This window comes from Eucalyptus grandis, chromosome 4 (genome assembly GCF_016545825.1).
Source record: "Eucalyptus grandis isolate ANBG69807.140 chromosome 4, ASM1654582v1, whole genome shotgun sequence".
In the NCBI taxonomy this organism is placed as follows: domain Eukaryota; kingdom Viridiplantae; phylum Streptophyta; class Magnoliopsida; order Myrtales; family Myrtaceae; genus Eucalyptus; species Eucalyptus grandis.
This window is the reverse complement of record NC_052615.1, coordinates 530,192-602,280: the sequence shown is the minus strand read 5'-3', so window position 1 is coordinate 602,280 and position 72,089 is coordinate 530,192. Positions and strand designations below refer to the sequence as shown.

The following is a 72,089-nucleotide window of genomic DNA, read 5'->3' as shown; positions in this document are numbered from 1 at the left end:
GTGTTCTTGCTTGTTGGTTGAATCAGAAAATACACAAACACACACACACACACACACACACACACACACACACACAAACACACACAATATGAAGTGCTTGATTCTAATTTAGGGTTCTAGATTATTTACTGTGGTGATTACCCCACTCAGTCCTCGAGTTGTGGTATAATGATAATACAAAGTTATTTCTGTGCCCTAGCAGAAACATAGGTAATTTCCTCAGTTAATTTGCTGGATCTGTGGTATCTATAAGCTAGGAAAAGCAGATGGATTGAAGTAGCATGCCAATTAGGTCAATTCCAAATCAACTGGGGAGAATGATTTAATCATGAGAATAGAACATATTTTGAGGCACAAATTGCCCAAAGTCCGCGCATGTCGTACAATGTCAACCAAGAGTCATCCTGCATACTCCGAATTTACCTACCGACTACCAAGAACTTGGTGCGAGTTGATAATGATTTCCTCCTCTTCTTTGGTGATGTTGCCATGCTTGATGTTGGGCCTCAGATAGTTCATCCACCGAAGTCGGCAACTCTTTCCGGTTCTTGCCAAGCCTGATGATAATAACAAATTCAAAACTAGGGCTAGTGATTATGAGTTGAAATTTTTTATAAAATCTTGATCTAGCAATGCTCTGGGGTTTGGATCCATGTATAAGCCACTCAGTTACTTGACTCTTCAGGGTGCTATACTCTTGAATCCGGAAGATCCAAACCCACATCGAACTCGTTCAATGAAGAGAAATTAGATCTAGGAAATAAAAGTTTCAATACATCACGTACTCACCAGCAGGTTCGGCCATGTGAGTCCAGCTCCAAATGCCATATTGCATGATATAAGCCACAAGTTTCTGGTCTTCCTCAGCACTCCAAGCACCCTTTTTCACTGTCTTCTTGCTGTTGCTGATTTTGTCAACCCCGGGATACCTGGCCATCGACACCAGAGATTGCGCAGTTTCCAACCCTCGTCGGCTTTGAATGAAGCTATTCCTCTCCAAAGAGGGTTCACATGGATTTATACTCGTCCTGTACCTCGCACGAGCCCTCAAGGCTTATTGGGCGAGGCGCTTTTTTATGAATAATTAAAAGCAGATAATTACAAGGGGAAATGGGTACTTGCACTTCCAGGAAACAGCATGTATTTGCGCATATTTAGCATCATAGTTAGCATCATAGTAAATTGGGTGTTGACCCCACTATTGTTTGATATTCAAAATATAAATGGTCCCTGTTCCCATTGGAGGATTTCCACTATATGTTACTCTTTATCTATTGGGGTTTTTGTTGCTCAATGTTTTAGCTAGCTCGAACCTTCTTGGCTTCTTCCAATCAATTGTCTTTCCAAGAAGTGAAAATCTGGCAAAGGTCGACTCGTTTTATGGCCGATACTAACTTTTTTTTAGCGAAAGATGAGTCATGACTATCATTTTAGTATTCATTTTCCCTGGATAATTACTATAGAGGACCCCAAAATTTTAATTATGATTGATCCAGATGTCTCATGTTGATGATCATCCTAATCGGCTAGTTGGGATGGAGAATATTTTTAATTAAAAGAGTGATTTAGCAGGAAAATAAAATATCATAACACTGTTTTTTCGTGGATAATCAACGAGCGATAATTCCAATGGAAATTGGGAACTTGCTCTTCCTAGAAGCACCATAAGTTGCGCAAATTTAGCATCAATGGTAAAGTGTGGACTGACCCCACTATTGGACATACAAGTATAAAATGTCACTTTCTATAAGAGACATACTCAAGCTACAACTATATGCGGGAAAGCCCTTTACATAATTAGGACAATTCATTGCTCTAAAATTTTTATGGAAAATTACTATAAAAGTAATAAACCTATTGCAATTATGTTAATTCAATCATAAACATTTTTTTTTTTGTCAATTTAGTCCTAAACATTTCTACAATTATACCAACTCAATTCATTCGGTCAATTTTGGCTGACCAGTGTTGACATGGACATTGGCTAATACCAGGCAATACTAATGTGGATAATTGTTAATAATTTTTTTTTTCGCATTTTTATTTTATTTTTCCTCTTCTTTCTCCTTTTCCTTTTCTTTTTTTTTTTCCATAGTGGCATGCAAGGGTGATGATCCCTAGGCCTTGTCCAAGGCTTGGGCAAAGGCAACCATGGCCTTGCCAGCTGAGGGCGAGGCCACCTTCAGGCCATGGGGAGGCCGGGTATGGGCCACAACCATCACCAACGACTGGCGAGAGCTTCATGGCCGTCGCCCAACCTTGCCAACCATTGTGAGGGAAAAAAAAGGAAAAGGAGGAAGAAGAGGAATAACAACAAGAAAAGGAAAAATAATAAAATAATAAAATATTCAAAAATAAAATATTATTAAAGATTGTCCACATTAGTGTTAGCCAAAAAGCCAGCATCCACATCAATGCCAGCCAATTAAAATTAGCCAAATGAACTTAATTGGCCAAAAAAAAAAAATTTGGAACTAAATTGTCACAATTATAATAGGACTTTTTTGGTAACTTTTCCAAAAGTTTTAGCATGTCATCTATCCAATGAATTTTTTTTTTCTCTCCAGCAACAAATGACCGTGTTTCCTTGAACTTAATGGAACATACTTTTTCTTATTTCATTTACTTTCCCTCAAAGAATTTTAAATCAAAGGTAATATTATAATTTCAGAAAAGTAAAAAATAAAAGTAAAAATAAACATATACATCTTTTGCGCATGCAATGAATGGGGAGCATGGTTTATTCGTCTCAATCCATGTATAAGAGAGTATCCCTAGTCTGAAACAGATCTATGTTGATTTTGGCAAGTGAAGTAAAGTTGCCTATGTCATTGGTGAGATCAGCGGATGATAATAAATTCCACAAACGATTGAAAATTGATGAGAAAAGGCGACCCAACACCGATTCAGCAAGTTTGGAATTAGACGAAAGTTTGCCATTCTTTATGTGGTGACAAAGAACTTTTTCGGTGGGGGAGGCCAATAATGATTTAAAAAAAAAAGATTAATTAAATGAACTAAATGGAAAGCTTGCTGCGAAGTCAATAGCACATCGTGCAAAGTAATACCTGCAGAGTGCTATATAACTTTGTAGAGGATCTTCAGCTTTCTAACGTTTCAACGGGTCAGGGACGAAAATATCCAGTTAACTAATGTCAACTATTGATCAATGCAGTTTGGAATGATTTATGTTCATGTCATTATCCTTAAATTTCATTCCCTAAATGCACCAAACTTTCATTTGTATCAATGTTCTACCCAAAAAAATATGATTTTATACTGCATTGATAGAGTCTTCCAAAGTAAAATGCTGCAAGTTATGGATCTGGGGGGCGATATGTGATATATTATGGTGTTGTGGTGCAAGTATTAAACAAAGTGCATCTGGACGATGATTGGACTGTGGGAAGCATATAAAACGTATGAACATGTGTGCTTTGAGGTTAATAAAGTGTTGCATTACCTCACTCAGATTTGTACAACCTAGATGCAATTGCCAACGCTGATTTATGATTGATCAGAGATCCAGGAAAAGACAAAATTTTGAAATAGACTATTGTTGTAGTGCGTCTTACACCCAAGATACATTGCGCCTTTGTCAGCAGTGAGGTTAAATAATACATCTTCTCCACTAGTCATGAAACATACCACATACAATAGGAAACTTCCCATCTGATCATGGCTCCAAATTCTGAAAGATTGACTATCCCAGTCCTTCAACACGCTTGTACTCCAGGATGTGGTCAACGTGCAAAGCTGGAACGACGTTACTATATTACTCTCTTTGCTACTTTTCGAACACGTGCGTTTAATTTCCAGGACACAAACAAACGTTCATTGGACCATCCTTTTCCTGAAAATATTCAGAAATTTTGAAACGACAGCTTAGGTCTGACCACGGATGGAAATAATCAAGAACATAAACAGACACTCTGTTCTAGGGCATGATGAAGACTTTCATGTTTACCACTTTCGTACTTCCCAATGACTTCCGTAATTTCAACAGACGATTTTTCAGAGTCCCGACAAATGTAAGGCCCCGTTTGTTTGTATTTCTTTTTTGTGTTTTTAAACACTTTTTCTGTTTTTTTGTTCCTGGGAACAAAAGGAACAACGCGTTTGGGTGCGTTTGTTCCTTTTTTTGTTCTTTTTGTTCCCGAGGAACAAAAAAGAAACAGAAACAAGAAACACAAATTTTGTGTTTCTTGTTTCTGGAACACAAATCAGAAACACTTTTTTTTTCTTTTTTTCTCTTATTTTTTGTTCTTCTTTCTTTTGGCCGGTCGCCGGCCTCGGCCATGGCCGGCGATCGGCCGACGAGGGCCGGCGGCCTCGCCCAGCCACGGCGAGGCTCGCCGGCCCCCGGCGAGGTCGACGCGAGGCCGAGGCTCCCCGAGCGAGGCCGAGGCTCGCCGTAGCCTCGGCCTCGCCGAGCCACCGCCGCCGGCAAGGGTCGGCCTCGCCATGGCGGATCCGGGCGAGCTCGATCTCGCCGTCATCCGGCCCGGCGAGCTCGAGCTCGCCCCGAGCTCGCCGGCGAGGCCGAGCTCGCCCGCCGGCGGCGAGCCTCGGCCTCGCCGGGCGGTGGCCCGGCGAGGCCGCGCCCCGCCGCCGGGCGAGCTCGGCCTCGCCGGTCGGTCGGGCCAAGGCCTTGGCCGGCGACCGGCCAAAAGAAAAAAAAAATGAAAAAGAAAAAAAGAAAAAAGGAAAAATAAGAAAAAAATATAAAAATAAAAGAAATAAAAAAATTATCCAAATTTACCAAACATGTTTCTGTATTTTTTATTCCCGAACAAGTTTACCAAACACGTATTTTTGTTCAAAAATTGTTCCTGAACAGAAATACTTTTTCTATTTCGTTCCGGAACAATTTTTAAACGAAAACACAACCAAACGCGCCCTAAGTAGCCAGTCCATGCAAACCTTAGTTATGCAAAACATGTGGCTTGTAATCAATGTGAAACTTTTGGAGTTTTTGTCATGCATCATCTTCACCGCACCTTTTGAAATTATGATCCATAAGTAAATATTCTATTTTGGAGTTTAGTGGAAGGGAGATTGGTTTGGTTGGTGTTGGGGAGAACCGTACAGCAATTTAACAATATTTAACTCAATTCAAGATCAATTTCTTCCTCAAAATTAAACTGATCAAGAATCGACTTAACCCATCAACAACTAGTAATATATTTCGTCACACAGTCTCAAAATAAGTAAATATAATATTGAAATGATAAGGAGACCATGACAACACTACCACCAAGATTTTATGTGAAATACTCAATGCAAAAAAAAAAAAAAAAAAACACGAATCGCCCAAAATCTTTCATTAATTACCAAGAAATAGAAGGATGCACAAAAGTTCTTCTCTAATTAAATAGTAGAGGTTAAATATGAACAATACAACCATATTTCGTCACAACAATGATGGATTAACACATATAGAGAAAGAACCATAATCGAGATTGGAGAAGGTTTTTAACGCACGAAACTGATCAACTCAATTTTACGAATGATATACTGAAATTTGACTCAACCAATTTAGACAACTTTTGGCCTTCGAATTAGGGCAGCCAGGCCGCACCCCCTTTTTCTTCTTTTCCCCATTCTATCACGGTAAGAACTCTCTCTCCTCCCGTCATTTTTTTTTTCACTCTCACACGAACGAGCAGCACCCTCCATTTCTTCTTTTGCTTTTTGACCTTTTAAAAAAAAAAAATTGACACTTTAGCTGGGCCCCACAGAAGCTAGCTACCCTCATCTCAAATCCGTCTGGCAAGAATACTTCTGTACCAAAACCAATCCCAAATATGTATCGAGTCTGAAGGCGGAACCTTTAATCGGTCTGAAGAAACGATTGAATATATTAACAAGTGTGTAGGTCAAAGAACCCGTATCATAACCTGTGTTTTTCTTTATTTTCGTCAGTCATACACATTACCCAAGGATCTCCTAAGCCCTGTAGAGCGACTGGTGGGGAATCTGGGCGAAAGTTTTGCTCTGACCAGTCGCCATGTCACCGTCCACCACCTCTCTCTGTCTCTCTCTCTCTCTCTCTCTGCTTTATCATTTCCAAGCGAGACCTTGCCATCGTACCTCCGATTTTCATCTCTTTCAGATTTCTCCACTATCATCCTGTGGGAACAGTACCTTCATAAAGAATAAATGGCTATTGTTTTCAATTCCCCACGATATAATCTTAAGGTAGAATTTTATTTTGTCCAGCTGATGGATGAAGTCCCCCGTTTTGCCCTGCAGGGATGGAAACTAGGGCCGCCGCTATGCCTCGCATTGGGCGCTAGGTGGGAGTGGAAATTGCAACACCTTATGGCGTGGGCAAAAGAATTGTGATCTACAGCCTATGTCCATCTCTAATTCTAATCTAACATAATTTATTCGTACCGATTTTCCTTTAGGGTAAGTCAATTACTGAGCCATATAAATTAATGGTCTGCAACGTTGTCATGCCTAGCTAGTATTCTACTTACAACTAATTTTTTCTCGAGCTACTCATAAACCAACAATTTAGGCCAGAAAGACCACATTCTTTTCCCTATAAAAGGAGTTAGCTAAATTCACACATTTTTTGGTGCATGGCTGAAACTGCATTGCATGAAAAAAAAAAAAAATCATGAAACTAGGTTTAGATGGCAGCTCAATCTTGTAAGCGAAGTTCACACGAGGCAATTTCCTAAACAACAAAGACAGGCTCTCATACAATTTTATCAATTAGGAAACGTGAACGTATTGTGCTGCGGCCTCTCATTGTTGATTTGTTTTATGACGACGCACCCCGAAGGCAAGTAATACAAATCTGCTCACGTCATCCCTGTCTTCAGCAGAGGTTGAATTCTATCGGTAGACCAAATGAAATAAAAGAAAAAGGCAACTAGCTGCCTTGGTTTTATCATGCCGTCGTGGAAAAAGACAATGAAGCGTACCGCAAGTATGAAAGCGATTCAAAAGTTGTTTACTTACCCCAATTTGGAAAGTGTACGACAAAATAAACGTGTACTGGCAAAAGTATAACATTACGGGACAAGGGATACATTACTGGACAATGGTGCGCACATTCCACTGAATATTTTGAATGTTTTCTCACTGGACAAGTGTTTGAGATCTCTTGATGGGGGGAAAATCATTGTACACAATCAGACTAATTTTTTTTAGCCCTAATATCCTCAAAAACCTCTAATTTTAGGTCTAGTTTCTAAATTTTTTTTATCCCATAAAAAACCTTCAACTTTAGAAGTAATTTCAAGTCTACCCTAAACTTTTTTTGTCTCATAAAAAATCACTAACTTTTATTTGAGTCCTAAAGCCGCCCTTGTTGACCCTCCATTCAAAATTTCTCATGATAATCGAGAGATAGAAAACTCCCAAGCGAGCTGTTTGAGTGTCTCAAGTCTAGTGTCTTGAGCACAAGCTCCCCGAACACGAGAGATGGAGGACTCCCAAGCATGAGAGGTTGAAGACTGAGTATAGAATCGAAGATCCCCTAACAAGGTGAATGGAAGATTCTCTTAAGCGTAAAAGTAATTAAAAAAAATATCCCTAGTTGCTTAGTTGTTACCTAAATGTCAAATACAATAAGACGTTTGAGCTGACATAGAAAATCATTTCCAAAAGACACAAAAATCTCATACCTAGTATAGATATTAGGGTTACTCTATAATAGATCCTATTCTATATTATTAGAATTGCATGTTGCGTGCATCATAGTATGCGTGTCATCTAGGATTTCATGTTAGATCATCAATGCACGCTACATTGGCATTCACATAATCACTGCATTTAAATAATTTAGATTAAAATTGCATCCCTCAAAAAAGAAAAATATGAAGACAATTAATAATTAGTGCAATTAGAAATCATGTTTGGAGCATGCATGCATTATTTTTTTTTTTTTAAGTTAACATCTTGTAGAACACTCGGTGCATTTGGATGATAATAAAGGTCCGCTTTTGCTTTGCTTAACATATTGAGGTTTTTGTCCTATTTTGAACAATTTATTTATTACTTTGATTTATTAAGTGCTACTTTTATTGTTTGTGCACTTGTATAATTACCAATCACATTTTAGTGGTTTAAAATTAAAATTGACGGAGACAACATGCAAAAATGTTTTTTGAAATAAAGAAAAAAGGTAATGAAAGGATGTTAGATTTATCTATTGCAATCAATTTTCCATCCACGATATCTCTATAGAAGTAAAATATACTACCACATTTTTCTTGAGTTTCTCATCAATCTAGAATAAATTAGTGGCAACTATTGAACGAATCAAATTACATATTTAATTGATCGAATTAAAATCTCAAAGTTGTGATTGGTATGGTCTTAGGAGATTCCACGTTAAGTATAACCTTAGCAATTCATTAACCTCATTTTGGTAGTTTATCTTGGGGAAGGGCGCGACACCCCTATTATAGGAATAACATCATTCTTTTCAAATAATTATCTAAAGAACTTCCTCAATTTCTTAAGTGTATGTATAATCATTCTCTGTTTGAGAAGACAGCACTTCTTTTGAGCATGGCCCGAACCGTGCGATGCTAGACTCTTTCAGAGTACTCGATGGTTTTACTTTATTCTGCCACTCTAACCTAGAAGACTCTTTCAGAGTACTCGATGTTTTTACTTTATTCTGCCACCCTAACCTACACATGAGAGAGAGAGAGAGAGAGAGAGAGAGAGACGGAGACAGAGAGGAGAAATGCTAAAGTAGGATGTCTTGCAAAACCATGGAAAGAATTCAAAATAAAGAGGAAAGAGGCCAAAATACGGGAAAAATTTTACAAAGCAAAATAAGCAAAGTCAATTATTAAATCATCTTGATTCGTCCAAGGACATTCATATGGCAGATAAACATGCTATTTCACAATTTGGGGTAATCATAGCTGCACCAAATTTATCACCCTCAGAAACTTTGCATTAACATAAACCATACTTTTCCAGTCCATCTACGAAATTAAGATTAATTTAATTACAATCTTCATGATTCCCCCCACAAATCTAGGAAAAAATCATCATAAGAACTAGCGAAGTCCGTAAAAATAGGCATTATTAGTTCCTGATTTGGCGCACATATACTCGAATCTCCTTCTATGTAAAAATCTTCCACTGCAAGGACTTGCTTCCATAAGCTTTCTCCTTCACCATTTCCATATTCTTGTGATGAGCACCTGTCATAGCTCCATGGTTTCTCATCATAGACTCCAACGGAAGGACAAGGGTTATCTGCATTTGTTGTCGGGATTTGATAGTCAAGTCCCAGGTTTGTTGCATTCGGACTATCATTCAAGGGATGGAATGAGATGTCCTTTCCATCGGTATGGAGATTAACATCATTGCGTGTGTTCTGCAAACAAAACTTCTCCTCGGAGAGCCGTTTCCTCAAGCGGGTATTCCAATAGTTCTTTATTTCGTTGTCAGTTCTTCCGGGAAGCCTAGCTGCAATCGCGGCCCAACTGAAACAAAGAAATATAAGACATTTTCATCAGTAAAAGGCAATTAATTCGCTAGCGCTTTCAATTAAGATCGTAACTTTGCTTTCAATTAAAGTGTAATTAATTACCGATTTCCAAGAACTCGGTGCAGCACAATGATGGTCTCCTCCTCTTCTTTGGTGATGTTTCCATGCTTGATGTTGGGCCTCAGATAGTTCATCCAACGGAGACGGCAACTTTTGCCAGTTCTTGCCAAACCTGGGAGTTTACGCATGTGATTCAAGACCAGGGTCAGTCGAACATTCGCCGACAAAAATCAGAAAGACCAGACATAAATGAAGAGAAGCAAACGAGAATATGAATTATGCATCACAGACCAGCAGGTTTGGCCATGTGAGTCCAGTTCCAAATGCCATATCTCTTGATATAAGCCACTAGTTTTTGATCTTCTTCGGCACTCCAAGCACCCTTTTTAAGCGTTGTCTCATTGTTGCTTTTGTCATTCCTTGGATACCTGGCCATTATGTTGCTTGACACTGATCAGTTCAGAGACCTGTGAAAATGCTGTTTTCAGAGCCTCTCCTTCGCCTGAATGATGAAGCTTACTCTTTGAGGTGCCTATAAATACACGGTGGTCCTCCTATGACTTTCCCGTATCTTGCACGTGTATGCAAAGTCCATAATATTCAATGTTCTGGCCCGAAATTTTATAAGTCCGATGTTTTCGAGGAAAGGGGCACTGGCTCTTCCTGGAAAGTGGATCTGTTCATGCATCTTTAGCACCACCACAAGGGGTCATGTGTGTACTGGCCCCGCGGCATAATTTATGTTTGGGCATATCTTTTTCTATGGTCATTGGTTATCTAATTTGACTTTGTGGGGACCATGTATTTGAACACATGCCAGTAGATGGGAATCTTATAACCGTGTCAAAGGTATAGTCCACATATGCCACATTTGAATTTATGACTATTTAAAGACGTATATGATATATAGTGATGCTTGGACTCCAATATCACTAGACGTATTTAGGGATAATGAACGAATTAGTATGTGTAATCTGAGTGCATTAACCACTGGGGTTTGCCCCAGTGGCTACCCTTCCAACTTGGAAGGGAGAGGTGGAAAGTTCGAATCTCCACATTTTCAGGAGAGTTGGAGTGGGGACGATTTAGTTTCGGGAGTGGATTTCGACTCTCATGCCTTACAAGGAGTAGGGCAAAAATCTGAGAGTGAGAGTTAGAGTAGGAATAGAGTAGGATTGACAAAAAGAAAAAGAAAAAGAAAAAGAAATCTGAGTGCATTAAAAGGGGGTTAACTTTTTGCACATTAAGATCAAAACAAAACTAGGATGGCCCATTTACAAATACATGGGCATCAATCAAGCACAAGCAATTAAGACACAAATAATCACAAAGAGCACATTAGATTTTGACTTTAACGTCACAAATCATTTTATATCAGATTTTAGCTCAGTTGGAATTTGAATTTCAAAAAAGATTAGGTGCCTCAAATTGAGCATTTATATCTGTTTATAAAAGCATTCTAGTCATAATCTATAAGTTTTCTACCTTCTTTACGCACTCCAGTCATCTCCATTAAGCAATTGATGTTTAGTTCAATCATCGAGCGAGCATATATTCCAAGAATGTAAACAATTTGTTTTTATTCAATAAAATTTCCTGCAATTTCCTTACCTATTTCAAAACTGCTGTCTATGCATAACTAGTAATTCAAATGTTGCAAAGTTCTTTAGTATTCAGGGCATATTAGAATCCATTTACTTTCATGCAAAGTCATATATAACAATTTAATTAGTATCGATCATCCTCATTAAATTTCAATTACTAATTGAAACCATTGAGTTTTGAGTGACAACAACTTTGCTACAATCCACGTGACATATCTTTTGGCCATCATAATGGAAAAATAGAATGTTTTCGTCAAATTGCTAGAAGCGTGTATGGACTTCAAGATTTCAAAGTCCTTGAGGCTTGGGATAGTTTAGTGTTTGAAGTGCACAACAGAAATCCGATACCTTCTTTCGGGGAAATTGTCAAGATAGAGCCTAAATCCAAACTTGTCAATATATACAATTAGGCCCACCTTCACTCAAAAGCTTAAGTCAATGAGTTTTTGGCCAACTATGATATATTAACTACTCTATACCACATCAATTCTCTGATGTGGGACTTTTTCAATACAACTTACTCACACATTTATCCTAATAATCTCTCCCTCACATATGAGCTCAGCGTTAGGCTGACCCCCCTTAATTCAGTTATTCTTCTGCACCAACTTATGAGCCCGCATTGCTACACCACAATGTCCATGGCCTCAGAAACCGCAATCATCAACTTTGATACCATTTATTAGGGGTGCGCAGTAGAAGCCCGATACCTTCCTTTAGAGACATCATCAAGAGAGAGCCTGAATTCAAGCTTGTCAATATATCCAGTTGGATCTATCTTTACTCAAAAGCTTAAGTTAATGAGTTATGAGCCAACTAGAATATATTAACTACTTGACACCACATCAATTCTCCGATACGAGACTTTTCTAACACAACTCACTCACATGTGATCCTAACATTTAGAGGATGGAAGACCACCATCTAAGTTTGCCACTACCACTAAAGTGTGCCAAAAGATTCTTTTCATTGATTACTCAAGCCATTTAATCCCTAATGAAACAGTAGTCATCCTTTGAGTCTTAAAAAGTCAAGTATCAAATGTGACATCCTGAATTTCAGGTTCTGATGTTGATTGGATAAGTTGGGCTTTTCATCAACGCGCCTATAGTTCTTTTCTCTGAGTTGACCACTCACAAGATAACTAACCTATCAGGTGAAGCCATTAAGGGATTTTAACGCAATAACCTTGAGAATTCGACCAGGAATCGACTGTTCGACCATGCTAATCTGCAAGGGTCATCATGGCACCGTCAAAATTAATCAAAGACCGGAGATAGGTCGATTCGATAGAGGTATATGATTAGTATATGTATGATTTCACCTAATGGCAAAATTTTTGTCGAGCGACACTAGACCAATTTTTTTGTCATTTTTGTACCTTATGTCCGTATTTGAAATCTCGAGATTTTCACAACAACCGAGAGTTGTCAATGTGTCGAAGATGTACAATGTGGCTTGAAAATAATCAACCATGGGTCAAATGCGCTAAAAATTCATAGAAGATACCCAATAGGTTAGGCCACGCTAAAATCGCGTCAAATTGAAATTAACTGCGAATTTAAACCCAATTTCAGAAATTGAAAGTTCTGTCGTGTCACGAGTCATTTTAGGAACGTTGACTCATCTTCCAAGGATTTTTCTACAAACCGAGATTTTCGGCAAATTTTCAAAGTAATGATATTTTGGATTGGAAAAATCCAAGGGCCATTTTTTATCACGCTTTTGGGATTCGAGTTGGACAGATTGACGAGGAAAAATGTGAATTGGATTGTGGACATCTTGACGGATTTATGGACTCCAATTTAGGTCCAATTGGAGAGGAATTGAATCAAAATTAGAGGGGAGTGGTGCAAAATTCGTAGGTCTTGGGGTGTGCAACATTTAGACCACCTAGAGACATGTCGAGGAAGTTTTGGTGGCTGCAAAATGGCCGAGGAAGACAGCTAAGGTGGTGGGCCAAGTGCTTGAGTGTTTAAGGATAGAGAGGAAGACTTTTGTGGCCTTTGGGCCCCCCTCTATCTTCAGCAGCCCTTTCTTCCTCCTTGAGACTTGCTTTCCCCATTGCTGAGCTAGTTGAAGCTTAGAAAATTGCAGAGAAACCGGCAGCCCTTGCCCTAGTCGTCACACACCCACCAAGCCCGTCGGAGCTCTTTGCCGCGCCTGTCGCTTGCCGTTGTGCCGTGCGCCAGCCTAGCTACTCATCCCACCTCCCCACTCAAATTCCACCTCTTGCTCGCTATCCCAAGCCACCATTTAGCTTTGCCATCCACCATACGTCGCCGTCCAAGCCGTTGGAAGTCTCGCCGTCGCCCGCAACAGTAGCTCGCCGCCCGGTCTTGCCGTTCTAGCCATCCAAGTAGCTAGTTCTGCCCCTGCAGGCCAAGAGCATAAACCGAACTCTCAGCCCAGTTGAAAGCTTCGGGAGGCTTTTTTGGTCCTTTCCCGGCCTTGTTTGGTGTTGCCATTAGGAAGTTTATCGCCCACCTCCGCGTCGCCATCATCGTGGACTCACCAGCTCACTAATCCGGTAAGTTTACTCACTAAATTCTGCTTATGGAGTTAATTATGCTTAGGGGTGATTAGTTTAGGTCAAATAGGGATTATGTAGCTAGTTAGATTAGATTAGATTAGTGATTTAATTATTCAATTATGCATGTTAAGTGGTTAGATTAGATTAATTAAGGACTAGACATGATGTAGTATTTATCTAGATAGGTTCGGAAATTTTCCCAACTTGTTTATGCGGTTAATTAAGCATTTCTGGCATAAGTTAGTATTTTTGGTATTTAAATTGCATTATTTAATTAATTTTGGTAATTATTTAATTAATATATATTTTCCGGAAATTAGACCAGGATAACCGGTGACCAGAATTTTGTGCTGATTACAATGGTGTGTTTATTTTATGCAATTGGATGTTAATTGGTGCAAATTGAGTGCTCATTGGAATTTTGGTCACTTATTCCAAAATTTGTGAAATTTCATATTTATTCAGAAAATCCCAGATGTTAGGTTTTAACATCGAAATTGGCTTTATATACTATATTAAATAGCGGGATTTTAAAAATAAGGATATGAATTTTTCGGGTTCGATCTGATCGTATACCTACACACAATTACTTTTACTATGTGTTGTTAATACGAAGAAAATGGGCTAAGTATATTATTTTAATTAGGACATTTGGAGTGTAAAGCACGATGTCTTGGCTGAGAATTGAATGTGTGCATGAATAGTTAAGAGAAACCGTCTCGGGCTGTTAAGTTGGACGTTATCCCTATATGGGACGCCCCTGGACAATGGAAGCGGATTGCAGTAAATTCTAGATCTATACTCCTTTGGGAAAGTCGTCTAGGAAAGATGTAACCGTGCTCAATGAGGTGAGATGAGGCATGGCTATGCCAGAAGACCGCCGAATAGCAAGTAGGCCGTGCCTTTGGGGCTAAGATCAAAACTAGGAACGCATGTTTAATTGAGTTGAATGCATCAATTTATGGAATAAAATTGTGTGACACGGTATGAGACGTATCATAACGATTTGACCTTATAATTAGGACCTCTGTGTTTGGTTGGAATTAAGTGTGGCGTTCTAGTTGATTGAGCTTGGTTGTTGCTTATGCTTTCATGCTATCTATGATATGAATTGTGTTGACATGCATGGAGGATCTGAGACGATGTAAGTCTTCATGATTATGTGGTTAGGATGCCTCATGGCGTATTACCCTCCTAATTGAGGTTTAGAGCGTGAACTCGCTGAGATTTATATCTTACCCCGTCGTGAGCTTTAATTTTTCAAGACCGTAGGGTGGAAGACCTGAAGCCGAGCTAAAGGGATCTGAGGTGTGAGTCAGATAGGACAGTTTCTTTTGAGAGCTGGTTTTTTAAAGTCTTTTGGTTGTAAACTTTTGTACTTGACTCAGTGTGTATATAGAAGAGTGTTTTGGTTGTGAATCTGTTTCCTACTTTTCTATCCCAAGCTGTTATTGTTTGGGAATTTATTTATTCGCTTTGGCATGCACATTAAAATGAATGGGTCGGCGACGCATCTTAAGACGTCGCAATATTATCGACCACCAAGGGATGGGTGTGCACTCGAGGCTCGAGGCATGACATCAAACTTTCAAAGCTAACACAAAATCTACGAAGACAATTTCCAATGGTGAATAAAAAGACTAGTGACAATACCAAGATGATTATCAACTCTTTCATTCTTTCTATACTCATTTTTGAAGAAGAAGACGAGTGAAAAAAAATTAATTTTTTTAAAAATATATATAGAATTAAAAAAAAAAAATTAAGAACTTGAAAATTTTCAAATAAATTTATTATTTCAAAAGTAGGAAAATATTAGAATTTATATTTTGAGTAGTTTTTTCAATGTGCGAAAATCTCTAATAAAAAAATTCTTTATTCAATTGAACAAGCCCTTAGGGATTTACAATAGGATGCCGTATGCTCTTAGAAACTAATGTTAAGTTGTTGTTTGTGTATTTCTATTTCTATTATGTATTTGAGTATGCACTTTTTAATACATTGGTTGTGGTTTCCCTTTAACCTATTTAAGAGTAGAATCTTAGGATTCATGATTAGCAAGAAAGTTACTTGAATATTTTTAGTTAGCGATTGAAAAAGGTTAGGTACCAAAAGTGTGACATCCCGATTTTCCAATTATATTTTCAATAATTTGAGACGGGCATTTCGTTGGCATGCATATAGTTCTTTTCCTTGAGTCGGCCACTCATGTGAAAACTAGTCTACCAGGTGAAGCCGTTAAGAGATTCTAATGCATCAGACTCGAAAATTTGACCAGGAAGCGATCTTTTGATCGAGCTAATCTGCAAGGATCATTACGGCACAATTAAAAATCGATTAGAGATCGGAGATAGGCCGACTCGACAGAAGCATGTGATCAGGTGTGGGTGATTCCACCGGATCACACAATTCTTATCGATCGGCACTGGACCGACTTTTCTGTCGATTGGGTACCCTGTGTTCGTATTTGAAACCTTGAGATTACCCTGACAATCAAAAGTCGCCAATGTTTCGAAGATGTACATTGTGGCTTGAGATGATCAACCACAGGTCAAATGCATGAAAATTTCTAAATGCTACCCGGTAGGTTGGGCCGCGCTAGTATCGTGCCAAAGTGAAATTAACCGTGAAATTGAGATCGAATTTAGAAATTGGAAGTCTGGGTGTGTCACAAATTATTTTAGGAATATTGACTCATCTTTGGAAGATTTTTCATGCAAGTCGAGTTTTTTTAGCAAATTAATTAGAAAATGGCTAAATTGGTTCGGAAAATTAGTAGGCCCGCCCTTGGTTGTGCTTTTGGGACTTAAGTTGGTTCTATGGACAAGTAAAGATGTGAATTGAAGTGTGGTGACCTCGGATTAATTTTATGATCTTCAATTTGATTCAATTGGAAGAGAATCAAGTGAAATTGAAGAATTGGTTGTACAAGACTTTATGCCCCGGCGGAAAATAAAATTGAACCTATTGGACTAAGGTTATGGGAGATTGGAGTTAGTGGAAGATGGCATCACCTTATGTCATGGTGGTTGGAGCCAAGTGATGAGAGCTTGACAAGTGGCAAGTGTTAATTGGCTCTCAAAAAGTGGGGCTCTCCCATCAATCTTCTTCTTCTTCCTTAAGAACCGGATGGGAGGTAAAAAGGGGGAGGAAAACCAGCGACCGACCGGCCTCCCCTTCGCTCGACGCACGCTTGCACGCCTCCGAAGCCGCCGCCGTCGCAGCCGCGCCTTGCCGCTCTCTCCTCCGCCTCTCTCCCTCTATCGCTGCGACGTCGAAGCCCTCTCTTCTCCATCTTCGGTTGCTGCTCGTGTCCCAGCAACAACCCGAGCAGCCATGGCCGTCGCACGTCGCTAGCCGGAGCTCCTCGCCGTCACGGTCGCTGCTCGTTCATGCGCACCCCACACAGGCCAGCTCCCCGTTCCGCCCCCGCCCGAGTCTCCAGCCGCATCATCCCTGCTTCTCCGTTCATTTTGGTCGCTGTTAGGAGCCGTTGGAGCTCCCTCCGACCGCCGTGCACCGCTGCCTCAACCCGCTTGAGCTGCTGCGGCCCATCCCCGCCGGCTTTGCGCCCGAACCGCCGCCGTGCAGCCCTCCATCGGCCTCAACCAGCAGCCAAGAAAAGTGGGTCTCACAGCTCGGTTTTGACCAGTTTTGGCCGCCTTCCCGAGCCCGGATGCTCGGCCTGCCTTGAGGAAAGTCGATCCTCGCGTCGTCCCCATCGTTTTGGTCCGCTCGGTTCGCTAATCCGGTGAGTTTAGCTCACTAAACCTCGATTAGAAGGTTAATTATGATTTATGTATGCTTCGCTTAAGTTAATTAAGCTTAGGTGGTTAATTTAATTTATTTAATTGTGAATTAGATTAAGAGGTTGGTTTAACTTAAAGTATGTTTAGTTAAGGTTAAATTGATGTTTATATTAGTATAATGGTGATTTGACATAAATGAATTACTTTTGGGATTAAATAAATATTTCGAAATTGTTTAATAATTTAATAATATTTTATTATTCGAAATTATTAAAATATTATTATTTAATTATTTTCGGAATAAATTTAATTATTTATTAAATTTCGAAAATTTTGTCAGGACCCTAAATTCTCAGAATTTCGTGCCGATCGCTCTTTGTGTAGTCAGATTTTGAAATTGATGATTGGATATTATAAATTGAGTGTGGATCGTGAAAAACATGGATATTATTATTTAATTAATTTTCGGAATAAATTTAATTATTTAATAAATTTCGAAAATTATTTCGGGACCTTATTTTCTCAGAATTTCATGCTTTGATCGGCTGCTGTGTATTTAGAATTTCAATTTGATGAATGGATGTGGTAAATTGGGTGTTGATTGTGATAATTAGGAATTTTATTCATAAAAACCCAAGTGTCGGGTTTTAATGCAAAAATTGGATTTTCAATATTATATTAAATAGTGGGGTTTGAAAAAGTGAGATATTAGTTTTCTGGATCGAAATTAACGTGCCCCACACACGTGAGTAATTTATGGAATATTTTTAATATGAAGAAAAATGGTCGGGATCACTATCTTAAGTGGAAGCGTTGAGTGAAATGCAAAGTGTCATGGGGCCGAGTATGATTTGGCTGTGTGATAATTAAGAGTAATTGTCCTAGGCTGTTGAGCCAGACTTGCCCCTATATGGGATGCCCACGCAGTGGTTGTGGGTCACAGTTGATTCTGGGCCCATGCTCCTCCGGGAACGCCGTCGATGTACTGATGAAGCCGCGCTCCAAGGTGGGGAGGCGATGCCTAGCTATATGCCAGTAGATAGCCGAACTGCAAGTAGGCTATGCCCTTGTGTGACAGTGAATAACAATTGGAATGCATGTTGAGTGTGGTTGATGTGCCGGATTATGGGACGGAATTGTGTGGCATAGAATGGGACGTGTCATAACGATTTGGTCTTATAATCAAGACCCCTGCGGTTGTTGGTTATATGAAAGAGAATGCGTTCCGGTTGTTTAAGTTCCTATTACTATCTGTGATTAAGTGATTTGAATTGCGCTAACCTGCAGGAAGGAATTGAGACGAGGTAAGTCTTTTGTGTGATGTGGTTAGGTCACCCGGGGTGTATTTTCTTTCTAATAGGGGTTTAGGGGGTTGAACTCGTTGAGACATTGTCTCATCCCGGTTTGGGGATTAAAATTTCAGGTCCCTGGTGGACGGATGGTGGACGGAGCGGCCAGATAGCTTTGGTTGACCTTGAGGAGTTGCAGAGGTGAAGTCATGAGGATTGGAGAATGTGTCCGACTTGTAGGTCGTAGGACAATTCATTTTTAAGAGCCGGTCTTTTGTAGACTTTTGGCTGTAGGCTTCTGTTTGTAATTCTATTGAATTATGAAAGTGTTATGTTGTGGTTTTGCTTTTTGCTTTTCTATCCCGTATTTCATTGGCAGTGGTTTTATAATACGTTCCGCTTGCGCAATAATAAATGAATGGGGTCGGCGACACTACCTGGGAATGTCGCACTTGCATGACCATGGTGGGATGTTGGCGCGCTCGAGGTTCGGGGTGTGACAAAAAGGGTACTAGTTGATTATTTAGTGTAATAAAGTCTTAGACCCTAAATTCTTTGGTTGAGTAGAAATGTAAATTAATAGAAAATAAGTGAGGTATAATCTCATACCTCACCTTGGTCTTTAGCCGACCTCAATTGGCTAGTGGCAACTCCTCTTTAGAAAACAGTGAAAGTGTTAATTTGACTTAACATTGAATACTCCAACGTTGCACAAGGTAAGGTTTTGGGAGAGCCTGCATCTAATTGAGTGCCTTAGGCACACCTTTTAAGCAATACTCCTAAATCTATGTCTTTTCTCTTCAGACGGAAAAGGTAGGTTGCAACATGAACATACCAAAAAGGATAGTTGATGTCACGGCTCGAACCCCCAAGCACACGAACATCCCACGACAGTTGATAAAATGTGACATCCTAGAACGCGTTGCTGACCCATCCTTTTTTTTTATCTTTTCATTAAACGCAAGCGAAAGCGTTTAATATAAACACCTAGTCAATCAACAAAGAGGGTTAGTAAAAACACAACACAAGAAACATTCCCAAAAGCATTACTTTTATTTATAAACTTATTAACCCTCGGAAGTTTAATAGTTACAAGCCTTACATCGGCAACTTCCAACCACCCAACAAAAGCCAATAGTGGGTCAGAGTTAACTTAAACTTCATTAACGCTAGGACAATCTCTCGTCTTCAAGGGACCCCAAATGGAACATGACGGTTCTCTATACTACATGCCTGAAAATAATAAACAACAATGAAGTGAGATATAAATCTCAGCAAATCAACGAATTAAATCTCAACTAGGACGCTAATCGTCTTAGAGGCAGCCTAAACATGCAACATCATATCGACAACACATCAATAACAAAGCAACACTTGTTTTGCTTAAATATAAATATGGTTAGGCAATTGACCCCAAAGACAAATATTAAAGCCGTCAAATAGCCTGTAGACATCCTTGTCTTGCCTTGGTACATCCTTGCATATAACAATTCACATATGCCAATAGTATACAACAAACATAATAAATAATTGGAATGCATTCCATAATACTCATGCACAAAGTCATCACACGTGTACCAATTATTACAACCCCTCGGGCCATGGCATCTTCTAGAACCCCTACCTTTATAACATTCCATAAAGAGTATTGGTCCAACCTCAACCGCAACTTGGCATCTAGATCCTCATTAGGCATCCAATAAACATTGGGCATTGTCTCTAAACTCCCGTTGGGTGACGGGTTCGATTAAATGACCACTCAAGCACGTCAACACTCAAGCCAATTTTATTTGCAATCAATTAGCCTAGTGCAAAAGAGTTCATGCTCAAATAACAAATCTTGGCAAATTTTCACACTTAAAATTCAGGTAAAATAATCGCACATGGTATGTACTTAAAATCAACCCTCCAAATTTTACATACATTCATTTTAAAACACCTTTGTCCCATTTAACACATAAAACACGACGCCCAAACCCAACACCTCAAAATGTATCATTTTCTTGCCAAATAAACCTTCTAAAAAATAATAATTAAGGACTATAATTGGGCAATCAATAACATGGCATAACAAGCTCAAACAGTCAGAATTATGCATAAATTCATTCGGAAAATCAAGTATGGAATTCTACCTAATGACTAATTCGTCATTAATGTACACTAATTGCGATTAATTAAGCTAATTATAATTAATTAATCTACACAACGATTAAATTAAACTAACCATGGTTACTTTAAACTAACTACTGTTAATGAAACTAACTACGGTTACTTTACACCAACTATGGTTAATTAACCTGCCCACTAATACTTTAAACTAATTACGGTTAATTATCATAACCATGATTACTTTAAACTAATTGCTCTTAATTAAAACTAATTCATATTAGCCTTAATCTAATCCATCATTAACCAAAATTAACTAACACTAACCATCATTATCCCTAAACTAAACCTATCCCTAAACTCAGTTAACTACCTAATCAAGGATTAAGAGATAACTCACGGTTTTTGACATCGACGAGCCCACGGTGATTAGGGGTGTAAAAAAACCCGACCCGACCCGAACACGACCCAAACACGAAACAAATATAAAACGTGTTTCGTGTTCGGGTAACAAACATGAAACAAGCGGAATACATGTTTCGGGTCGGGTTTAGGGTTGGAACATTGTTCGACCCGAAACACGTTAACATCCTTGTTCCAAATTACAAACAAGTCACCAAACACAAACACTAAACACTAAACAGACGTGTTTTCGAGAACCCCTCCCCTTTGGCTTCTTCTCCGACGACTGCGCTTCTCGTGGATTCCGTTCCGCTGCCGCCCTCCGGTCGACGCGCCTCCGCCTTGCCGTCGCCAACCCTCGTCTCAATGCCGGAACCCTAGCCACCGCCGAATCAATCGATCGTCGCCGTCCAGGTCTCCATCTCTCGTCTCAACACCGGAACCCTAGCCGCCGCCGATTCCTATTGTTTTAGTGGGAAAACGCTGGAGCTGTCGATTTCGATTTTTCCTCGGAGTCGGGAGAAATTCTGCCGCGACTTCTCGCACGTGCGTTTACGCGACGGCTTGATCTAGGGTCTTTAAATTCGTCGGCAGGCATCGGAGCTCTTCTCGTTCTTGGTAAGGTTTCGTTCTTCAGACGCCATCTCTGCTTCTTTTTTTTGTTTCTTGGATGCTTATCTTCAATTGGTGTTTCTTTCTTTCTTTGGGGTATATCGTGGTTTTGCGGTGTCTCATTTGGTGCTCTGGTTCTTGGTGGGTCTCTCTGTTGATAGGTCTTTCTTGTTCGAGCTTATCTTGTTAAAATGAATGGTTGATTGGAGTGTGAATGGGATATTCTGTGGATAGGCTTCGCGAAGCGGTTCGGGGTGACGGGGAGAGGGAAGATTGTGCTGAGGAGAAGAACACCAAAATGAAGTTGCGGTTGTCGAAGTTGGTGTGTTCTTTTTTCTTTTCTTTTTTTTTTCTGTGCAATTCTTGCTGTCATTGTTGCTAACTTGCTATTGCTGGTTTTGTGCTGCTGTTATTAATTTGATATCTTGCTTCTTTAGCATTCTATGTGCGGAGTGATGGTTTTTGCTTTGCTGGATTGTTTGCCCGAAGGATTAAGATGCGATGCCCCCCTGGTGCTATTTTGAAGAAGACTCTAACTGTTTGTACTATGGTTAAATTCTTCAATAGGGTCTTTCTTTCTTCTACTAGGTTCAGATCCCTACTAAAAGTTTTATATTTTTGAGTTATCAAGATATTTGCAAACTCCAAGGAAGAGGTACTCGGCTCCTAGACATGCTTGATTGGAAATAAGGGACCGGTGCATTGAAAGCGAATAGCAGCTGTAACTTGTTCATTAATATGTATTTCTCTATATGTCAGCTATTCCTTAGCGGCTGCAAGCGGTGCGAGTATGAGGAATATCTATGGGATTTGCCTTGTCAATACTACAATTAGCTGGACCGATGTGGAGTTCATGTCAGCTGTTGTACATAGTCTCTATCCAATTTCAATAAAAATGTGCATTCGTCAATGTCAAGTCCGAATTTTGTTACTTCTTCACTATTTGGTCTGGCACTGAAAAAGCCAGAGATGGTACAATGATGGCTTAACTAGCCATTTCAATTGTTGCAGGATATTGCATGCTTTTGACATTGGATTGAATTGATCTTGGTTAGAGTTCCTTTACTGATATTTTTGCTGCCATGAAGCTTTGATGACACCACATGCACAACCCCTTTTTGGTTCCCCCTCGGGTTGGCTTAGTGTGGACTAATCTTGTTATCTCATATCTAGATGAGCATTTGCTAGGAACGATGTGGCTTTTGATTTTGTGTGCTTGGTGTGTTTGCGCATCAGCAATCAACAAGCATGCCTAAGCTTGTAAGAGAAGTAGAAGCCAAAGAGAAAGAAGCAGAACAACGACAGCGACTTGAGATGCAATCACTGGTGAAGTAAACCGCGACAATGATGAATGATGAGTAGAGAATTGAACCTTTCCATGAAAGGAGAATTGTTCCATATGTATGTTTCTCATTTTCTTGTCTGCAACTGTAGGATATTTCAACAGATTGTAATGGTAGGTGGCATTCTCATTCGTGGGTTGTACTAAGCCTCCGTCACATTAGATGGTCTAATGTGAAAAAAGAAGAAGAAGGTGAAAACCCGGAGACTCGACTCGACCCGACCCGACCCGAACTGACCCGAAACACATTCGATATTCTAATGTGTTTCGGGTCGGGTCGGGTCGGGTCGGGTCATAATGCGTGACCCTTATGTTTCGGGTCGGGTCGGGTAACATCAAGACCCGACCCGACCCATTTACACCCCTAACGGTGATGGCGGCATGATGGTGTTGAGAACACGAAGTTCCCAACGTGAACGGTGACACGAACAGCATAGGGATGGCTCCTCAAAACCCATAGCCAAGCTTGGGCTTGGCTTGGGCAATGGTGCACCGGCGGTGGTGGTGCTTCAGTGATGGAAATGGCAAAACAAAGGCAGCATGGTGGCTTGACGGACGGCCGGTGGACAGTGGCTAAAGGGGCAGTGAATGTGGGGCTTCGGTGGTGATCATGATGATGATGAAGAGGAAAATGAAGAAAAAAAGTGAGAAAGGAGAGAGGGGATGTTCGGCCACCTTGGGGGAAAATGAGGGGGAGGAGGGGGAATATATATATATATATATATATATATATATATAATATTTTTCCCCAAAAAATATCTTCCCTAAAAATCCTCTTCTACACTTCTTTTTCTTTTTGTTTTGGTTTTATTTAATGCCAAAAGCCCTTGGGCCCGTTTGCTTGAATTGGGCTTGAAATGGGCTCGGCTTGGCCTGGCTTCTCTTCCGGCTTCGATTCTTATCGATTATTCCTCTTCCGAAAATTTTAAGCTTACCGATAATTCGTAAATGAATAAGGTGACATCTATTAGTCTCGAAACTCTTGAAAGTTCGATACCTGAAATCGAATTAAATTTCATGATTAAAATTAATCAAATGCGATTTTAGTATGACCTAAACTATTGGATGGCTTTTAGGGGTTTTCATGTGATTGACCCGTGGTCGATAATTTTCGATTCACATTTGTGCATTTTCGAATCATGAATGGCAATCGGTTGTCATGTAATCACAAGAGTTTGATTACATACCCTAACTACAAGATCAATAGGAAATCGGTTTATCATCACTCGATGTGAGTATCGTAATCGTGCAGAATCACCTATGAACCAACTACATACTTCTGTCAAATCGATTTATATATGTTCACTAATTGGCCTATAACAGCGTAGTATTGATTCTTGTCGATCCTTATGGTACGGTTGATCCCTAATTGAATTCTCTGATTTTTTGCGTTTATAACCCTTTTCGGCCTCGCCCAATATATTAGTTAACTCATAAGTAATTAATTCAGAGTAAATTAATTATTAATATATTGATGAAATAACCATTTCATATATTTTGAAAGGGGCCAAATTTCAGGATATCACAGTTGATACGAGAACTAACCAACCACTGAATTAAGAACTAATTATGGTCTAAAGTGTAATAAATAAGTTTTTGAGAACTACGTACCAACAGCTTTTACTATTAAGCTACATCAAGTAATGCAATCATATGTCTTATTAGTAGCTTCAGTATGACTATGTAAGAAATCATATCGAGTTATCAATTCCGTGGGCACAAACTTGTGTGCTCCGGTAGTTATATTCGACTTGCATTTATTAGGGTACACAATCACTCGGACATAGATTAACTACAATCTAGTACATGAAGAAACTCCACATATGCTTAAAAAATAACAAAGAAATACTAGGTAAGCTACAATTACTAAATAAAATCGACATACTAAGTGGTGTAGTAGGCTGCAAATGAAATTTTCAAAATACGAGGGTGTTATTCTAGACTTACCCGACATCATTCAAAACTTACTAAGATAGTACAAGAATATAAATGGTCTAGGCTAGAGCTTCATCCAAAATGTCCTACGCTGAAATGTTCGGGCTGGGTCAAAATTTGGTCAAAAGCCCGCCTGGACCGGCCCATGCATAGCCCTAAAATATAATACTAGGATAAAATCTTGTGATATCAATTAAAGAACCTTCTAATGAAACGTGTGCATATTGGGGCTTTGACCTCATAAGAAAATTGTCCTAGTGTGCAAATATGCTGAAACGACGATGTTGTCCACATGCAAGCGATGCAAATGTTGCCTTCGTGAAACATGGATCAGCCGGCTGGACTTTTTATACTTTGCCCGTAGAATGCATGTAGACAGTAATCGGAGGAATATATAATACTCGTGTCTACGATTGTCATCCATGCAATCAGCAGAAGAAGAATGAAATTCCATAAGCAAATTAAAATAACGATAGTTTTTACGATGTTTTCGAAATTTGGTGAGAAAGGCAACCCACCAATTCTTCGCCAAATTTGAAATTGGATGAAGGTTTTGCTTTCTTTCTCTAATGTGACTGACAACTTCTTTTGGCTCGTGGAGGCCAAAATGATCATGAACAAATTAATCCAGTGGAGTAAATGGAAAGCTAGCATCGGAGTCAGAGAAGCACAATAGTGCAAAGTTTAATTGTGGGCTTTTTCTAAGGCGGAACAAGTCAGGATAGAACTAGCCAGTTGAATATAACTCTTCTGCGCCACTTTAGTTTGGAATATCTCGTGCTTGCAATAAAGTTTAATTGTCTTGAATTTAGTGCATACGGTCATCCTCCGATCGACCCTTTTACGAAACCCTAACATGCTCGTGCTAAATACGACTAATCAACAGGATGCATAAAAACCAAATAATAATCAAGGAGGGTTTTAATCGTTAAGCCGAGTCTGTTGAAGTGTGTAATAGGGCTACAGATACGAAGAATCATATATGATATGTGCTAGGCTCTAAGGAAAGTCTAATTGGCGTTGAGTTTTATATGGTAATCGGACCATGGCAATAATAGAGATATCACTGAGAATATCCATATATTGCTTACAATTCGTTGTGGAATATTGACTCTTACTTGCCTTCAACACGCAAAGATAAAACAGAACAGTGACAAATTCGTCTGATGATGAAAGGTCCAAATTGTGGAATATTGACTCTTACTTGCCTTCAACACGCTCAAACTACTGCCAACATCAACAAACAGGCTTCCTGTTCACACACAGTCTCCCATCGAATATGGTCAATATGCCAAGGCACAAAGTACACGAACGACCGCGATCCGTGGTCCTAAATATTACTCTTGGAAAATCAGAAGCTTTGAAAGGACAGTCCACAAGGAGACCACGACGGCTAGTGAAAAGCTAGTTTTTCTTGCGTATGTACCACTTTCACACTTCCCCCAATAACTTCCGCAATTCAGCTTCGCAATCTGCGGCCTTAATTTTGGTGTCTAGTACGGCAGATCTAGAAGGGTAACCAAAGCATTGACTCATGGAGAGGGAGGGTCCCTCTACTAACACTATCAAAATTATTCCTGATTTCCTAAATAGGTGAGTTCTGAAATTTCTTCACTTTTTGTACTTATGATTTAAAAAGAAAAATAAAATATTGAAGAGTAGAATATAAAAGAAACATAAAGAAGAATATCTTTTAAGATCTCATGGGAAGCTCTTTTTTGGCCCCGTCTAATTTTGTCCATTTTGAGAAATTTTGAGAATGTCAATATGAGAATTAAGGGCGCGTTTGGTAACGATTATGTTCCCGGAAGTAGATTCGATTAGAAATAAAAAAATTATTCTGTTCTGAACAGATTCTAAACATTTTAAACTGTTTGGTAAGCGTCCAAAATATCCGATTCGGGAATAGAATTGTGTTTGGTACCGTGTTTATTGATTCTATTCCAAATCAATTTCTTTTAATTTTTAAATATTTTTTCCTTTTCTTTTTTTCCCTTTTTCCTTTTTTTTTCCTTTTTTTTTTTTTTTTTTTTTTTTCTCCTATTCTTCTTCTTCTTCAAGTCGGTCGCCGGTCCGGCGACCGGCCAACAAGGGCCGGCGACCTCATCGAGAGTGTCGCCAGCCCCTCGGTGAGGCCAGCCCTTGTTAGTAGTTGGGCAAGGCTCGCCCATCCCTCACCCAGCCCCACGGAGGCTCGGCCTCCCCCAGCCTGGGCGAGGCTCACCTAGCCATCGGCAAGGCTCGGCCTTGCCAGATTTGATGAGGCCGAGCCTTGCCAAACTTCGCCCTGGCCTGGCGAGCCTCCGGCGAGCTCACCAAATTGGTTGCCGGCGACGAGCGACGGGCGGCGGATGGCAGTGGTGGACAGTGGCGAATGGCAACAAAGGAGAGGAGATGGGAGACTTGAGCTTCCACTTTTCTTCCATTTTTTTTGTTCTTTTTTTTTTTTTTGATTCTGGAATAAGAACTATTTTTTTTTTTTTTTTTATTCTCGATTCTACTCCAAATCTGTTCTCGGGAACAAAAATTTTATCTAACGCGATTCTGTTCCCAAACTACTCTCGAGAAAAAATAATCAGAATTTGGCCATGTTTGGATGGTTACCAAATAGGGCCTAAGTGTGCAAAGGTGAAGTGGATAGATGCGTGTTTGCCAAAGGAGGAGGTGAATTGTGTTTAAAGTAAATATATTAGTGTAATATAACTGTTAATAAGAATTTAATACGATTGCTACTTTTAGAAGCTGAGTCTGTGTGACTTACTTGAATTAAAACTTGTATCTCCAAGCAAAAGTACTTAAGTTTGTAATTATGCACGCAAGCAAGCACCGATGTGTGTGTAGCGCGTCATGAACCCATGCATACATCGCAAGTAACAAAATATGATAGAAATTAATTAGGGCAAATTTTCTTTTTAGACACAAAAGGGAAGAGTGTCAAAAAAGTCCTAAACCTATTGATTGGGAAAATTATCCAAAAAGTCCTGAATCTATTGCACTTTTGCCAATTCAGTCCTAAACCTTTTAACTTTGCCAATTGAATCCTAAACCATTTTACTTCTTGCCGACTCAGTCCATCCGGCCAATTTTGGCCGAAAATGCTGACGTGGATGTCAACGGCGCCACGTAGGACTGTCAGAGCTAACGTGGACAATTTTTAATAATATTTTAGTATTTTTTTTTTTTTTTTTATGTTTTTATGTTTTTTTGAATTTTTTTTCTCATTTTGGCTTTTTCCTTGGCCTTTTCCGATGGCTGGTCACCAGCCACAGCTGGTCGACTAGCCTTGCTCGCCACAGGCGATGCCTGGCCGGGCGAGGACGAACATCGGTGAGGGGAGCCCTCGCCCAAGCGTGGCCCGGCAAGGGTCGCCTAGGCGAGGCTGCCCTGGCCTGGTGAGGGCCGACCTCGCCAGATTTGGTGAGGGGAGCCCTCACCTGGGTGAGCATCGGCCTTGCGTAGACTAGATTTGGCGAGGCTAGCCCTCACTTGTGGTCGAGCAGGCGTCGGCTTGTGGTCGGGTGGGCGTTGGCTTGTGGTCAGTGGCCAGCTATTGCCCGTCCGACCAGGGGCGAGGCCAACGCTCGCCTGGGTGCGGGCTCCCCTCGCCAGATCTAGCGAGGTCAGCCCTCGCCAAGGCCAGGGCGGCCTTGCCCGGTATCGTTGTTGCCCAGCTAACGCTCGACGAGGCCGCCCTGGCCTGGGGGAGGGTCGGGCTTACCCAGGTGACCTTTGCCAAGCAATGCCTAGGCTAGGGCTCCCCTCGTTGGTGCTCCCCCTCGCCCGGCCAGGCCTTGCCTATGGCGGGCAAGGCCAACCGGTCGGCTGTGGCTGGTGGTTGGCCGTTGCTTGTGGCCGGTGGCCGTGTCATGCCTCGAGCCCCGAAACACATGAACAACCCACCTTGGTCATATAAATGCGACATTTTCAAGTAGTGTCGCCGACCCCATTAATTTTATTATGCGCATACAGAACGTATTAAAATCCCCTGACAAATAAATTACGGGATAGGACAATAGGAAGAAAAACAATTCAAATACAAACCGACATACTTTCATATAGTCAATCAGGGTTTACATATAACCAAAATGGGTTAGAGACTATGTGCATAAAAAAGGGTCAGTCTGCACACTAGGGATCGGTCCACCGAAAAAAAAAAAAAAAAAAAAAAAAGTCCTATGACTACCGGTCGGACTCGTTCGACGATCCCACGTCCTCCGGTTCTATCACCCAAGAGGCCGAAGGTGATGCATTGATCACTCTACCATCAGGAAGATCCGCCACGCCTTCACCCAAAATGACATTCATCATAGTCAACGGAATGTCCATGCTATCCAATGGGCCAACCCTAACGCTATCGACCCCAGAACGAAACCAAACCCTAAACATATAAGGTACTCTAGCATCTCCAGTCACCTGAACCTAGACAGTGGACCTAACCAGCTGATAGACCTAAGGACTTCCAGGGTCAGGAGCACTTTGCGTCGTCTAGTGAATCTCCATCGGCACGCCACTCTTCTCCAGGGGTACTGCCATCTACGGCCCTGTAATGTTTTTCTCACAACGGGGTGAGACATTGTCTTAGCAAGTTCACCCCTCCTAAACCCCTATTAGAAAGTAAATATGCCCCATAGTGGCCTAGCCACGACATCAAGAAGGCTTACCTCGCATTAGCCTTCATCTACAAGTTAACACAGTTTATATAATTCAACTACGTGCAATTATGATAATCAAACAACTGTGGCACCATCACATTATCAGAACAATTCAACCACTTGGATCGTTTCAGCGATCAATCGACTCGATCGATTACATGTCACTCTAGCAAATCAATCACTGCTTCAAATCATGACCTTATAGGTAGGTTAAACAAATAGTGGCAATCATGGCCTCACTCGGCACGACCTTTAACTAGGTGGTAGATCTCGGCCTGATGGGCACAACCTTAAATAGGTGGTCAATTACGGCCCCATTGGGCACGACCTCTCATAGGTGGTCAATCACGGCCACATTGGTCACAACCTCTAATAGGTGGTCAATCACGGCCCCATTGGTCACAACCTCTAATAGGTGGTCAATCACGGCCAATCTCCCATCAATTTCGACACTTGGGATTTTATAAAGAATCCCTATTTTGACACTTGGGATTTTATAAAGAATCCTTATTTATCGTAATCACACTCAATTTGCCATAATCAATCATCAATTTTAAATTCTAAATACACAGTAGCGATCGGCACGAAATTCTGAGCAATCGGGGTTAAAAATAATTTTTCCGTTTTTTTAATAATATTTTAATAATTTCGGATTATAATATAATATTATAATTTCCAGAATTTCGAAGCAATTAAATAATTCAAAACTAAAATCCTATTATGTCCCATCAAGGCTTATCATTAAATAACTTCTTTTAACTTTAATTAAACACACTTTAACATAAACCAACCTCTTAATCCAATTTATAATTAAATACACTAATCTACCTACCTAAACTTACTTAATTTAAACTCAACACACTTAGGGCATCATTAACACTCTAATCAAGGTTTAGTGAGGTAAACTCACTTGATTAACTCGCTGCTTGGACCAAAATGATGAGGGCGACGCCGGGATCAACTTTCCTAAAGGCGGGCCTAGCTTCCAGGGTTGGGAAGACGGCCAAAGCGGGCCTAGAAGAGGCTGAGATACCCACAAACGGAGCTGCTGAACTAGGCCAAAAGGAGGCACGACGGGGAGGTGCGGGCGCGCGAAACGGGCGGAGGAAGGGGCGGCGGCAGCTTCGGCTAAGTTCGCGAGTTGCTCCGGCGTCTTTAGCTCGGCTGGAACGTTGGGCTGCAACTAGAGATGGAGGGAAGCGGCTAGCGCGGGCGAGGCGATGTCGGGCGGGATGGCGAGGCGAGGCACGCGGGGGGTAGCACGTGGTGGCACGGCGAATGGTGACGGGCAGGCTGGATCGGCGGCGATGAACGGCGGAGCTGGCGTGCGCGAGCAGGCTGGTCGACGGGCAAGCTTCCCCTTCGCCGGTTCTCCCTCTCTCTCCCTTGTTCAAATTGAAGAAGATGAAGTTGATGGAGATGGGGAGGTGACACCCCTCCTTTTTGGGATTGCATCCCCACTCTCCATGTGTCACTCCATTGGCCCATCTTGCCCCACACCATGACATCGCCATATGAGGTCATCATCCACTCACTCAAATCCTCTACAACTTCTCCAATGGTTGCACTTTCATTTTCCGCTGGGGTCCAATTCTTGTACATCCAATTTCTTCAATTTTTCATTCAATTCTCTTCTAATTGAGTCCAATTAAAGTCCACAAAATTATCCCATGATCTTAATAAGGTATGTGACATAACCGAGCTTTCAATTTCTAAATTCAATCCCAATTTTCACAGTTAAATTCAATCTTGTGCGATTTCAGCACGCTTAGTCCACTGAGTAGCTTTTGGGGAAATTTTCTTGCATCCGACCCGAGGGTGATCAGTCCCCAAGCCTGATGTGTTAAAATTCCTTAATTGCTTCACTCAATAGACTAGTTCCCTCGCAAGTGGCCAACTATGAGAGATGAACTACATGCACAGATGAATTGTCCAACTCAATTAACTGAAAATAAAATTGAGAAAAATCAGGATATCACAACTCTTTCCCTTTTATAAAAATTTCATCCTTGAAATTTAAACCATTACAGATCTTTAAACAAGAAGGTAAATGTACAATTGTCTTATCGATTATTTGGTCTCCCAGGTTGCTCCTTCAGTGCCGTGGTGTTGCCAGACCACTTTAACCATTGGGATGGTCCTGGTGCGCAGAACTTGTTCTTTGCGATCTACAATCTGAACCGGGTTTTCAACGTACGACACCCTATCGTCCACGTCTAATTCCTCAAAATTTAGAACATGAGTCGGGTCAGGTTCATACTTCCTCAACATCGACACGTGAAAACGTCGTGCACCTGTGACAACTTCGGCGGCAGTGCAAGACGATATGCTAGAGTCCTTATTCTTTCTAAAATCTCGAAGGGACTTACGTACCTCGAACTCAGTTTCCCCTTTTTGCCAAAGCGGGAAGTACCTCTCACCGGTGACACCTTCAAGAAGACATGCTCACCAACTTGGAATTCCAATGGCCTCCAACGCTTATCGGCATAACTCTTCTGGTGACTCTAAGTGGTCTTTAGTCTGTCTCTGATAACTGTAACCGCTTCCACTGACTGCTGAACTAACTCTGGACCGGTGATCTTTCTTTCTCTGACCTCATCCCAACACACCGGCGTTTTGCACGCTCTGCCATACAATGCTTCAAAAGGAGCCATCCGAATACTCTGCTGGTAACTGTTGTTGTAGGCAAACTCGACCAGATGAAGCTGTTCCTCCCAACTTCCCTTGAAGTCCAAGACCCAAGCTCGCAGCATATCCTCGAGGATTTGAATCGTCCTCTCAGACTGGCCGTTTGTCTGTGGGTTGTAAGCCATACTATACTGCAGCTTCGTTCCTAACATTGATTGTAGGCTCTTCCAAAAAGCGGCGGTGAACCTCAGATCCCTGTCTGAAGTAATCGTGACCGGCACCCCATGCATATGAACTACATGACGCACGTACAAATCTACATGCCTATCCAAACTGAGGTCCCTTCGAACTGCGATAAAGTGTGCCGACTTCGTCAATCTATCAACCATTACCCATATCGAATCATTTTCTCTCTAGCTCCTCGGTAGTCCCGTCACGAAGTCCATTGTAATATGCTCCCATTTCCATTATGGGATCTCAAGGGGTTGCAATAGTCCTCCCAGTTTGCAATGCTAAGCTTTCACCTGCTAACACGTCAAACACTCGGCGATGTGCTTGGCGATGTCCGCCTTCATGCCACACCACCAGTAGTGTTGACGTAGATTTTGATACATCTTGGTACTACCAGGATGAATGCTGTAACTACTACGGTGCGCTTCTAATAAAATCTCCTCCCTAAGCTCCACATCGTCAGGTACAACCAACCGTCCTTGGAACCTCAATGTTCCATCTTCAGAAATCTGGAAGTCAGCTTTCCTCTTCTTTGTATCCTCTTGTACGATTTTTTGAATATTCGGATCTATTTACTGAAGCGTCCTGATTCTGCCCTGTACTTCCGGCTCAATTCTGAGGGTGGCCATAAGGTTTGAAAGGTGGCCTACTTCAAATTTGAAACCCAAATCTCGTGCTCCCTCGAGTAGACTCCATTTCTTGAGTACCATCTGTGCAACTGAAGATTTCCTGCTCAATGCATCGGCGACCTTGTTCGCCTTTTCGGGATGATACAAATCTCACAGTCATAGTCCTTTAGGAGTTCCATCCATCGACGCTGTCTCATATTCAACTCCTTCTGAGAAAATAAGTACTTAAGACTCTGATGGTTAGTGAAGATTTGGAATCTTTCTCCGCACAGGTAGTGCCTCCAAATCTTTTAAGGGCAAAGATGATCACTGCAACTTCTAAGTCATGCGTCGGATAATTCAACTCATGAGGTCTCAATTGATGGGACGCATACACAACAACCCTACCATGCTACATCAATACACAACCCAATCCTTTAAACGATGCATCGCTTTAGATCTCAAATCCTCCTGGACCAGATGGAATAGTAAGTACATGTGCGGTAGTTAGCTTTTGTTTGAGCTCTTGGAAACTGCGCTCACACTTATCTGACCATACAAACTTTTCTTCCTTCCTCAGCAGTCTCGTCATCGGCGATGCTAATACTGAAAACCCTTCTACAAACCGTCTGTAATACCCCGCTAAACCCAGAAAACTTCTGACCCCTATCACTGTAGTCGGTCTCAACCAGTTGATCACTGCTTCAACCTTGGATAGGTCCATTGAGATTCCTTCTCCAAAGATAACATGACCTATAAAAGCCACACGAGTTAGCCAAAACTCACACTTACTGAACTTAGCGTACAACTCGTGGTCTCTGAAAGTCTGGAGCACTATCCTTAAGTGTCTCTCATGCTCTTCAGTACTCCGCGAATACACCAGGATGTCATCGATGAAGACAATTACGAAGTGATCTAAATACTCTCTGAACACCCAGTTCATCAGGTCCATGAAAGTAGCTGAGGTGTTCGTCAACCCAAACGGCATCACAGTAAACTTGTAATGGCCATATCGAGTGTGAAACGCCGACTTCGGTATATCTTCCTTCTTGATTCTTAGCTGATGATACCTCGTCCTCAAGTCGATCTTAGAAAATAGCAACGCTCCTTGAAGCTGATCAAACAAATCATCAATCTTTGGCAATGGATACTTGTTCTTAATTGTCACTTGGTTGAGCTGTCGGTAGTCGATGCACAAGCGTAATGAAGCATCCTTCTTCTTCACAAACAACACCGGTGCTCCCCAAGGTGATGCACTCGGACGTATAAATCCTTTATCCAACAACTATTGCATTTGCACCTTTAGTTCCTTAAGCTCTAACAAGGCCATTCGGTAAGGAGCTTTGGAGATAGGCTCGTTCCCAGGAGCTAACTCAATTACAAACTCTATCTCTCTTTCTGGCGGCAAACCTGGTAATTCTTTCGAGAACACATCTGGGAACTCTTGCACTACTGGAATGTCTTCTATCTTTGACTCCTCTACTGTCATGTCCACGACAGTCGCCAGGTAACCTTGGCAACCCTTGCCTAGCAAGCGAGTTGCCTCGAGCGATGAGATTAAGGAAATCAAGGGTCCTCCTCGACTCCCAATGAATTCGAAACTCTTACCCTCTAATGGGTTAAATTGAATCGCCTTGCGATAACAGTCCATCTTAGCTCGTTGCTTGGCGAGCCAGTCCATGCCAATTATCACATCAAAATCATACATGGCTAGGACTATCAAGTCTATCCTCCCCTCTCACTCACCAATTACTAGCTTGCAACCAAGGCAACCTACTGTAGCTAACACCTTATCTTTCAACGGAGTAGATATGCTAATCACAAACTCCAACAATTCAGGAATTAATTCTACCAACTTAACAAATCTTTCAACTATAAACGAATGCGAAGCTCCAGGATCAAATAAAGCATAAGCAGGTTGGTCGTTCAGCAAGACCATACCTGTGACCACATTAGGCGCATCCTCCGCCTGTTCTCTGGTGAGCGCATAAGTCCTTCCCTGAGCTAGAGATCGGTTCAATCCACCCGGCAGCATGATCGGCAGTGCGAATCCTCTGTTCTGACCCAGCGGTGGCGGTGGCGGCAACTGAGGCTGTCTCATTTGTCTCCTGGGACAAACCCTAGCAATGTGACCCTACTGGCTACACTCATAGCAGGCACCCGACCTAAGAGGGCACGGGGCTGAGCCATGTCGCCTTCCATACAAACAACATGCTCCATTGTAGCTCGATGACGACTTCCCCACTCCACGCTTCCTGTTGGGTGGAACAGGGTACCTTCCTCCAAGCATCGGCCTCTTCCCAAATCGATTATCATCTCTGTTTGAATTAAACCGCAACCCAGATGCGGCAGCTCTCTCATTCTGGTCTTTCTCGATCAGCTAGGCCCGCTTGTAGAGGTCATTGTACTCCTTCAAATCTAGTGGTACCAACAAGCTCATCACCTCCAGTCGGAACCCATCTCTAAACCTTCGAGCTCGGTTTGACAGTCGCTGGACCAACTCAGGGGCATACTGCGACAGTTCATCGAACTTTGCTTCATACTGATCGACTGACATGGTACCTTGACGAAGGCGCTGAAACTCCGCCATCTTCACCTCTCTGGCACAATCAGAAAAGTACTTCTCATTGAAAACTTCAAGAAAAGTATTCCACTCTGGAACCACACCTTCAGGGAACAATATCCTTTTGTTAGTCTTCCACCATGTAGCTGCAATCCCCCTCAACTGATAGGCTGCCAGGACGACTTTTTCTGCTTCAGTGCACAACAGCAACTCAAAGGCATTCTCTAACTCCAGGATCCATAATGCTGCAGCTTTGGGGTCTCTTGCTCCCATGAACGTTAGTGGATTCAACCTCAGAAAATGCTGTACCAACTTCTGTCTAGGCCTCCTAGCGGCCACATCCTCAGGTGGAATTTCATCAGGTTCCTCTTCTAGTTCGGCAACCGGTGCGGCGGTAGCTGCGGTGGCAGTAGCAATGGCATTGGCGGCATTGGCGATGTTCACTGTAGTGGCGATGGTGGTGGCTTGCTAATCCATCCTGTCTCTCATCGCCTCAAGCATATGCATGATTCCAATAAACCTCGGATCCTCTAGGGCTGATGCACCGTCTGAAGGCAAAACTACACCACTTGCACTGGTCCCGGCCTGCGCTCCTCCTAGGGCACCACGAGCACTGGCCCTCAACGAAAACCCACCCCAAAACACGGAGCCTGCTGCTATCTTCCTAGCAACTCTCGGCACTCGGTCACTCATGCTACAGGCTTAATACATACGCCTATTGGTGAATTCCAATACCACATTAGAATTTGAGTAACCTTCCAACCACGTTAACAAACAACTAACAATCACATGCATTAGGATATGAAAAGTTCTTCCTACTAACTATCCCATGACTCATCGCCCTTATCACTCCATACACAAACCACGCTCTGATACCACTTAAACAGGGTTGTCACGCCCCGAGCCCTGAGACACGTGAACAACCCACCTTGGTCATATAAATGTGACATTCCCAGGTAGTGTCGCTGACCCCATTAATTTTATTATGTGCATGCGGAACATATTAAAATCCCCTGACAAATAAATTACGGGAAAAAATGGTAAGAAGAAAAACAATTCAAATACAAACCAACATACTTTCATATAGTCAATTAGGGTTTACATACAATCAAAATGGGTCAGAGACTATGTGCATCAAAAAGGGTCAGTCTGCACACTAGGGATCGGTCCACCGAAAAAAAACAGTCCTATGACTACTGGTCGGACTCGTTCGACAATCCCACATCCTCAAGTTCTGTCACCCAAGAGGCCGGAGGTGATGCGTTGATCACTCTACCGTCAGGAAGATCCACCACGCCTTCACCCAAAATGGTGTCCATCATAGTCAACATAAAGTCCATGCTATCCAGTAGGCCAACCCTAACGCCATCGGCCCTAGAACGAAACCAAGCCCTAAACATATAAGGTACTCTGGCATCCCTGGTCACCTGAATCCAGACAGTGGACCTAATCAGCTAATAGACCCAAGGACTTCCAGGGTCAGGAGCACTTTACGTCGTCTAGTGAATCTCCACCGGCATGCCACTCTTCTCTGGGGGTACCGCCATCTACGGCCCTGTAATATTTTTCCCACAACGGGGTGAGACATTGTCTCAGCAAGTTCACCCCTCCTAAACCCCTATTAGAAAGTAAATACGCCTCAGAGTGGCCTAGCCACGACATCAAGAAGACTTACCACGCATTAGCCTTCATCTACAGGTTAGCATAGTTTATATAATTCAACCACGTGCAATTATGATAACCAAACAACTATGGCACCATCACATTATCAGAACAATTCAACCACTTGGTCGTCTCAGCGATCAATCGACTCGGCCGATTACATGTCATTCTAGCAAATTAATCACTGCTTCAAATCATGACCCTATAGGTAAGTTTAACAAACAGTGGCAATCACAGCCCCACTCGGCATGACCTTTAACTAGGTGGTAGATCTCGTCCCGATGGGCACAACCTTAAATAGGTGGTCAATCACGGCCCCATTGGGCACGACCTCTAATAGGTGGTCAATCACGGCTCCATTAGGCATAACCTCTAATAGGTGGTCAATCACGGCCAATCTTCCATCAATTTCGACACTTGGGATTTTATAAAGAATCCCTATTTATCGCAATTACACTCTTTTTGCCATAATCAATCATCAATTTTAAATTATAAATACACAACAGCGATCGACACGAAATTCTGAGCAATTGGGGTTAAAAATAATTTTTCCATTTTTTAATAATATTTTAATAATTTCGGATTATAATATAATATTATAATTTCCAAAATTTCGAAGCAATTAAATAATTCAAAACTAAAATCCTATTATGTCCCATCAAGGCTTATCATTAAATAACTTCTTTTAGCCTTAATTAAACACACTTTAACATAAACCAACCTCTTAATCCAATTTATAATCAAATACATTAATCTACCCACCTAAACTTACTTAATTTAAAATAAACACACTTAGGGCATCATTAACACTCTAATCAAGGTTTAGTGAGGTAAATTCACTTGATTAATTCGCCGCTTGGACCAAAACAACGTGGGCGACGCCGGGATCAACTTTCCTAAAGGCGGGCCTAGCTTTCGGGGCCGGAAGACGACCAAAGCGGGCCTAGAAGAGGCTGAGATACCCACAAATGGAGTTGCTGAACTAGGCCGGAAGGAGGCACGACGAGGAGGTGCGGGCGCGCGAAACGGGCGGAGGAAAGGGCGGCGACTCGTGTGGGTGAGGCGGCGGCTTCGGCTGAGTTCGCAGGCTGCTCCAAAGTCTTCAACTCGGCTAGAACATCGGGCTGCAGCTAGAGATGGAGGGAAGCAGCTGGCGCGGGCGAGGCGATGTCGGGCGGGACAATGAGGCGAGGCGCGCGTGGGGCGGCGCGTGGCGGCACGACGAACGGCAACGGGCGGTTGGCTTGAGGGCGACAAACGGCGGAGTTGGCGTGCATGGGCAGGCTGGTCGACGAGCAAGCTTCCCCTTCACCGGTTCTCCCTCTCTCTCCCTTGTTCAAATTGAAGAAGATGAAGTTGATGGAGATGGGGAGGTGACACCCCTCCTTTTTGGGATTGCATCCCCACTCTCCATGTGTCACTCCATTGGCCCATCTTACCCCACACCATGACATCACCATATGAGGTCATCATCCACTCACTCAAATCCTCCACAACTTCTCCAATGTTGCACTTTCATTTTTTGCCGGGGTCCAATTCTTGTACATCCAATTTCTTCAATTTTTCATTCAATTCTCTTCTAATTGAGTCCAATTAAAGTCTACAAAATTATCCCATGATCCTAATAAGGTATGTGACATAACCAGGCTTCCAATTTCTAAATTCAATCCCAATTTTCACGGTTAAATTCAATCTGGTGTGATTTCAGCGCGCCTAGTCCACTGAGTAGCTTTTGGGGAAATTTTCTTGCATCCAACCCGAGGGTGATCGGTCCCCAAGTCTGACGCGTTAAAATTCCTTAATTGCTTCACTCAATAGACTAGTTCCCTCGCGAGTGGCCAACTCTGAGAGACGAACTACATGCACAGATGAATTGTCCGACTCAATTGACTGAAAATAAAATTGAGAAAAATCGGGATGTCATAGGCCGAGCATCGAAAAGACAAAAAGAAAAAAAGAGAGGAACAAATAGAAATAAAAAATAAAAAAATTCATAAAAATTCATAAAATATTAAAATATTATTAAAAATTATATATGTCAGCATTTTCTAGCCAAAATTTTCCGGATGGACTGAATCGACAAGAAGTGAGAAGGTTTAGGACTCAATTGGCAAAATTAAAAGGTTTAGGACTCATTTGACAAAAATGTAATAGGTTTAGGACTTTTTGGACAATTTCCCCCTTATTGATTGGTGCCAATTTAATATTAAATATTTTATTGGTACCAATTTAGTCTTAAAAATTTTGACCTAGTGTCAATTCAGTCATTCCGACTAATTTTGGGCGGATATTACTAACATGGACACCAACCGACCTACATGGTATTGCCAACACTAACATATTTTTTCTTTCTTTCTTTCTTTTTGGCCTTTCTTCATCCCTTTGCCAAAGACCGGCCATGATAGGGTGAGTTGGCCTAGGTGAGGATCGTCGTTGCCCCCCACAAGCAAGGCTTGCCCTCGCCTAGGCTAGTGGCAAGGTTGATCCTCACGCAAACGCCCGTGGCTGATGGCTAGTCACAAGCAAAAGTAAGAAGAAAGGAAAAAAAAAATTTTAAAAAATTTTAAAATTAAATTATTATTAAAAATTATTTATGTCAACGTCGGTGGTGCCACGTAAGCTGCTTGATGTTCACGTCAACAATATCCTACCAAAATTAGCTGAAAGGATTGAATTGGTACTAGGTCATAAGGTTTAGGATTAAAATGACACAAATAAAAGATTAAGTACTAAATTGACACTAATACAATAAGCTTAGGACCTTTTTGACACTTTTCCCAGACAAAAAGATAATTAAGAGGTTATGTATTGTCTTGTCGAATGTTCAAAACTCCATTATTATTAAGGAGTGCAAAAACATGCAGGGCGGATATGAAGGAGTTGAAGGTGTAGGTAAAGAGCATAGAGGCTAAAAGTTTGCTTTGATGTCATGTAGGTGAGACTTTTCTTTTCGAAAAAACCGATATTGTATTGACTAGATTGGGAGATGGATTGTTTAGGCAGGACTTGGCCCGGTTCATTGCAGATATACCTTCCGACATGAGTCAAACGACTTCTGATATAACCAATTGAAACTCATTGAAACTCAATTCGGGAACGTGCATGTATTGAGGCCGCGGCCTCATTAAAAAATTAGGAGAATATCGGGGAGCGTTGCATTGTGTTGGCTTTCCTGATGAGGTTGCCACAAGGCAAGTGATTCCAAATCTGCTCATGTCATCGTTGCGTTCAGTAGATACTAAATTAGTCACTAGTTGGACCTTCATTTCATACATTAAAGGCGACCAAGCGTATGGCTAATCTTGAAAGCGACTCGACCTAGAGAGTACATGGTCAAAATAGAGGTACGCATATATATTGCTTATTTAATCGATGAATTAAGCTCCTCTACAATTATGAGATAGAATTTTATATACATACACATGTGTGTCTATATATATATATATATATATAGTGGTTAACACTTTACTACATGTGTCGATGGTTGCTCACTTTGTTTGTCCCTTTTTTCTACTTTGTTTCCTTTCAATCCTAGCCTCTTCCCCCCTTTTTACCATTCCATTTCTGCTCCTCCTCACCTCTCTCATCAAGCAGCCCCAGCCTACACCACTCGCAACTCTCTCTCTCTCTCTCTCTCTGCCCTCAGTTCAAGCCACCACCACCTGTCGCCTATGGCAACCCCGTGTGTTGTGTATACATGTAATGTACTTACTAATAAGTTTTAGTACGGCTGATTTTTATATTTACATGTATTTGTTTATACATTATGGCTCGGAGGAGAAATAGAAAGAATGAGAAAACATAGGTTTGTCAAACGTTGACCTTTGGTCCGGTCGACCATTGAAGTGAAATGGTAGTTGGAGAACAGTTTTGTTCCGACAGGTGCAACCTTTAGAACAACTTTGTTCTGATAGGTTCGATGCATCAAAGAGTTTCTAGTTAAACTATTAAGAAGTGCCACATTCGAAATTAAATTTGAATATAATGTGTTGGATTTTACCGGTCACTTGGATGGACGGAGGTCCTTAATTGGTTAATTGTTCACCTTTCTGGGTTGTCAGTTAAAAAAAGGCAATTATTATATGTAGCTGCTTTGCTGACGTTAAAGCAGAGTACATGATGTCAATCGAGGCAATCAAAGAAGCAATTGGCTCAGGGGTAAGTTCCGTAATCAGGGACTGATGTAGGAGAATATAGTTATTCATTGCAACAATCAAAGTGAAATACATTTGACCGAAAATCATGTGTATCACAAGCAAATGAAACACAATCACGTCACATACAATTTTGTAATTGATATTATGTCACGAGAAATTGTATTCATTCGAGAAAGTGCACACAACAAATAATCCAACATGCATTTTGACAAAGCCTCTCTGAGTTTGGGCAACACGGAGTGCCAAAACTTGGCACGAATGGACACTAAAGTGCCAAAATTTCGGAAATGTACACTTAAATGCCAGTTTCGGAGTAAAGTAGAACACTTAAGTGCCACTCTAGCAAAAATCCAGCCAAATTACTAACGTGACAATTTTCCAGCGAGTTGGGTGCAAAACAACGTTGTTTTGCTCGCCGATGTGGCGAGAAAATGCAAAAACGACGTCATTTTGTGTCTAATGTGTAAATAATTAATATAAAAATTAATTAAATTAAATTTAAACTTAATTTTATTTAAAAATATAAAAATTAAAAACTAAAAATTAAAAAACCTAAAATGAAAAGCCTAAAAATAAAAACCTAAAAATTATAAAAAAATTATAATTAAAAAACCTAAAAAATAAAAATATATATAATTAAAAAACCTAAAATATTAAAAAAACTTAAAATTAAAAAACCTAAAAAATTAAAAACTCAAAATTGAAAACCTAAAAACTAAAAAACTTAAAATTGAAAAACCTAAAAAATAAAAAACTTATAATTAGAAACCTAAAAGTAAAAAAATCATAATTAAAAAACCTAAAAAAAAAAAAATATATATAATTAAAAAACCTAAAATATTAAAAAAACTTAAAATTAAAAAACCTAAAAAATTAAAAACTCAAAATTGAAAACCTAAAAACTAAAAAACTTAAAATTGAAAAACCTAAAAAATAAAAAACTTATAATTAGAAAACCTAAAAGTAAAAAAATCATAATTAAAAAACCTAAAAAATAAAAAACTTAATATTGAAAACCTAAAAAAAATATATATATAAAATTAAAAAATCGAAAATATAAAAAAATTATAATTAAAAAATCGAAAAAAAAAAAAAACTTATAATTAAAAAACCTAAAATTAAAAAAAAAAAAAAAAAAAAGGGGGGGGGAGCTGAAGGGGGGGCTGAGGGCTAAGCCCTCGTCACCGCCATCGCCGGGAAGGGCTGGCGATGGAGGGGGAGGGTTAGGCTGTGGTTCGGCCCATGGCCAACCGGCGGCAAGGGCCGCAACCCTCACCCCAAATCTAGGCGAGGGCTCGTGGACCTTCGCCGCCGGTCAACCGGCGTCACCGTCCCCCGGCCGTGGCCTGGCGACCCTAGCCGATGCTACCCCCACCATCACCGGCCCTTCCCGGTGATGGCAAGGAGGCAGCGAGGGCCCGCGAGCTCTTGCCCAGATCTAGGGCGAGGGTCACGGCTCTCTTTGCGATTCGACGAGGGCTCGTGGCCCTCACCGCCGGTCGACCGGGGCTAGCGACCTTGACCGACCCTCCCCCTCCGTCGCTACCCCTTCTCGACGGCGGCGGTGAGGGCTCGGCCCTCACTCACCCCCTTCGGCTCTCTATCCTCCCCCTCTTTTTTAATTTTTTTAAAATTTTAGGTTTTTAAATTTCTAAGTTTTTTTTTTAGGTTTTTTAATTTTTTTAGGTTTTTTAATTTTTAATTTTTTAATTTTTAGGTTTTTAAGTTTTTTAGGCTTTTTAATTTTAAGTTTTTTAATTTTTAAGTTTTTCAATTTTAAGTGTTTTATTTTTTAGGTTTTTCAATTTTAAGTTTTTTATTTTTTAGGTTTTTCAATTTTAAGTTTTTTATTTTTTAGGTTTTTCAATTTTAAGTTTTTAATTTTTTTAGGGTTTTTAATTTTAAGTTTTTAATTTTTTAGGTTTTTTAATTATAATTTTTTTTATTTTTTAGGTTTTTTAATTATAAATTTTTTATTTTTTAGGTTTTTCAATTTTAGGTTTTTATTTTTTAGGTTTTTCAATTTTAAGTTTTTATTTTTTAGGTTTTTAATTTTTAATTTTTAATTTTTTAGAATATTTTAAATAAAATTAAGTTTAAATTTAATTTAATTAATTTTTATATTAATTATTTATACATCATACACAAAACGACGTGGTTTTTGCATTTTCTCACCATGTCAGCAAGCAAAATGACACTATTTTGCATCCAACTCGCCGAAAAATTGCCACGTCAGCAATTTGTCCGGATTTTAGCCGGAGTGGCACTTAAATGTTCCACTTTACTCCGAAACCGGCACTTAAGTGTACATTTTCAAGGTTTTTGTACTTAAGTATTCCTCCGTGTCAAGTTTTGGCACTTAGGCTATTTTTCACTCAAGCCTCTCCCATTGACCAAGTTCCAGTACTGTTCAACTTGGTTAAAATCTACAGTGGGTGAGGGATAAGTACATTATCGGTGCAATAAGTTGTGTACGGCACTCACTTTGGTGCCAAAAGTTTTTGCCGGATCACTTAAGTACCAAATAAGAGAAAAACGATCACTTTGGTGCCATCGACGAGAAATTCCGGTCAAAATGATTACATGGCATTTATATTTAAAAAAAAAAAAGTTGCCCGGCTTTTAAACAACGTCATTTTCCATCCTCTTTAAGAAACGATGTCGTTTTGCCCTTATATGTGGACACCTTTGCAAAAACAACGCCGTTTAGCTCGTACATGGATTGAAATTAGGGTTAGGGTTTCTTCCTCGCCGCTCGGCCACCGTTGTTCGCCCGCCAACGCTCGGCCACCATCACTCGGCCACCATTGTAGATGCTCGACCAAGTGGGCGATGAGAGAATGAGATTGTTGCTTAAGCAAGAAGTGGCAAAAATAATAGGAGGCGAGGGCGGAGGAGGAGGAGGAAGAAGAGGGGTTGAAGGTGCCGCTACTGGTGCACCGCCGTTGCCGCCACTGGTGCCGTTGTTGGTGCTGCTATTGGTGCGCTGCTGGTGCCGTTCTTCAGGGAAGAAAACAACGTGCCTCCTCTCTCTCCCTCTCTCTCTCTCTCTCTCTCCCTCTCTCTCTTTCAATTTGGGGATTTAGGGTTTCGATTTGGGGGAAAGAAGCCAAACGACGTCGTTTTTGTGGTTTAGATGCTGATTGTGCTCTCCGGCGAGCCACGTCAACCTAAAAAATTAATATAAACAAAATGCCACGTCAAATTTCCAGTCAATCTGATCGGGATTGGTATTAAAATGATCGTTTTTCAAATTTTTTTGTACTTAAGTGATCCGACGGAAACTTTTAGCATAAAAGTGAGCATCGTACACAACTTTTGGCACTGTTAGTGTACTTATTTCCAGTGGGTGACGAGGCTATAGAGGCTTGGGCAATATGACAATCACAAGGATGAAGTTGGACTTCTCCCAAAGTGGAAATTTGTTGATTAAAGCTTGAAGTTAATCCTAATTATTTTTAAATCTGATCCGTAATTGAATTGCAAAGAAAGCCAAGCCATATTAGGAAAGGCTAAATTGGACTCTGGCCAACAGGATCATCGGTGATGCCAAACGGAAAATTAATTTCCACCGGACTTTTTCTTTATTGAAGATGAAGTTCATGATCACGTCGGAGAAGGACTCTTATACTTTATTTGCAAAAGATATATATGTTGTTGAGTTTGGTCTTGGGTGGAGACCGAGTATACTTAACATGTGTGTAAACTCACGGGAGACGCATAAAGCATTGATAGCAATTAGCCAAGAGAATGAGAGAGTAAGAAAACTCCTATCTTGCGATTGATTTTTAGGGTTTGGGTTTAATCTAGGGTTAAGAAACAATTTTGAGTGAGCGTGATTGAGCAATTCTAACTTTATCTTTGCCAATTATAATGGAACTATCTCGGTGATCTCTCCGCATATAGTGAGCATACCACCGCATCATGTAAACCCATTGTATTACAATTTATTTTTGCAATTTTTTTCTTACTCAAATCGCCACTTCCGCTTAGTCATAATATATCACATTTTGAAAATAGCAAAATTCATTATGGGTCCCATAGCAAACAAGCTTGCATGCATTTCTTAACTTATGATTGATTTTGATCACATATCAGGATGAGTCTATCATACCTTATTACTTTGTTCATAAAACGTGTTATATAATAATTGTAGTATTTTAGCTTTAGCTGGTACGTCCATGATGGGGTGCGAACGGAACGCACCGTTTCGTCTTGATACGTTACGATGGAAAGTCACTAATGGAGGGGTACGAAGGGAGACGTATAAAAGCCTCCTGAACACAACCGTTGGGCTGGTTGGCAATTCATTTGTACCAAATTTTCTCTCCATTTCCATCAAAGAAGATCAAGGCGTTCCATTTCATCTTTGCAAGAACAATCCGCATTTACGCCGTGGAAATCGGGTGTTTTCCTTGTGATTGCATCCAGACTAACGTGAGGTAGTGTTGTTCGTGATTTATTCGCAATTCAACGTTCGTTTCGGGGCTATTTGCTGTTTGCGCATCGGAATCAGGTAAGTCGTCTTCCGCCGACTTGAATTCCAACATTGGTATCAGAGCCCGATCGTGATTTCTACCTTGTTTTTCATCGAGTTTTTTTTTTCATTTGTCATTTGAAATTGAGATCAAGAGATTGTATTCTACACTGTTTGGATCTCTGATAGTCGGAATTGCCATATCCAAAACTCGAAATTGAACCGGAGCGAAGAATGGGTTCGAGGTCGCGTGATCCGTGAGGTTTTGGCCGTTATTCGAAATAATTTTTTGGTCAAAATTAATTTTTGAATATACTGGGTGAAAGAGCTCATTGAGATGAGTCCGGCGATGGGTCGAGCACCGCCAGGTGATGCCGAACGCGCCCACACGCGCGGCCAGAAGCCGCTGCACGTGGGCGCCACGCGCCTGAAGCGCTGGCATAGCAAACAAGTCCGCCACACCCGTCGGTCGGCGAACCGGCACGTGCGGATGCGCACCAGCCGGCGAACCGGCACGCGCCGATCGGCGAACTGGCACGTGATGACGTCACCCAACGGTCGGTAACCGCTGGGATGACGTCATCGATGACGTCAGTGTCGGCGACAGTTAGCTAACCGGTCACCGGCCGGCGACCCGACTAGCGACCCGACCCGACCGACGACCCAACCCATGACCCGACCCGACACAACCGTTGACCGGTCAAACCGATCGGATCGGTCATCGGTTGGACCAATCAAACCGGTCACCGGTCCGACCGGCCAGGAGCCGTTTGGCTTGCTGGCGCGTGGGGGCGCGTGCGAGCTCCGATTGGAGTGTGGTCGGTGACGTTTAGTTCGTATGAGTATCCTCTACACAGTGGTATAATTATTTTATACTTTTGAATTTTATAAATGCATGAAAATGCATAGGAAACTCTATGTACGCATATTTTTTGGGGTTTAATGTAGCTTATTCATTTGTAGCTTGTATTTTCTTATGATTAGGGAAATACAGTAGCTAGCTTGTGTGCAAATGATGTTATATATGTTGTGTAGAGCTTGGTTCAATGATATGATGTATATATTTTAATATATTTGCAATTTTCTAGTTGTTAGAAAATTAGAACAATGGTAGGAAATCCATTACATGTTGAATTGCATAGTTGAAGCATGATTGTTGTTTATACGTTGGTTATTATCATGCTATGTTTTTGTGTTAAGAAAAAATGTAGAAATTACATAAGGTCATGTAATTATTTTTTCCTAGTGGGAGTTCGTAGGTTGGTAGAATTTGAAATAGTTCTCACCTAGAATTTAACATTTGCGCAAATTAAACTAATTAATAATAATAGAACAATTGTACATAGAAGTTGATTAGGAACATAGTGAACTTTTGCTTTTGTGTCTTTTGTTGAATTATCATTAATTTAGTTTGTTTTTGCTGCAAATCAAATATGTGTGTTACTATGTAAAGTGTGCTAGTATTGATTATGCGTTTATTATGTCAATGTGTTATAGCAATTGATTATGGTATTGGCATCCAAGACCATTGTGGCTGACCTCAATAAGGGTGAGAAGTTGAACGGTGACAATTATGATATTTGGCACCGAAAGGTTCAGTATATCCTTGAGGAGCAAGAGGTTTGGAAACCCTCAACCATACCATGGATGAACCTGAGCATGGAACTTCAGCTCAACACATGAGAGATCTGGAAGCTTATCAAGCTTGGAAAAAGAAAAATAGCATTGCTCGCATCACATTACTGAGCTGTATACAAGATGATTTCATGTGTGAGTTTGAGAGTTATGACAAAGCTCAAGCTATGTGGGTGCCTTGAAAGATAAGTTTGAGGGTACATCTGCCATTAAGCTGAGGAGACTCACCATCAAGTTTGACACATTCCGAAAGTGCCCAAATGTAACAATGAGGCAGCATCTTTGGGAGATGTCAAACATGATCCGTGAGCTGAAGTCGACAGGTCACTCCCTTACTGATGAACAGCAAATTCAGGCTGTAATAAGGTCTCTTCCTGATAATTGGGAGCATATGAAGATCAATATGACGCATAATGAGAACATTGTCACTTTTGATGATATTGCGAGTCATTTGGAATTAGAGGATGAGCGCCTAGAGGCTGCAAGATCCTCTACCCATGCTTATGTTGCTTAATCGAGTTCGCGCAAGACTTCGGGCTTCAAGCGCAAGAGGAATCTTTAGTTCAACAACAAAGGGAAGATGACTGATCAAGGACCCAAGAGGGCTAAGACCTTTCGATGCAAGAAGCATGGTGGAAAGAAGGACAAGGCCAAGATGGAGTGCCACAATTGTGGCAAGATGGGTCACTTTGCTCGTGAATGCACTGAGTCTAAAAAGGTACCCTATTACTCCATTACTTTGAGTAATGCTTTTGTTTCTAGTATTGTAATGCTTGTTGAATTTCATCCAATGTGAATTGTAGACTCAGGAGCAACAGACCGTGTAGCTAGAGACCGAGAAGCATTTGTGGAGTATCGTCGGAAACCGCCTAGAAGAAGATGGATATATGTTGGGAATAACTCAAGAGTTGAAGTGAAGGGTATCGGCACATGTAAATTAATCTTACATGGTGGTCGAAACCTGTTCTTGCATGATGTCCTTTATGCTCTAGATATTCGACGAAACTTGGTCTCTGTAGTTGTTCTTCTTAGCTTAGGTTATGTATTGAATTTTCATGGTGATTGTGTTGACATTTTGTATGGAACATTTTATTATGGTTCAGGTCATGCATCGAATGGTTTTATGGTGTTAGACATTGACTATGATCAGTACAATATTAATGTTGATGGTTGTTTTTTTTAATTGCGTCTTCTAATAACGTTGAGATTGATGCAAGTACTTGGCATGCTAGATTAGGTCACATTGGATTGCAAAAAATGCAAAGATTAGCTAGAGAAGGCCTTTTAGGGTCACTCACTAATGTTAGTCTATCCGTATGTGAACATTGTCTGGCGAGAAAAGTAACTAGAAAACCATTTGGTAAAGGGACTAGAGCTGAATTTCCATTGCATCTCATACATTCTGACATTTGTGGTCCTTTGAATGTGAGGGCGAGACATGGAGCCTCATATTTCATCACTTTCATAGATGACTTCACACGTTTCAGTTATGTCTTTCTAATCTCCCATAAGTCAGAAGCATTGGACTACTTTAGACGATATATAGCGATGGTAGAGAATCAGTTGAACAAATCAATAAAGGCATTGAGAACCGATTGTGGACGTGAGTATCTATCGGAGCAATTCAAGACTCTTTGTGATAAAAAGGGAATTGTACGACAATTGACTATTCCTGGTACTCCACAACAAAATGGGGTAGCTGAGAGAAGGAATAGAACTCTATTGGAAATGGTTAGGTCTATGATGGCATAAACAAATCTACATATCTCCTATTGGGGAGATGCGTTATTGACTGCTGCCTATATACTTAACCGTGTGCCCTCAAAATCGATCATTTCCATCCCTTATGAATTATGGACTGGTAGGAAACCAAACTTGAGTAGTCTACGTCCATGGGGATGTGCAGCTTATGTTCATGATTCTTCTCATAAACATGGAAAATTAGGTCCTAGAGGGAAGAAATGTATCTTTATAAGATATTCCGAACACTCCAAATGGTACGTGTTCATAGGTGAACAAGCTTATGGAAGTGTGATCGAAATGGAGTCACGAGATGTCACGTTCTTGGAGAAAAATTTTCCTAATAGAGGTGAGATTGATAAGGACTTCCAATTATATGAGATGGAAGATCCTGATAACACACCCACTGATGTTGTAGAGGGAAATGAAGATTTACCTCAACACACAAGACCTAGTGGGAGTGTTGCATCGCCTGATGAATTGAATTCAAGAGAAATTCAATTGCGTAAAAGTAATCGTAAAAGTATTCCTCGTCGTCGTTTTGAGATTAAAGGGGAAGCATTTATGATTGCTCAAAAGGACGGTGCCGAGCCTAAGACTATTCAAGAGGCTCTCTCATCCTCTGATAAGGAAAAATGGAGAAAAGCTTTTGAAGATGAGATTGAGTCTATGGGGGCAAACCATGTCTAGGACTTGGTTGATCTACCACCAAATCGTAAGGCCATTGGAAACAAATGGGTCTTCAAGATTAAGCATAGGGCGGATGGATCCATTGAAAAGTATAAGGCTCGCCTTGTGGCAAAAGGTTATACTCAACAAGAGGGTATATACTATGAGGAAACTTTTTCACCAGTTGTAAGGTTTGCCTCAATACGCCTTATTCTAGCCATCGTTGCACATTTGAATCTTGAATTACATCAAATTGATGTAAAGACAGCATTTCTCAATGGAGAATTAGATGAGGAAATCTATATGAAACAACCAATAGGTTCCATAGCTAAAGGTCAAGAGCATAAAGTTTGCAAGCTTCATCGCTCAATATATGGCCTTAAGCAATCATCTAGACAGTGGTATCTTCGTTTTCATCGAGCAATAATAACTTTTGGTTTCACGATGATCGAAGAAGATCACTGTGTATATGTCAAGCGATCTAAAGATAAATTTATGATTTTATCACTTTATGTGGACGATATTTTGTTGGCTGGAAATGACAAGGTTTTGGTTATCACCCAAAAGAATGGTTGTCCTCCAATTTTGAGATGAAGGACATGGGAGAAGCTGCATATATATTAGGAGTTAAGATCGAAATAGATCAATCAAGGAAACTCCTTACTTTATCACAAGAGTCTTATATTATGAAGATTCTTGAGCGCTTCAATATGCAGCATTGTAATCCCATTGATACCCCTGTCATGCAAGGTGAAGGCCTAAGTACTGAGCTGTGTCCTAAGACTCCAGAAGAAATTAAAGTGATGGAAACTGTTCCTTACGCTAGTGCGGTCGGAAGTTTGATGTATACTATGATGTGTACTCGATCCGACATATGTTATGCCATGGGATTGGTGAGCTGATATCAATCAAATCCTAGTCAAGCACACTGGAAAGCAGTGAAGAGGATCATGAGATACTTGAAGGGCACCATGGACTATCGACTTTGTTACCAAGGGAATGATTTACGCCTATTGGGTTATTCAGATGCCGATTGGGGTGGAGACCTGGATGAGCGTAAATCGACTTTTGGATATACGTTCTTGCTCAATGGAGGTGCGATTTCTTGGAATAGCAAGAAACAGACATGCATGGCCTTGTCTACGATGGAGGCAAAATTTATTGCATGTTCTGCCGCAGTGCAAGAAGCATTATGGCTAAAACGTTTCTTGGAAAATTTAGCTAATGTCACTAAAGTTCCAAGACCGGTGATAGTTTATTGCGATAGTCAAGCTGCCATTGCCTATGTGAAAGATCTCAAGTATCATGGAAGGACAAAGCACATTGACATAAAGAATAACTTCATCAAAGATATTATAGCGCAAAAAGAAGTGATCCTGCAATACATTTCAACCAATAGAATGGTTGCTGATCCATTTACGAAGGCTATTCCTAGAGACATATTCTTGACCCATAGGATGTCACTAGGATTGCGTAGAATGTGATATCTGTTATTGTAGATGATCATTGGTTTATGTATTTGTGGACAGATGTATTGTACTTGTTTGTTTATTAGTGATTTGATGTTTTATCAATAAGTACAAATCCACTATGAGACTAGCACAAACACACATATTATTGAAAAGTATGTCAGTAGGCAATAATTGGCTCACTCACACGAGCAATCGCCTCAAGTGCTGTAGTTAACACGTTGAGATGAGACGTTATGTACAAATAAATGCTAAATAGCAAGTTTGATACATAAAATATGTCGCCTTGATTGGAGTCAAGATGAGGTCTATGATTGGTTTATAACAAGACCGAACATGATAGTCCCACAATCATGTATGCCTGTAAAATGCCGAATGCGAGTACTTAATTGGGCGCTATAAAAAGCAAGCTGATATAGCACTCGGCTAAACATGAGTACGTGAGAAGCACGTGACTATGTTTAGGCTAAGATCTGTATGGTGGATATATTTGATGATTGTTATACGCTCTTATAGAAAGAGTAATCTACTATAGCATGTAATTCAACATGCGGGCCCCTAGAGTGCCATAACTTTGGCTAAAGGGACACTTAAGTGCCATAACTTATGAAAGGTACATTTAAGTGCCACATTTTAAGAAAAGTGGGACACCTGAGTGCCATCTCCGGCGAAGTTGGCCGGAAATCATACATGGCATTAAAATATTAATATTTCTCGCTGATGTGTTCACGAGAGCCGAGTCGGCTCGAATTCGGCCAAAACGACGTCGTTTTGACATCATTTGAATTTTATAATAATATAAAAATTATTTAAATTAAATTTACAATAAATTTATTTAAAACATTTTTAAAAAATTTAAAAATTTAGAAACTTTAAAAAATTAAAAAATTACAAAAATTACAAAAAATTTACAAAAATTTACAAAAATTTTACAAAATTTTACAAAATTTACGAAAAATTTACAAAAAAATTTAGAAAGTTACAAAAAAAAATTTAAAATTTACAAAAAAAAATTTACAAAATTTACATAAAATTTACAAAATTTAGAAAAAAATTTAAAAAATTTAAAAAAATTAAAAATTTACAAAAATTTAAAATTTGCAAAATTTTTTAGAAAGTTACAAAAAATTTACAAAATTTAAAAAAAAAAATTTACAAAATTTACATAAAATTTACATAAAATTTAAAAAAAAAATTTAAAAAAATCAAAAAATTTACAAAAAAATTTTAGAAAGTTACAAAAAATTTAAAAAATTTACGAAATTTACAAAAACTTAAAAAGTTACAAAAAATTTCAGCCCTCACCGCCTCCCTTTTTTTTTTAATTATTTTTTGTAACTTTTTAATTTTGCAAATTTTTTTAATTTTTAAAATTTAAAAATAAATTTATTTTTATATTAAAATTAATTAATTTATATATTAAATTTTTTACCATGTCAGCACCAAATTAACGTCGTTTTGGGTGTTGGCCAGATTAGAGCACTTAAATCGGCCAAAACAACGTTCTTTTGGTATAAGTTGAATTTTAATATAATAGAAAAATTAATTAAATTAAATTTAAAACAAAACAATAATATAATTTATTTTTATTTTTAAAAAAATGTAGGAGGAGAAAGGCAGCCAACGGCTGAGGGCGGAGCCCTCGTTGCCACCGCCTCCCCACCATCGCCGGAAGGTGGGGGAGGGTTGGCCGGGCCCGCCTCCTTTTCTTAAAAAAAATTTCAAATTTTTTTAAAATTTTTAAAATTTTCTAATATTTTTAAAAATTTTCGAAATTTTTTAAAATTTTCTAAAATTTTTGAATTTTTTATTTTAACTTTTAATTTCTTTTTAATTTATTTATTTTTTTTAATATTTTATAAATTTTTATAGAATTTTATAATTTTTTATAGAATTTTATAAATTTTTACAAAATTTTTACAAAATTTTTTTAAATTTTTAAATTTTTTAAATTTTTAAATTTTTTAAATTTTTAAATTTTTTAAATTTTTAAATTTTTAAATTTTTAAATTTTTTAAATTTTTAAATTTTTTAAATTTTTAAATTTTTTAATTTTTAAATTTTTTAAATTTTTAAATTTTTTAAATTTTTAAATTTTTAAATTTTTTAAATTTTTAAATTTTTTTAAATTTAATTTTTAAATTTTTTAAATTTTTTTAACATTTTTAATATTTTAATATTTTTTTAAAATATTTAAATAAATTTAGTTTTAAATTATTTTTATATTAAATTTTTGGCCACGTCAACATTAAAACGACGTCGTTTCGCACTCACTTCGCCGGAAAATTGACACGTCGCCGTTTTGGCCGGATTTTTTGCACTCAAGTGATCCATTTTACTCCGATTTTGGCACTTAAGTGTACCTTTCGTAAGTTATGGCACTTAAGTGTCCCTTTGTGCAAAGTTAAGGCACTTGAAGCGTTCTTTTGCCCATGTAATTCATACTACATGTGCATTGTACGACCGACAGGGAAAGGTGAGTAAAATTATCCCTATTTACTCATCGTGTGAGCCTTTGAGGTAATTTATAATTTACCTCAACTTTGTGCCCTATGTTACTTCTGACTATGTTCTCGAAGTGAAAGATCAATATTGCTACTTTAGCATGTTACGGGCGGTCATGAATAGATATGGCCTATGGGACATGTCTAGGAAAGTAGTTGTTTTGAAATTAAGAGAGACATGAGTGCGAAGGAAGACTATTGTTGTTTTTACATCTATCGTGTATATTTACTGGTCGACCAATTATATCGCCCTATGTGGTTGCGGATGTAATTGTAAATACATGGTGTTTTGAGAATAGTCAAGTATAGCCTTTAAGGGATAGGTATACTTGGATTAATGTAACAAAATATGTATGGGGCATTATGAGACATCGATTGTTTATTTCTATTTGGGGTTGTAGCCATTATGTTATCACTAACAGGTGCATAATTTGAGCTCCCAAGTGCAGGTGTACTCACTAGTCGCACGGCTTATTTGCCAGTATGAATTGTTTTGTAAAGTTGATGAATGTTGAATGCATTATATTCTTGATAGAGCGCTATCAAACCCATCATGTCCGAGTGGGAGATGTAGTACTTTAGCTTTAGCCGGTACGTCCATGATGGGGTGCGAACGGAACACACCGTTTCGTCTTGATACGTTACGATGGAAAGTCACTAATTGAGGGGTATGAAGGGAGACGTATAAAAGCCTCCCGAACACAACCGTTGGGTTGGTTAGCAATTCATTCGTACCAAATTTTCTCTCCATTTCCATCAAAGAAGATCAAGGCGTTCCATTTCATCTTTGCAAGAACAATCCGCATTTACGCCATGGAAATCGGGTGTTTTCCTTGTGATTGCATCCAGACTAACGTGAGGTAGTGTTGTTCGTGATTTATTCGCAATTCAACGTTCGTTCCGAGGCTATTTGCTGTTTGCGCATCGGAATCAGGTAAGTCATCTTCCGCCGACTCGAATTCCAACAATAATAGACTAAGGTTTATTTGATATTCTCGAGTTATATCCCTGTTTACGTCCAACCTTTTGTTTCGTGGTAATTACTTAAAAGGTGGCTTTAAAGGCAAGATGTTGAGAGCAAAATCAATCAAGTAATGGGATGGTTTTTACTTGTTATTAATTCGGCAATTGCTGTTTACAATCTTCGGTCATTGACTTCTCACAAGTTTTTGAGAATTGAAACAGGATTTCGTGTTGGGCAACATAAATAAGTAAGACCAGACAACATCTACGCGTGGGGATTTAGGTTTCGCAACTGCACCAGTTTATATTCAATCGTTGAACCCATCCACGTGAAACATGGGTCAGCCACCTGGAGAACGTCGTCCCATGCTATCACTACGGAATTCAGTGGTCGTAGTCAGTCTCAGACCGAGAGAATCTAAGGGAATTCGAGGTGTTTGTGGTTTTAGGGAACTAGAGAGAAGGTGTAAGGTAAGACTAACTAGTGGAAAAAGGCAGGATGCCTCGAAAGTACGTTTAATAAGTAGTTGTGTGCACACGATCCCACATAACGACAAGTAGATAATACATGCACATGGACGGTAAGATTAGTTGGAGAATCAGAGCGATTGACGGAGTGCGAGTCACATCAATGAAGTTTCCGATGAAGGAGAGGGCACAGCGGAGAGAAAGAACGGAAGACACGTCAAAGTCCATCGAATTTGCAAAGAACTAGAAAACACGTGTGAATATTAGGGCTTTTAGGTCGTCGTCATTGCGGGTGTCATCATTTGTGGAAGATTGTGGCGATCGTGCTGCATGAACCCGTCAAACAAAATGTTGTAATTGAGCTTAATATGCTCTTCCTGTACTTTTTTCCTCAGTGGAGATTATTACCCTTCAAAATGTAGTGTTAGCGTTGTGCCTTTTTGTTAAAGTTACGTCTATTATTATCTAAGAGTCACATCTTCTTTTCATTATCCATGTCACGCCCCAAACCTCAAGCGCGCCAATATCCCCCAATGATCATGCAAATGCGACATTCCTAGGTAGTGTCGCCAACCCCATTAATTTCTTATTGCGCAAGCGGAACGTATTATAAAGCCTTTGACAATGAAATACGGGATAGACAAGTAGGAAGCAAAACCACAACATAACACTTTCATAATTCAACAGAATTACAAACAGAGGTCTACGGCCAAAAGTCTACAAAAGACCGGCTCTTAAAAAGGAACTGTCCTACAACCTACAAGTCGGACACGTTCTCCAATCCTTATGACTTCACATCTGCAACTCCTCAATGCCAATCAAAGCTATCTGGTTGCTCCGTCCACCAGAGACCTGAAATTTTAATCCCACAACCGGGATGAGACATTGTCTCAGCAAGTTCAACCCCCTAAACCTCTATTAGAAAGAAAATACACCCCGGGTGACCTAGTCACATCACACAGAAGACTTACCTCATCTTAATTCCTTCCTACAGATTAGCACAATTTGTATCACACAATCTCAGGTAGTAATAATAATTCAAACAAATGGGAACGCCATCACTTTCATATAAATCACAATCGCACTTAGCGCGCATTCCAAATCATTATTCACTACCACACAAGGGCATAGCCTACTCGCAGTTTGGCTATCTATTGACATTAATGCCAGGCATCGCCTCCCCCCCCTTGGAGCGCGGCTTCGTCACTACATCGACAGCATTCCCGAAGGAGCATGGGTCCAGTTGGCCTAGCCTCTACTACGACCCGAGCCATGTCACTCTGTTGACGGCATTTCTAAAGAAATAAAGGTCCAGTTGGCGTAGCCACTACTGCGACCGAGTCTTTCAACCAGCCCACGACAATTCAATAATCAATTGCACAAATCATCACTCAATTTGTAATATCTAATCATCAAATTCATAATCTGAATATATAGCAGTTGATCAAAGCACAAAATTCTGAGAATTTAAGGTCCCAAAATAATTTTCAAAATTTATTAAATAATTAAATTTATTCCAAAAATTAATTAAATAATAATATCCATATTTTTCACAATCCACACTCAATTTATAATATTCAATTATCAATTTCAAAATTTGACTACACAAGCAAATGACAAAGCACAAAATTTCGAGAATTTAGGGTCCCGACAAAATTTTCAAAATTTAATAAATAATTAAATTTATTCCGAAAATAATTAAATAATAATATTTTAATAATTTCAAATAATAATATATTATTTAATTATTTAATAATTTCGAGATATTTAAATAAATCAAAAGTAAATTCATTTATGTCACATCAATGTTTATATTAATATAAACAATCACTTAACCTTAAATTAAACACACTTTAAGTTAATTAAGCACCTTAATATAATCTACACTTAAATAAATTAAACTAACCAACTAATAGCACTTAACATAAACTAAGCACACATAAAGCATCATTAACCCTCTAATCAAGCTTTAGTGAGCTAAACTCACCGGATTAACGAGTCGAGCGGACCAAAACGACGGGGACGCCGAGGGGAACAACTTTCCTCAAAGCGGGTCAAGCATTCAGGATCGGGAAGCCGGCCAAAATGGGCCAAAACCGGGCTGCCATACCCATTTTTCTAGATGCTGATTGGGGCCAACGGAGGGGGAGACAGTGGCTGGTTCGGGTCGGAACGGGCGGAGGAGGACGACGGCAGCTTGGGCGGAGAGAGATGGCAGCACTGACGGGTCTCCGGCGGTGGCTAGCGACGAGGAGCAGCAGTTGGACGGAGGTGCGAGGGGGCTCGGGGTCGCATGAGCAAGGTGGAGCTACATGCGAGGTGGTCGGTCGTGCGAGCGAAAGGGGAACGGTACGTGCGGATGAGTGGCGCTGGCGATGGGCGGCGGCGTCGAGCGACCGAGCGAGCGGTGAAGGGGCGTGTAGCGTGCGGGTTGGCCCGGTCCGGTCGCACTCCCTCCTCCTCTCTTTCCCTCTCTCTCTTCCCAAGCTTGAAGATGATGTTGATCGGTGCCCTTTTTGAGATTAAATCTCCACCCTCCACTTGTCAAGCTCTCATCACTTGGCTCCAACCACCATGACATAAGGTGATGTCATCTTCCACTAACTCCAATCTCCCATAACCTTAGTCCAATAGGTTCAATTTCATTTTCCACCGAGGCATAAAATCTTGTACAACAACTTCTTCAATTTCACTCGATTATCTTCAAGTTGAGTCCAATTAAAGTCCATAAATTAATCCAATGTTCCTAATAAGATTTGTGACACACCATGACTTCCAATTTCAGAATTCGATCACAATCTCACGGTTAATTTCATTTTGGCATGATACTAGCACGTCATAATCTACTGGATAGCTTTTAGAAATTTTCATGCATTTGACCTGTGGTTGATTAATTTAAGCCACAATGTACATCTTTGACACATTGGTGACTTTCGGTTGTCGAGGTAATCTTAAGGTTTTAAATATGGACACGGGGTACCCAATCGACAGAAAAGTCGGTCTAGTACCGATCGACAAAATTGTGCGATCCGGTGGAATCACCCACACTTGATCACATGCCTCTATCGAGTCGACTTATCTCCGATCTCTAATCGATTTTTATTTGTGTCGTAATGACCCTTGCATATTAGCTCGGTCGAAAGGTCGCTTCATGTTCAAATTTTCGAGTTTGATGTATTAGAATCTCTTAACGGCTTCACTTGATAAATTAGTTATCCCATAAGTGATCAATTTAGGGAAAAGAACTATGTGCGTGCCAACAAAACGCCCGTCTCAATATATTGAAAATAGAATTGGAAAATCGGGATGTCACAATCCAAGACTATCCATTCAAAAAGCTATATTCTTGAATCTGTTTTTGAACCAATAATAATGTCCTGAGTGCAACGCACGTGACTGCCTACAAGTAACTTTGAATTATAATAGATACAGAATAATTTTCAAACTCACCATATACTAGATAAAGCTAATTGAGCAAACGAGTCGGTCCATACTAATTAAAAAGTGATTTTAGAGATTTAAAAATATATATTAATCCATTTTTAATTTTAAAACGTAGGAAAATTCGAACTAGGCCTGACTCGGCTTGACTCAGACCAATTGAGTTCAATCGGAGCCTTTTCTTGTACAATAGAACCTAGCCTGGAAATTCCAAGTCCAGCCTGTTATGGTTGAGCCGAACAACATATTCAAAACGGGGCGCTTGCTCACCCGTAGTAGCCATGTCCTCATGTAAGTCTTTTACAATCAATTCACAATAGGAGAACTGATGAGGACTTATTCTGGTGGAACCCAACTTGATTTCAAGGATTCTTGAGATGTCATATAGCTTGATTGAATAGAATAAGTTTACCCGCTACTTACTCTTGAAATTAGTTAGCTCCAAAAGCGAAGCTAAAAAAATAACAACCGAATATCTAAGCAACGAATCTTTATTGCGTAAATCCAGAACATACATACTCTAGTAATTCATTTTAGTCGTTGGATCATGCGGTTGCCACAAGGAGCCAAAGTTATCTAAGGAATGAGGTATAATGAATTAAATGCATACCAACACTCAATCGATGCGATAAGCCTCTTCGTGCAAGTAGGGTGCTCCGAAATTAGTTAGAGGAGAAAAAAATTACTAGAGTTGAGGATAAAAGCAAATTTTCTAGGAGATATATACAAAGTTAGAGATTTGTTGTGATTAAAGACTTGCTAAAGTGATCATAGAAAGCAAATACTGGATAAAACTCAAACATGAGCATGCGATGTGGCTCAACCTCGCAAGAGTTTTGCCTGTATATACAAATGTACACTGAGAGTTGGTTGTGTATAAATGTAAAAGCAAGTAAAGCCCTGGCATATCAAGAAGTAGTGTGCAAGGCAAAACATTTTAGTTCAACGCTATACCATCATTGCATTGGTTGAAAGATAGATAAGATCTTATTAAGTACATATCCATTCAAATTTATTATTGTCAGCACTTGGGAGAGATTGTAATTCACTTGGAAAGAACATAATTTAGCATAATTAACTTCATCTCGATTTGTTCCAATCATACTTATGCAATCACATTACTTTGAACAAGTGCTATTAGAGCTAAAATGCGCAACAGAAGCAAAAACCTCAAACACCATACTGCAAGAAATTATATCAGAAGGAATAAAAGTATGACAACACTACTTAAAGAACAAACAAGAAATTTAGAATGCATATTCTTACGTCGTTCTGATAAAGCATGAAGCTCCACTATAAAGATCATATATGATTAGTAAAGGAGAGTTGACCTCTAAACCAGACAAAATATTATCACCATAGATTGATTTTGGATAGTACAACATTATTCCATTAGTCCACTCTTACTGAATCCTGATAGACATGATAGGCTATTATACACAACCCTGCGGAAACTTTATTAGATAGACGCACAAGAAGGTTTACTACATAGGGGAAAAAAGCAAGCCTCATGAAAAACAAAGGAAAACTGACATTACTGAGGAGATCCACGATTGCGACAATTATCAACCTTATTACCATCGGTTTCCCCATAAATCTATGATGAAGTCGTCATAGGAATCACCAAAATACACATGATTGGAGTATGTACCCTCAGAAGAAGGCAATATACTTCCCGAGTTCTGGCACATGCACTCCAAATCTTCTGTTGTGCTAAAATATTTCAGAGAAATCAATTGTTCCCACAAGTTTGCATCTTCTCCAATTATATTGCCCTGTGAGTGCCAGTGATCCAGTCGGGTTTTGTCACCAGGATGGACTTCATAAGATGGGCACAAGCTGCTTGCATCTAGTATTGGAATATCCTGGGGGGATCCAAGATTTGTTGCTTCTGGAGGATTAAGAATGGAAATAGATGGACTTTGGTGGGTCAAATTATTATTTGGATTGAAGTTAACTATTACATCACATGTAATTGGCATTTCCAACTTTTCTTGGATGAAGCGTTTCTTCAAGCAAGTATTCCAGTAGTTCTTTATCTCATTGTCTGTCCTTCCCGGAAGCCTACTTGCGATTGTGGCCCAACTGCAAGTGGAAAAACTAAAAATTAGAAACCTTGCTCATCATGAATAGCAATGACAATGTGTTCTTGCTTGATATATATATACCATATGAAATGCTTGATTCCAATTTACGGTTCTAGATACTTTACAGTAGTGATTACCTCTCTCCTGCCTCAGGTTGGGGTATAAAGATAATACGAAGTTATTTACATGCCCTAGCAGAAACATAGGTACTTTTCCTCAGTTAGTTTGCTGTATCTATGGTATCTATAAGTTAGGAAAAGAAGGTGATTTGAAGTTGCATGCCAATTAGGTCAATTGCAAGTTAACTGGGAAAACAATGATTTAATCACGAGAATAGAACATATTCTTAAGCACAAATTGCCCAAAGTCCATGTATGTCGTCCAATACAACCAAGAATCATGCTGCATACTCCAAATTCACCTACCGATTACCAAGAACTTTGTGCAATTTGATAATGATTTCTTCCTCTTCTTTGGTGACGTTGCCATGCTTGATGTTGGGCCTCAGATAGTTCATCCACCGAAGTCGGCAACTCTTTCCGGTTCTTGCCAAGCCTGATGATAATAACAAATTCAAAACTAGGGTTAGTGATTATGAGCTGAATTTTTTTATAAAATCTTGATCCACCACCGCTCCGGGGTTTGGATCCATATATACGCCACTCATGGTGGGTTTGGGAACCACTTTTGGGGAAAGTTTTTAGGAAAATGCAAAGACCTTTTAGTTAAATGTGTTTTCCAAAATGCAAGTTGTGTTTGGTAAATTGTACTTTGAAAGCCCTTTGTGAAGTACTTTGAACAAAATGGTGTTTGGGAATTACATTTACAAAGGAGTTTTGTGGTAAAAAAAATTATCAAAAGAAAATTTGATTGGCAAGGGCAGCGGCCACCGATGACCTCCGGCGACCCCGAATCTGGGGCGGCGAGGTTGCACGCGTCACGCAACGCCACCTCGACCTCCGGTGACCTAGATCCGAGGCAGCGAGGTCCTGAGGCATCGAGGTCACGGGAGGACCTCGCCGCCTCGGATCTAGATCTGGGTCACGGCAGGGTCGCACGACCTCGCCGCCCCCGATCTGGGGCGACGAGGTCACGAGAGGTCGCACGACGCCGCTGCGACCCAAATCGAGGGTAGCAAGGTTGTGCACCTAGATCTAGTCGCCACCCGAGCCTCCGGCACCAAATCTGGTTGTGACCAAACCTGTGGCCAGCGACCAAATGGGTCGCGCGGCACCGGCGAGCTCCGTGCGGAGGTCGCGATGCGGCAAGCGACAGTCGCCGACGACTGCATCTAGTCGCAACCAGATCTGCGACTCGCGGAGGTCACGCGACTCTCCGACGACGATCGCCTAGGTCGCGGCATCCCTCTAGCAATCGCCAGCCCGGAGAAGATGAACAGTGTCTCATACAAGGGCACGCACCCGAAAAAACAAAAAATTCGTGAGGACAATTTCGGGAAAAAAAATAAACAGTGTCGTGTGGGCATGCCGAGAAAGCTGAAAACCCAAGGCAAGTCCGGACCTGGGCTTTCAGCCTTAAAAATGCTAACTTTGCCATTATAAGTCCCTTCCAAAGTTTTTTCCCAAATACCATTATTTTGGCCCAAGGGGCTTTGGACCTCCAAAGAGGTTTGGGAAATGGTTCCCAAACACACCCTCAGTCGCTTGACTCTTGAGGATGCTATACTCTTGAATCCGGAAGATCCAAACCCACATCCAACTCGTTCAATGAAGAAAAACTGGATCCAGAAAATAAAAGTTTCAATACATCACGTACTCACCAGCAGGTTCGGCCATGTGCGTCCAGTTCCAAATGCCATATCGCATGATATAAGCCACCAGTTTCCGGTCTTCCTCTGCACTCCAAGCACCCTTCTTTACTGTCTTGCTGCTGCTGATTTTGTCAACCCTGGGATACCTGGCCATCGGCACCAGAGATTGCCCAGTTTCCAACCCTCGTCGGCTTTGAATGGAGTTGTTCCTCTCCAAAGAGGGTTCACATGGATTTATACTCGTCCCGTACCTCGCACGTGCTCTTAAAGCTTATTGGGCGAGGCTTTTTTTATGAATAATTAAAAGCAGATAATTAACTAGGGGAAATGGGTACTTGTTCTTCCAGGAAACAGCATGTCTTTGTGCATGTTTAGCGTCATAGTAAAGTGGATGTTGTCCCCACTCTTATTTGTTATCCAAAATATAAACGGTCTCTGTTCCCATTGGAGGATTTTAACTATACGGTAACCCTCTATCTATTAAGGTTTTTGTTGCTCAATGTTTTAGCTAGCTCGAACCTACTTGGCGTCTTCCGATCAATCCTTTTTCCGAGCAAAGAAATCTGGCCAAGGTCGACTCGTCTTAGCAATCTGATCCTTGCTTGCGTGAATTCTAACTTTTGACCGTGTGAATTCACGATGAAAAATTTGCCACAAGCAATGGGAATTTTCATATTTTAAAATATAATTCAATCGGTTAAGTACATCTACTTTAATATTAGAAAAAAAAAAATAATAAGAGATGTTCAAATGGTTATTTTATCTTGTTTCTCAGGGGATCGATAATGGAGTAAAAAGTACTAATATTACCAACATAAATTAACATAATCTACTAATTAAATTTTAAGTACCTCAATGATTTCATAAAATTTTGAGACATAATAACTATAAAAATTGACTTTTGTATTTATCTAATATTGTTCCCGTTGCAGGCCGTCGAAAGGGTGACCATGGTACTACAATTCAGAAGTTATCCTCAACTAGTCCTAATAGTGCTTTTTTTCATTCTTTCTAGTTTCTCTATTCCCAACGTGTTTAGGCCACCAAATGCCAGCTCTAGTTTTAGTGAAAGATGAGACATAGGAATCGTTTTAGTGTTCATTTTCCCTAGACAATTGCTACGGACGACCCAAAAAAAGGGAAACGATAATTTTACTTATGATTAAATCAAAGGTCTCATGTTGATGATCAACAACACAAGAGGATCATCCTAATCAGCTAGTTGGGATTGAGAATACTTTTAATTAAAAGAGTGATTTAGCAGGAAAATAAAATATCGCAAAACTTGTTTTTTCATGGATAATTAATGAGCAGATAATTCCAAGGGAATTGGGTAGTTGCTCTTCCAGGAAGCACCATAAGTTGCGCATGTTTAGCATCAATGGTAAAGTGTGGACTGACCCCAGTATTGACATCCAAATAATGTCACTTGCCATAGGAGATATACTCTAGTTACAACTATATACAGGAAAGCCCTTTACTTACCTAGGACAATTCATTTCTCTAAAAGTTTTAGCGTGAACATCTGCCCAATTCAATTTTTTTTTTCTCTCCGGCAACGAATGGGCTTGTTTCCTTGAAATTAATTAGAAGATACCTCTTTCCTGTTTCATTTACTCTCCCTAGAAGAATTTAAAACGAAAGGTACTATTATAATATCATAAAAATTAAAATATATATTATATATGATTTGCGCATACAATGAATGTAGAGCATGGTATATTCGTGATGTCTGTGTGAAACAGATGTATATTGATTTTGGCAAGTGATGAAAACCAGCCTATCCCATCTGCGCATTCGGCGGCTGACAATAAATTCCACAAACAATTAAAAACTAACACATTATTTCTCTATGGTCTTAAATATTAGTGTGAAAGCACGACCAGACCAATTCACCAAGTTTGAAATTAGACGAAAGTTTGCCATTCTTTATGTGGTGAAAAGAACTTTTCCGGTAATGGAGGCCAATAATGATTAAAAAAAATAGATTAATTAAATGAACTAAATGGACTAGCTGAGAAGTCAATTACACATCGTGCGAATATACCTGCTCGAGAGTGCTATACAACTTTGTAGGGCGCCTTTATCTTTTCTAACGTTGAACGAGTCAGGCAAGAAAATATCCAGGTAACTAATGTCAGTTATTGATCAACGTAGTTTGGAACGACTTATGTTCTTGTCATTATCCTTTAATTTCATTCCCTAAATGCACCAAACTTTCATTTATATCAGTATTCTACCCAAAATAATATGATGTGCTTGTATCTGACATACGATTGGCTCTAAGAAATATTGTTATGGCGTTGTGGTGCAAGTATTACACAAAGCCCGTCTGCACGTTGATTGGAGTGTGGTTAGCATATAAAAAGTATATCAATATGTGCTTTGAGATTACTTAAGTGTTGCATTACCTATTTTTTATCATTGTTTTAGTGGAATTTGTGAAAGGAGTGACTCTCTTGAAGGGTTAAAGGACATCGTACGTATTGAAATCGTGGCTTCTATTGATTAACAAGACATGCTTAGTTCCAGCCCAATCTTTAACAGCAAGTACTCTTCAAATAATTAAACGTTGGGATATACATCAGAACGCAGCATTAATTGTTAATTTCATAGATCTGGAAGACCGGTTACTCGTTATGTGTTTTTTTTTTTTTTGTCAATCCTACTTTATGCCTACTCTACACTTACTCTCAGACTTTTGCCATGTCTCTTGTAGGGCGTGAGAGTCGAAACCCACTTCTGAAACTTATGTGTGTTTGCACATGAGAGAGAGAGAGAGAGAGCACCTCACTCATATAAGTAAAACCTAGGATGCAATTGCAAAAGTTAATTTTGTTCTTGTAAAAAAAAAAACAAGAATTTGCTATTATTGTAGAGTGTCTTTTAACCAAGATATATTGATCCTTTGTCAGCAGTGAAGATAAATAATACATCTTCTTCACCAGTCATAAAACGCACCAAATACAATAGGAAACTTCCGATCTGATGAAGGGTCCCAAATTCTGAAATATTGACCATACCATTCCCTTCAACACGCTTTCATTCTTGGACGGAACGAAAGAAGGAAAGAAAGTGCATAATATTCGCACTCACACCCCTAATGGATGTGGTCAACGGGCAAAGCTGGAAAAACATTGCTGTGTTACTCTCTTTCTTCTCTAACTTTTGAACACGTGCATTTGATTTCAAGAACCCAAACAAACGTTCAGTAGACCATCCTATTCTTGAAAATATTGAGAAATCATGAGACGACAGTTCATGTACGACCAGTAAGGGAATTAATCAAGAACTTGAAGAGAGACGTCTATTCTAAGGCGCGACCAAGACTTTCATGTTTACCACTTTCATACTTTCCAATGACTTCCGTAATTCAACAGACTATTTTTTCAGAGTCACAGCAGATGTAAGAGCCCCATGCAAACCTTAAGACAACGGTGCAATACAGCTGCCTCGTAATCAATGTGAAACGGTTGGAGTTTTTGTCATGTATCATGTTTGAAATTATGATCAGTGAGGAAATCTAGTATTTTTGGAGTTTAGTGGAAGAGAGATAGGGTTTGGTTGGCTGAACCCATCTCAAATCCGTCTGGCAAGAAACTTTTGTACCCAAACCAGTCCCAAATCCTAAATCCATTGGTTGTACGACATGAAACTTTTAACCCGATTCAACATATTAAGATTGGGGTAGGTCGAGAATCCTTATCCTACCTATGTTTTTTTTTTATCAGTCATATACACTAACCAGGGATTTCCTGAGCCCCATAGAGCGACTGGTGGGGCATGATAGTTGGGGTTCAGGAAAAATTGGCAAAAGTTTTAGTCTAGTTTCTTCCCACTCTTCTCGTTATGATTAACCTCCTCCTCCTCCAATCTCTTTGACATAACGATTCTCTGCCTTCGCCTGTCGCCATCTCGCCGTCCACTACCCCGCTCTCTCTCTCTCTCTCTCTCTCTTTCTTCCCACATATCTGCATCTCTCTGATTTCTCCTCACTATGTTCATGTTGGAACAATACCTTCATAAGGAATCCGAGGATATTGTCTTTAGTTTCCCCCAAGATAGAGGTATTCTTAAGGGAGAATTTTATTTTGTCCAATTAATGTAAACTAGGGCCGCTGCTATGCCTTGCATTGGGCACAAGGCGGGAGTGGAAATTGCAGCACCTTATGGCATGGGCACAAGAAATATGATCCACGGCCTGTCTCTAATTCTAATCTAACATAACGATTGTGTACCACTTGGCCTATAAATAAGTCAATCACCAAGCCACATAAATCATTGTGGTTTGCTTGTGTTAAATTCACTTACATTTTTTTGGTTTGCGAAGTTCTTGCGCCTGGCTAGTATTCTACCTGCCACTAATTTTTCAATCTTGAGCTGCTCATAAACCACTAATTAGGTCAGAAAGACAACCTTTTTTTCCCTCTAAAAGTAGATAAGCTATATTAATACATGTATCGGTCATGACTGACACTGCATCACATGGAAAAACATCATGAAACTAGGTTTAGATGGCAATTCAATGTTGTCGGCAAAGTTCACATGAGACAATTTCCTAAACAACAAAACAGGCTTTCATAAATTATTAACTTATGACATCATGAAGTGAGTCGAATGACTTCTCATTATTTAATCACCTAAATATCAATTATGACACGTGAACGTATGGGGCTGCGGCCTCTCATTCAATAATTTAAAGATACAACCTTGGAGTGTTGATTTGTTTTATGATGACGCAACCCGTAGGCAGGTAAGACAAATCTGCTCCCGTCATCCATGTCTTCAGCAGAGATTGATATCAATCAGTAGGACCAAATGAAATAAAAGATAAGGCCACGTGCTGTCTAGGTTTTATCATGCTGTCATGGAAAAAGACAACGAAGCGTACCGCAAGTATGAAAGCGATTCAAAAGTTGTTTATTTACCACAATTTGGAAAGTGGGAGACAAAATTAAAATGTGTCCTGGCAAAAGCATGATGTTACTGGACAAATGTCTGGGAACTCTTGAAGTTGGGAAAAGAATTCAAAATCAGTCTAATTTTTTTTTTTATCCAATGAAGATAACCAAGGGCACCGAAAAATTATCTAAAAATATCAATCCTATTATACGGTATTTAATTCAGTCCCAAATTTTCTAGTTGTACCAATTCAATCATAAAATTTTCGACAATTTGCTAATTTAGTTCTAAACATTTCAATTACGTCAACTTAGTCTAAATATTTTAAAAATTTATCAATTTAGTTATAAACATTTTTAATGAGTTACCAATGTAATCCTTCTAGCTAATTTTGATTGAAAATCACTGACATTGTGGTCCTATTAGCATCGATTATTCTATGTGACATAGTCAACATTGACAAGGACAATTGTTAATTTTCTAATTTTTTATTTCTTATTATCCTTTTTTCTTTTCTTTCTTTCATTTTTCTTCATAGGGCCAAGGAGGCTACCAGCCGCTAGTCAAGAACACTAGTGACCAACTACCGGCAGTGGGTGAGGGCGTCATGAGCCCTCGCTCGCAGGCTTCGCAGCCATGGACGGCGACTTCGTTGGCAATGTGAATCAAAATGAAAATAAAATAAAAAATAAGAAAATTTTAAGAAAGTTAAAAATTTGTACATGTCGGCACCAATCACTCCACATAGCCATGCCACGTAGGATAGGTGGCACTGACTGGACCACTATGTCAGTGATTTTTTGTTAAAATTAACCAAAATGACTATATTGATAATTTGTTCAAAGGTTTAGGCTCATTGGTAAAGAGATGAAGAAAAAGAATTGTGAGTGATTGCCTTGCTCGAGTTCAGGATGCCACCTAAAACAAGTCCGTAGAAAATTTTGAGGTTTCTGTCAGTTTATGTAAACCCTTAACTTCATAGATAAATTTCTATGATAATATGATCAAATGTCTTAATGGGTCCGATTATAAGTATTGAGGATCCACTAATTCATGAGTATATACGCAGCCACACCCAAATCGAACATAGATGAGTACATGCCCGCGGAGGGTGAACGGGAAATAGTGGGGAATCAAAGTGATTGACGGACTACTATTCCCGTCAAGAGTTTAGAAGGGAGAAGACAGGAGAGAGGAAGTACCTAAGAGAGGTCAAAGTCCATGGATAGAAAGCACATGTGGAAATTTGGGGTTGTATATAAAAGACCTCAACTAATCAAGCAAACTTTTGTAACTGCGATATACATGTCTTTATATAAATTTTAAAGAATACAGTTTGAAAAGTCTATGGTCTTCTACCTAGAGAAATCCATCAGTTTCTAGCCTCAAGTTTGTGTTCCGCGAATCATGCGACTTGATTCACTCATCAGACAAATGCAGATAGTCTGGGATTACGGTTTGTTTATTGAGAAGCATGGGAAATTTGCTTCCCCACATATGGCATAACTTCATCACTACCTAGGTTTTTGCATGTTAATCATATGTACATGCGTTGTCTTGTACCACTAGCCTCGCTCAAATTGGAATTCAAAGAAAGCCTGTTCATCTGCCACTGATTTGACTGCTTTTGTTTGGGAAAGAAGGAAGAGTGCGAAAAATGAAGGGCATGGATCTGCGAAATTTTTCTATGAGGAGAATGAGGTCAATTAGAATTATTTTCAAGATAGATTATTGATAGCAGTGACCATATCACTATGAAACCCTTCAGTTGATATTTAACATAACTTATGTATGTCCAGTATAGAAGACAGAACTCACTTATTTTCTAGGTGTAACTGGACTGGAAATATATGGTGAAGTATCCTCACACAAAATGTTATCCAACGTTCTTTGGGAGGATGGGATTTTCAACTTCATTGGATGATGAGAGCTACAAAGGGCAAGAATTTGGAAGTGCGGCTCCTTGAGATATCCTTCTTTGCGATCATGTATTGCGTTTGAATGGAACGCAATCGTAGATGTCTTCAAAGTAAGTCGATTGAGATAAATCTTCTTTTGGCGAGAATATTTAATATTGGGAAGGGTAGGGCCTCACTTTTCCTGAATTGTAGAATCTCCCAAGTTATTATTTTGTTGACATCTATGTGGAGGCTTCCTACTTCCATATTCTCGCATAATTAGTTGTGTTTGTAATGCTGGGAAATACTCCTAAGCTTCTGTACTTCACATGATTAATGACATTTATATATTTTCCAAAAAATTCACTGGACGTTGTCGACTTTAGCTGTCCATTTTGTTTTTAAAAGGGACGATAGAATATTTTCTTTACTCTTGCGAGACTTATCGAGTATATTTCCTCGATGGCATGTAATATCTCTTTCCTAGCCCATCAACTTTGACGAGAAACAAATCGAGAATTGCATGAACAGGCTTTAATCAAGCAGTTTAGATAAGCACTTCTTGTATTGATTAATCTCCCGTCAGGTGTAAATAACCAGTTTAGATAGTAACTTTGACTTCTCATATTTTGTTCACTCGACAAAATTGTCCAAAAAATCCTTAATCTAATGCACTTTTGTCAATTTTGTATTAAACATTTTAATTTTACCAATTAAGTACTAAACTTGTTCAAGTTTTGCCAATTAAGTCCATTTGGCCAAAATTGGCGGAAAATCACTAATGTAGCAGTCCAGTCAATATTGGTCATCTTACTTGGCATTTCGGTGCTGACATAAATAATTTTAAAAATTTATGGGTATTTTTTTTATTTTTTTTTTTTTTTTTTTCTTTTTTTCCTTTTTTGTTTCAAGTCGGCCATTGTCTGAGGGCTAGCAACATCTGCCAACCACAACGTTGGTTCTCGACACCCTCATTAGTTTTGGTGGCCCTTAGTAGCCACAACGAGGTCCACGACATCACCCTTGCCAGCCTCAACGAGGGGCCACGACCCTAGCTCATAGTTGCCAAGGGCTTAGTGGCCTTTGCCAAAGGGCTGACGGGGGTTGCTGGTCCTCAATTAGTGGTTTGCAAAGGTCGTTGGCCCTCAACCAAGCTGCCAACCTTTTGAACCAAAAAGGAAATAAAAAAAGAAAAGAAAAATATTAAAGAATTAATAAAATATCAAAATATTATTGAAAATTATCAATGTCAATGTCGTTATATCACGTATGATAGCTAGTGTTTAAATCAACGATTTCGGACCAAAATTGGCCACATGGACTCAATTGGCAAATTGTGAAAAACTTTTGGATTTATAGGTAAAACTAAAAGGTTTAAAACTAAATTGGCAAAAGTGCAATAGATTTAGGGCTTTTTGGGCTTCTTCTTTTTTTTTCCTATTTTGCTCATATGACATGATATTGCCTAATAAAATGACAACCTGAAGCCTGTTGCTGTTTTCTTATACGAACTAGGTTCCAAACACAAAATAGCGAAGTTCTTTTTAAGATGATAATCATAATAAATTCAGTATTTTGATTATTTTCTGTTTTTATGATACAGCAAAAAAAATCCACTCCATTGCTGCAATTTATTTGCAACCATCAATCCATTTATCAGCACAGAGCAATGGAATTATGCCCTCCTATTAAAAAGTGTGGAAGAGTCCATGGTTTGTGTTGTCCAAACAAATGTGATACATGTTTAAATGCACGTGTGAGTAGTTTAAGAAAAAAAATTGTTGGAGAATAATGTGATTTGGAGTAGTTATTACATCTTAGTTGATGCATGACTCATTGGTTTAAGTTTTTGAGTATAGTGAATCTAATTGGACATGTTTATAGGCTTAGGCTTAGGCTCCTTTTTGGTGATCTTCCTAAATAATGATATCAGGGTTTTGATGAGCACTCCAAACGAATGGTATCCAAGTCAATCTGTTTGGTGAATTGGGAACCTCCTTGATTCAATTTTGGAGAAAGAGATCGGACATATAAATATATTTTAGTTGGTCTGAGCATGGAAGATGGTATCAGACTTCAATTCACCCTCCCAATAATACAAACATTTTGAGAGGGGTATTGTCCTTGAAACATGACACGGTTTTCTTGGCTTGGCAAGGCAGATTGAGGAGGGGACAGACTATAAGGTTAGGGTTTAATGAACACGTGGCACACATTCAAGGGTTTCATAAGACGAAGGGAAAAGGTGGAAGCAGGACATGGAAGTAGGGCCTTCTGCCTCTTCCGAGAAGAAGCCTTAGGCAAATAAATCTTATTAGCATAAATACAGGGGGGCCCCTTATGTTCATTATTGAAATTACATTGGCACTCCCACTAGACCCGTTTACTCGTTCCAGATGTCTTCGAATGTGTGATGATGTGATCCATTTATGGGAATAGCATCAGGTTATTTTATAAACC

The 72,089-nt window shown here is 39.8% G+C and overlaps 5 protein-coding genes and 1 long non-coding RNA gene across 7 annotated transcripts in view; 1 reads left to right on the top strand and 5 right to left on the bottom strand.

Moving 5' to 3' along the window:
- The window catches only part of LOC120292909 (transcription factor WER-like), a 1,500-nt gene extending 563 nt beyond the window's left edge, over positions 1-937 (bottom strand). The window contains exons 1-2 of the mRNA XM_039311462.1: positions 790-937; positions 428-557 (exon numbers count right to left, since the gene is read on the bottom strand). Coding sequence (XP_039167396.1) covers positions 428-557; positions 790-937 — 278 coding nt within the window. The remainder of the gene's footprint in view (positions 1-427; positions 558-789) is intronic.
- An 8,055-nt stretch (positions 938-8,992) lies between these two features.
- On the bottom strand, positions 8,993-10,022 carry LOC108959170 (transcription factor WER). Its single transcript, XM_018872520.2, has 3 exons — positions 9,824-10,022; positions 9,575-9,704; positions 8,993-9,467 (listed from the first exon to the last, which is right to left on the bottom strand). The coding sequence occupies exons 1-3, from the start codon at positions 9,966-9,968 to the stop codon at positions 8,993-8,995; spliced, it is 750 nt and encodes a 249-aa protein (XP_018728065.2). The 5' UTR covers positions 9,969-10,022.
- An 11,242-nt stretch (positions 10,023-21,264) lies between these two features.
- LOC104415761 lies at positions 21,265-23,360 on the top strand. Of its 2 annotated transcripts, none has more exons than XR_005550398.1 (2): positions 21,265-21,833; positions 22,839-23,360. It is a non-coding gene; the product is annotated as an uncharacterized LOC104415761 (long non-coding RNA). The 2 variants fall into 2 exon arrangements; XR_005550397.1 differs by lacking the exon at positions 21,265-21,833 and adding an exon at positions 22,101-22,149.
- Positions 23,361-33,677: 10,317 nt separating this feature from the next.
- LOC120292908 (uncharacterized mitochondrial protein AtMg00860-like) lies at positions 33,678-34,211 on the bottom strand. Its single transcript, XM_039311461.1, has one exon. It carries the CDS (start codon positions 34,209-34,211, stop codon positions 33,678-33,680), a length of 534 nt encoding a protein of 177 aa, XP_039167395.1.
- A 1,392-nt stretch (positions 34,212-35,603) lies between these two features.
- Positions 35,604-36,479, bottom strand: LOC104442444. Its single transcript, XM_010055882.2, has 2 exons — positions 36,332-36,479; positions 35,604-36,229 (listed from the first exon to the last, which is right to left on the bottom strand). Exons 1-2 carry the CDS (start codon positions 36,477-36,479, stop codon positions 35,604-35,606), a joined length of 774 nt encoding a protein of 257 aa, XP_010054184.2.
- A 23,859-nt stretch (positions 36,480-60,338) lies between these two features.
- LOC104442443 (transcription factor WER-like) lies at positions 60,339-63,017 on the bottom strand. The gene is made up of 3 exons (XM_010055881.3): positions 62,839-63,017; positions 61,484-61,613; positions 60,339-61,056 (listed from the first exon to the last, which is right to left on the bottom strand). The coding sequence occupies exons 1-3, from the start codon at positions 62,981-62,983 to the stop codon at positions 60,546-60,548; spliced, it is 786 nt and encodes a 261-aa protein (XP_010054183.2). The 5' UTR covers positions 62,984-63,017; the 3' UTR covers positions 60,339-60,545.
- Positions 63,018-72,089: the final 9,072 nt, after the last annotated feature.

What these genes read in the sequence shown, in the direction of transcription:
- LOC108959170 (XM_018872520.2), bottom strand. Translation starts at nt 9,968, where the DNA reads ATGGCCAGGTATCCAAGGAATGACAAAAGCAACAATGAGACAACGCTT. An exon ending in TCACATGGCCAAACCTGCTG is followed by an intron (nt 9,705 to 9,823) that starts GTCTGTGATGCA and finishes GTAAACTCCCAG; the next exon opens with GTTTGGCAAGAACTGGCAAA. An exon ending in CACCGAGTTCTTGGAAATCG is followed by an intron (nt 9,468 to 9,574) that starts GTAATTAATTAC and finishes TCTTTGTTTCAG; the next exon opens with TTGGGCCGCGATTGCAGCTA.
- LOC120292908 (XM_039311461.1), bottom strand. Translation starts at nt 34,211, where the DNA reads ATGCCGTTTGGGTTGACGAACACCTCAGCTACTTTCATGGACCTGATG.
- LOC104442444 (XM_010055882.2), bottom strand. Translation starts at nt 36,479, where the DNA reads ATGAGTGACCGAGTGCCGAGAGTTGCTAGGAAGATAGCAGCAGGCTCC. An exon ending in TGTAGTTTTGCCTTCAGACG is followed by an intron (nt 36,230 to 36,331) that starts GTGCATCAGCCC and finishes TCGCCACTACAG; the next exon opens with TGAACATCGCCAATGCCGCC.
- LOC104442443 (XM_010055881.3), bottom strand. Translation starts at nt 62,983, where the DNA reads ATGGCCAGGTATCCCAGGGTTGACAAAATCAGCAGCAGCAAGACAGTA. An exon ending in GCACATGGCCGAACCTGCTG is followed by an intron (nt 61,614 to 62,838) that starts GTGAGTACGTGA and finishes TATTATCATCAG; the next exon opens with GCTTGGCAAGAACCGGAAAG. An exon ending in CACAAAGTTCTTGGTAATCG is followed by an intron (nt 61,057 to 61,483) that starts GTAGGTGAATTT and finishes TTCCACTTGCAG; the next exon opens with TTGGGCCACAATCGCAAGTA.